Raw genomic sequence first — 72,089 nt, 5'->3', positions numbered from 1 at the left:
AAATCACAATCTCTCACTCCATTTTCCAAATGCACTAAAATCTGTTCCCACATACTCACTGGGCCTCAGACATCACCTCCCCACCCCCTCCCCCCACCTTCAATATACTCTCTCATGACACCAAAACACATCACATATAACACAACTATCGAAAGACCATCTCTATCCTCCTGCTATTTTCCTCCATCATAGATGTTGACTCCTTGACATATAAATCGACTCTATAATGCAACATTACTGCATCTCACATTCACATAAATGTATGAGTTATAAAGTAAATATTTGTTACCACTTAAGGTGATAAAATAGCCGTACATCCAGTCTTCCCGCTTAAGAAGCCTCAATCATCCAAGGTGGAGAAAAATTGGTGGAGCAGTTACATTCCAGAGCTCAACTCTGTCCAGTAACCATGGACGGCTGAAAATCTAGCCCTTGAGACCTTGGTGAAAGACACTGCAGTTAGAGTTTTGCAACCCAGCCTCTATTGTTGTTTCCCAAGGTATGGAGCAGCCACAGGGTCAGCCTGATGTTGCAATTCTTTGTATTTATGGAGCTGTTCAGAGTCATTCTTTGTCAATTTGTTTGACCAGGGCTGCTCAGTTCCTGACCTCATTACAGCCTTGATCCAAATATGGACAAAAGAGGTGAAGTGTAAATAACTGCCATTGACATCAACCGATGTCAAAATGACCGAATGTAAGGGGCCCTAGCAAAACTGAAATCACTGGGAATTGAGGAAAATGGGCTACTGGTTAGAGTCATAACTGGCACAAAGGAAGATCGCTGTGGTTATTGGAGACCAATTTTCTCAGCCCAGGACTTCACTGCAGAATCTAACCTCCCCTCAACATTCAACGCCTTTACCAGTGCTGAATCCCTAAGCTATCAATATCCTGGGGGTTATCATTGACCAGAGGGTGAACTGGACTAGCCATATAAACACTGGCTACAAGAGCAGGTCAGAGTCTGGAGGGGAGGTGCAGAAGTGGGCGCAAACCTGATCGGCGCCCCCCCAGTCGGGTCCATGTCGCCATTTTACACAGGTGGGCCTATTAAGGCCCGCCCAGTGTGACGCACACCTGGAAGGACTGTGCACTCCCTGTGCCGGGGTGTCGGGAGGGGGAGGGGGGGAAGGGGGTGGCTCCATGAGCTGGGTGTGCACTCTTTCACACCTGCGTGTGAAAGATGAAACTGTCACACTAGCTGGGACGTGTGCATTCGTTTCAATGAAAATTTTAAGTCATTCATGAGATATCATCCCACCCATGGATGAGGTGCCATGAAAAATGGAAAGGGCACCTGGGCTCATTGCCTGCCCGCCAACCTTAAGCTTGGATGGGGAGTTCTGTTAATTATTTTAATTGTTAGTTAAATGGCCGTAAAAGGCCTTAGACAGTTCAGCGGGCGCGCAGCCAATTCGGCTGTGCACCCGCCGAACTGAAAATCTAAACGATGCGCAGTGACGTTGGGACACATGCCTTGATGTCACCCCGCGACATTTTACGCCTAGGTGAGTGGGACCCATCCCCGCTTGCCAAGCCAAAAATTCTCCCCTGGGAATTCTGACAGAGGCAACTGATGTGCTTTACTGGGTTATTGATCACCTACATTGTTTCCTGTAAGTTACAGGAGAGATGAATTTGAGATCCATGTCCACGACTTTATGGTGAAACTATAGTTTTGAATCTGAAATGCGTATAGCATGAGCACAAACATCAATTAGTAGTTGAAAGTTTAAACAGCAACAAGAATTTACTAGTTGGCCATCCTCACGCATGGGGAACATAAAGGAGTTGATATAACCCAATGGGCAGAATCTAGGCTCGGTGAGCAGTGGCGAGGTCCGCTCACCGAGGTGTAAAGTGACATGTGGTGACATTGGGCGTGTGTCCCGAAGTCACCGCGCGTCATTCAGATTTTCAGTTCGGCAGGCACACAGCTAACTTGGATGCGCACCTGCTGAACTGTCAAAGACCTATTAAGGCAATTTAACTAACAATTAAAATAATTAACTGAGCTGCCCATCCAACCTTAAGGTCGGCGGGGAGCAGGTGAAGAGCCCAGGCAGCCTTCACATTTTTCATGAGACCTCATCTGCGGGCGGGACAGGGTTTCATGAAGGTTTTTAAAGGTTTGAAAAAATTTTTTAATAAAATTCATAGACATGTCCCAGCTCATGTGACAATTTCACATGAGGGGACTTGTCCTTAAATTGTTTTTTTCCTTAATTAAAATTTTTCTGAACTTAAACTAATCTCCCCGAGGCAGCTCTGTGCCTCAGGGAGATTTCTACACTCTTTCACACGCATGCCCCGCCTCAGGCAACACCCCCCCCCCCCCCCCCACCCCACCACGCAGCTAGTGCTCAGCGCTTCCAGGTGCACATCACACTGGGTGGGCTTTGATTGGCCCGACCACGTAAAATGGCGGCACGCAGCCGATTGCGGGCAGCGATCAGCTGCGCGCCCGCTCAAACCACCCCCCCCCCCCACCCCCGGACAGGGAGAAAATTCTCTCCAATATGTACGACTCAATAAAGGTTTTTTCACTGTTGTGTTTGGAATGTTTTAATATATCTCAAGTGTAGCAATAACAGAATCAGCTCTTGCCATAGCAAAGTAGACCAAGGCATGGAAACAGCTTTTAACAGATAAGTGAGCCATGCAAGCATTTCAAGTAAATTCTGAATCATTTCTGTGGTGCCTCAAAATAATATAGCAGATGCATCTTGATTTTTTTAAATCACCATTGCAAAGCATCTTTACTTGGGTGTTTGTCCATTTGTGAATCACTAACCTTTCCACTGGACTACTAAATGCAAAATCCAACATCTATTTTGGTTGTGTGCACTAGTACTGTGCACCCTTTAAGTTCCTGACAGCATACGAGATCCTGTTCCAGCTTGCTCCGTGGTTGGCACTGACACTCACTCCATATATATTGGCACATGAGTTCCTGCTGTGTTGTCAGGGGGCTGTACCAATTTAATTTCAGTGGTTTATTATTGATGTTGGAATGACCACTTGCATAAAAATCAAAGTAGTGAAAGTAGGTATCACTGACGAGGGAAATCTCATGAAGCCCTTTTAGGGTGGGTTTATAACCATCTGCATTGCTTGATCTTGTGGTACACATTGATCCTGAGCCAAGTTACGTCTCCAATGTAATCACTGCTAGGATTAACATCTGCCATCACTTCTATCAGTAGATTACAGTGAATGAAAATCTGGTAATTCCAGACAGGAGCAAGTATAACCCAAAATTGAACTATGCTGGATGTAGCAACCTGATGAAATGCAATATTTGCTATTTTTTTTGAGTACCTGTTGGAATTTGAATTGCCCTTCCCACTGCATTGAACTCAAGATGCTGCAATTTTTCTTCACTGCTACAAAGGATAACATTTTTTGTGGGCACTAATTGTTTCGACTCAGCCTGCTCTGCCAGGAATCATTAATTTCTCTCTGTTAGATGACTAACTCATCATGCCTACATGTACCTTCAGCAGGGAGCACTGTTTAATCTGGCCCATTTGGCCTGTTTTGTGGTTATTTGGGTAAATTATTACAGATTGTCCAGTATAATTTTAACTGCTCTTATCTCATTTCCAACTTCTGAGTTTCAGTATCTATATGGGTAGGGGGTCTTGTGGTGCAGGGGTTAGCGTCACTGCCTCTGATCCAGAAGCTCTGAGTTCAAGTCCCATTTCAAGACTTAAGATAAAAGCAAAAAACTGCGGATGCTGGAAATCCAAAACGAAAACAAAAATACCTGGAAAAACTCAGCAGGTCTGGCGGCATCTGCGGAGAGGAGCACAGTTAACGTTTCGAGTCCAAATTCGGACTTGAAACGTTAACTGTGCTCCTCTCCGCAGATGCTGCCAGACCTGCTGAGTTTTTCCAGGTATTTTTGTTTTTGTTTACCGTTTCAAGACTTGTTGGCCAAAGAAGGTGCGTTCATAACATGGCCAAACAGGTTGTGTATCAACTTGTACACCCTTCCAACATATGGCAGGCAGTAAGAGCAGGAGAGATTCCTGGTCAGCCATGTGATGGAATAAAATTGGAGTCTCCTCCATCACTATGCATCGCTTCAGGCTGTAACATGCATGTAAAAAGTGTATGATGTCATAGCTGCTCAGACTGCTCTGATCCACGCTTGTGGATCAGATTGGTTTAAACCCCATTCCGGCTGGGGTGTCTTTGGGACCTGCCTCCTTTTAAGGAGGTGAGGTGATGGTGCTATGGTTTGGATCTGCCTTCGGGCAGAGAACTGAAGAAGAATCAATATGGATAATGTAGCTATATTTTTAAATTGTTTGCATCTTACTTGGGATTTTCAAAAATTTTTCACTGGTGGTTAAATAAATTAAATTCAGGTGGAAAAGGTCTCCTAGTGCAGTTCTGGACATTTTTCTAAGATATATTGAAATTGAAATCTTTCCACTGATCACTTGAACTGCCTTACATTTCCTTAATTTCTTCACCAATTCTTCATTATGTGGATCCACTTCAGTCACAAAGTGCTCCTTGTTGACGAAGGAAATTGCCATAATTAGCCAATCCACAGTGGAGCTTACTTTATGGTGCCAGTAACCATTGTAGGGTGGGCTAAGCTCAATTGGCTGAATGTCTGATCCTCAATCTATAATGTTGTGTTTTAGTCCAAAGTCAAAATAAAAATCACACTTTTTAAATGCAAATCATACCCTTCATTGCTCCCAATCTCAACGTTGTTTATTCCTTGAACTGGAAAATTGGAATAAGCTCTGTAACTGGCTGAGAAGCAATACATTTCTTGAGAGCTGATCAGCTTTTCTTCCACCCAAGAGTGTGCTGTAACCATTCTGCAATTTTGTGAAGAATGAGTATTTTATCAGAAAGCTGGTGAACCATGACCCTGTGTCGTGGCCAAGATACCAAAAAAAATTGGTCTGAATTATTGAGAGAAGTTAATATCTCAATGGAACAATTTAATAACATAATTGATAGCGTGAAGGCGATATAGGATCTACCTAATTGTATTATAGTGTTGTCATTTCCTTCCAGTATACAACAATTAAATTGCAGTTCTCATAACGGCTGGCCTCTTGTAAACATTGAAATCTTGTACAGTTTCCCCACATCAAATTCTGAATCCTCTGATTAATTTCCAATAAATGATATGACTGAATGAGGAAATACTCAGCCACTTACTGAACTAGGTCTTGTCACACTACGAGCACCTTAACAACATACGCCTCCTTCGAACTGCATCACAATACAGAAGGATCCAGGCGGGATTGTGCTTGTTTACGAACTGAAATGCTTCAGCTCCTCTTCCTTTCCCTGCAGTAAAAGCAGATTCTCTCGCTGTCTATGCAGATGCTTCATAATACAGGTAACCACAGGAGGTTTCAAATCTGTAACTATCACAGCCCATGTCCACAGCCTTACCAAGCTTTTGAATAGAGAGAACATCTTCCCAGTGGAAAGTCAGAAACACAGCATTGTGCTGTGTTAGTTATCCTTTTCACTTCACTGATACACTCTTCATGCTTTCTCTTTCCACAGTATATGTTGTTCCATATGGAACGTGGCTGTGTCTCCCAGATGCCTGGGCCTAAGTTCTGCAGTTCCCTCCCTAAGCCTATCCACCTCTCCCTTAAGACATGCCTTTAAAACTTACCTCTAACCAAGCTTTTGGTCACCAGTCCCAATTTTTCCTTATGTGGCTTGACAAATCTTTGAAAGTGGTGAGGTGTCTCAGGACCGTTTACTGTGTTAAATGCAAGTCCTTTTTTAATGCCAAAAATAACTGGTGTGCCTTCCTAACGGGCAGAATTTTGCCCTAGGTTGGCGGGCGGGCCCCACTGGCTCGGCGGTGGGCGGGCAGCCGAACTCTGCCATTGAAGCGGGCCCTGGCGCCATTTCAAGTGGGCGGGCCAATTAAGGCCCACCCAGCGGCCTGCCCGAAGGGAAGCACTATGCGCTTCCTATGCGGAGGTGGGTAGGGATTCCCCATCTGTCCAAGTGCGCACTGCTCCCTGAGACTAAGTGCTGTCTCAGGGGGATCAGTGAAAGTTTTACAAACTTAATTTTTTTTATTTTTCTATTTTTTTAACATGTCCCCCTCGTGATAATGTTACACGAGATGGGACATGTTAATAAATATCACGTAAAATTTATTAAACATTTTTAAAGCCGACATGAAACCTCATCCCGCCGGTGGATGAGGTTTCATGTTTTTTCTATTGCCCGCCGGGGCTCCTGGCCTGCCCACCAGCCTTAAGGTTGGACGGGCAGGGCCTTTAACTACCTTAATTATCCTGTCAATGGTCTTAATTGGCCATTGACAGGTTGGTGGGTAGACAGCTGATTTCGCTGTCCGCCCGCCTTCCTCAATATTTAAATGGACCTGGACGATGTCGGGGGTTCCTCCCGACCTCCATCCTGCATATTCCCGTTGGTGAGCAGGCCCCGCTCCCAAATGGCCAGTGGGAAAATCCAAGCCAACTTACTTGTGAATGCAACCTGCTTAAATGCACAGATGTAATTTCACTGAGGAGGAAGCAGAATGATGTGACCATTGTATACGCATGAAATGATTTTATTTAATTCTATTAAAATTTCTAAACAATAAAAGGCACAGCTATTGAATTTGGCTCAGCTGTGGAATGCTGCAATCTCCTGCTAATCCCTGGAGAAGGGTCCACATCATTAGCCAAACATCAGAAAATGAGACCAGGCAATGAGATGATTAGAAGCAACATTTCACCTCGCTGTAGGGATGTGAGGATACAAACTACAGTGCAATCTGTCAACTGATCAATAAGCATTGTTCACTGCCTTCACTGCTTCCTTGCAAAGTGGGTCCAGTTTCCCATCACCTCCTGAAAAATAAGGCCAGAAGAAAAATCAGTACACAAACTCCGTAAACAGATTTCTGACCATTTTTTTTTTTCATACACCGAGGAAACCATTTTAGGTCGTCTGAAACAAAAGTGAAATATTGCAGATGCTGGAAATCTGAAGTTAACAACAGCCAATGTCAGAAATACTCAGCAGGTCAGGCATCATCAGTGAAGAGCAACAGAGTTCGTGGGCAGAATTCTTGACCTTGTCGAGCGGCTCGGCAGGGGGTGGTCAGGAAGACGACTGCCGCTTGTGACCGGGGTCGGACTATGATTTCAGGCTGGCGGGCCAGTTAAGGCTGCCTGGCGTGAAATGCGTACTGCAGCGCTCAGTGCTGCCTGTGCAGGGGGGAGGGGGGGGGCTGAGCGAGGAACTTTGTCCATGCGCGCTGGAAAAGCTCCCCAAGGCGCAGAGTTGCCTCAAGGAGGTGAAGAATTCTGAAAAACGAAAATAAAGAATTTTTAAATGTTTAAAAAAAAACATGTCCCCTCACGTCACTGTCACATGAGCAGAGACATGTTATGAATGAGATGTAAGATTTTTTATTTTATTTTCATTTGCCATTGGAAAGCCCGTGGATGAAGTGTCCTAAAAAGTGCAAAGGCCGCTTGGCCATGTCACCTGCCCACCAACCGAGCAGCGAAAAATTTAAGTTAATTAATGCTTTAATGGCCTTAATAAGCCTTCCAATTGTCAGTGAGTAAGCTGTCAATTCCCACGTGCACCTGCTGACCAGACTGCATGTTGACATCGGGGACACTCGCCTGACAACGCGCGTCATTTCATGTTTGAGCGGATCAGGTGCGCGCCTGCCCAGCCAGGTGAAAACTCTGTCCAGTGTTTCAGCCAGTGTTGACCTTTTGAGGTCATCATGCCCTGAACTGTTGGCCAGAATTTTTCTGTTGGCGAGTTGGGGGCGGGGCCTGCTCGCCAACACGCGATGATGTCGGGAGGAACCCCCGATGTCACCCCGCCCCATTTAAATATTCAGGCAGGCGGACGGACGGCGAAATCGGCTGTGTGCCCGCCGACCTGTCAGTGGCCAATTGAGGCCATTGACAGGATGATTAAGACAATTAAAGGCCCTGCCCGTCCAACCTTAAGGCTGGCAGCCAGGCCAGGAGCCCCGGCGGGCTCCAGGTTATTGATGAAACTTTATCCACTGGCGGGATAAGGGTTTCATGTCTGTTTTTAAAAAACTTTAATAATGTTTTAGTCGTATTTATTAACATGTCCTACCTCGTGTGACATTTTTAAACTTAATAATGTTTTTATTTTTCTATTTTTTATCAAACTGGCAACATTCTCTCCCCTGAGACAGCACTTAGTCTCAGGGAGCAGTGCGCTCTTTCGCAAAAGAGCGCACTTTGACAGTTGGGGATTCCCTCCCCCCTCCCCCGCACAGGAAGTGAATGGCGCTTCCCATTAGGTGTCTCGCAGGGTGGGTCTTAATTAGCCCTTCCACTCAAAATGGCGGCGGGGCCTGATTCCGCGGCGGAGTTTGGCTGCCCGCCCACCAACTAAGGGTTAAATTCTGCCCGTTAACTCTGCTTCTCTCCACAGATGTTGCCTGATCTGCTGAGTATTTAGAGCATTTTTTGTTTTTATTTTAAATAATATCATCAGTTATTAATCGAATATATATGTGCTGGCTGTACAGACCAGCTATGGAACATAGCTCTCTGTGATGAACACCTGCATAAATTTAGATGGTATTTAAAGTTCAAATTGTACCAACAATTAGTAAATATGAGGGATCCTATTCTTGACTGATCCACTTGGCTACATGTCTGGAAGATGTATACCCTTGATTTCTTCTCTTTCCCTATTAAACATCCACAAGATCACCACAGACAACCCACTAAAACCAATGCCCACAAGCCCCAACTGAAGGAATAATATGATTAGAAAGCATTTTTCACAGTCACGTTTTGCCAATGCCCTGACTGAACTCTAAAGATGTCACAACAAAACTGCATTTGGTTCCTCAACAAGCGCAGGCCATGCAAAATCACATCTGACCTGGTTGGAATTAGGCCAAAATTTGGATTACCAAGTCTGCACAATCTAGTCTAGGTCACTTCTTTTATATTTAGTATTTTTACTCAATTATCCGGTACAGTACTTTAAAAAAAAATACAATTGTTACACAGTAAACTGGCAGTCAGAGATGAACATTTTAAGACCTCTTAAATTCGTTCATGGGATTTGGGCATTGTTGGCTAGGCCAGCATTTGTTGCCCATCCCTAATTGCCCTTGTTCAGAGGGTATTTATGAGTCAACCACATCTGCTGTGGGTCTGGAGTCACATATAGGCCAGAACAAGTAAGATTTTCTTCCCTAAAGGGCATTAGAGAACCGGATGGGTTTTTACGACAATTGGCAATGGTTTCGTTGTCATTATCAGACTTTTAGTTATTGAATTCAAATTTCATCATCTGCTGTGGTGGGATTAGATCCTGGGTGTCCAGAGCATTATCTTGGGCCCCTGGAACACTAGTCTAATAACAATACCACTACGCTATCACCTCCCTCTACTCAAATTAAACAATTTTGAATTAAGATTAAACTACTATTTCATTTTTTAGCACTGCTTTGCTATGCTATTGATATTAGTTAATTCAAAGTACTGGGTAATTCAAATTTTTTAATGCAAAATGAATTCTTTGAGTTAGCTAGAGTATATTGAATTAGAATGGCATAAATAATGGGCTTTGCTGAATTAGCAGCCAAAAAGATCCAAGCTATTGCAACACATGGTGTCCACTGGGATTAACTTCGAGCTCTTAGAAATTGCTTGACCTAGAAACAAGATGAGTTCAGGCATCTTTCCCGATGAAGAGTAATTTCACTGTTGCATTTCCCTACACCATGCCAGCTATGAGCTGACAATCTTACACTAACCGTGTTAGGGTGGTACTGGAGTGACAATCACTTAGTTGGGAATCCTCTGTAACTGCAAGGTTCCTTCTTTGACAAAAAAAAATTGAGAAATTAGAACAAAAACCTTACAAACAATTTGATGGTTTAACTTCCCAGGAAATGTTATCACAAAAGCAACTGGCTAATCTTCTGCCTAAAAGGAGAAAACTGTTTCTCAACTGACACGTGGTACTTTGGGTGCAACTTATGGCATTGCACTATGTTTAGTGAACAAAAGGAGAAAGAAATCCACATGATTTTCTATCAAGACAGTAGCTTGTCAGGAATTAGAGATCGAGTCTTTCCAAGTAACAATTTTAAAGATCGTTACTAAGAATTATCATCGATTTTTGGCACCTCTAACAATGTGATGGTGAGATCTACTCCACTCTTTACGTGCAGTGTGCATCATAATGGACCTGAATTGTTTCCAATACCGCGGCCTTTACACACGTGCCCTGGGCTCATTAAGGAGCTGAAAAATATGATCGTCAGCCCTATAATATCTGAACTACGCTCTGGGAACGGAACCTAATGCCCTCCCCTATGGCAAATCTGGTGGCGTGGTGGGGGGGGGGGGACATTTAGTCAAGCAAGATGGTGGCTGGTGGGCACCCCATCACCTTCCTGCCTCTATCCCGATTAAGTCGAGGACAGGAAGACTGGTGGATGGCCTTCCCGGGCTGCTGCAAATTGAGGCCCTTAAGTGGGCACTTAATACCCACTTAAGGGCCTCATCTTGCCGCTGCCGGTATAAACCAGTGTGGGGTTGCTTGTACGCTCTGGATCGTGGTGGGTGTCCCTTCATCAAAGACTTGTGCCTTTGGATCCAGCATCAGAAAGGAAGGCGGCCCTCGGAGAGCAGCACCTCTGCCCTTGCTGCCAATTCATGCCCCCACCCCTGCCACCATCAATCACCTGTGGCCTGCAATCCAGTGATGATACTATGTTTGGGGTGGGTGTTGGACCAGCAGCAACCACTGCCTCCCCAATGGCGCTGCCATTCAACTGAGCTGTTGGCTTTCAATTGGCCACAAGCTCTCGGCGAGCGAGACTTCAGCCCCCAAGGTCCTTGATGCCGAGGAAGGCCCACCACTGTCCAGTGAAGTGCCCAATTGGCAGGCCATCCCTAAAAGAGGCATCGCAGGCTTTCGAGAGCTCTCCAGTCAGTGGGCAAAACCCCTGTCACCTCCATTAAATAGTGCCCTGGGGGTTTAGTGTTATATAAAATGATTATTACAAGGGAACCTCCTTCCTTCACATTGGATGTGACTGTTTAAAGTGACTTGGTATTTTTCATATAGTTTCATTTACAACACTTCCTTTGTTGTGTGGCTGCCCTTTGCTTTGGGAAATCACGTTTTGTTAGAAACATATTTACTGTTGACATCTTAAAGTTATATCTGACTGTTGCCCTCGGCATGCACAGATTATGATTCCTGTAAGATGACATCAAAAATCCATGCCAATGCCCGAAATCAGACCTGGGACCAGCTTCCATGACCAGGACAGTTCAGTGAGTGATAACAGCCTCACTGAGTTTTTATATGCCTAAGGAGCTCTGGGAGATCTCACCACATCTGCCAACCTTCAGTGCACATGTACATCACTGATACTTTAGCTGTTATGGTTAGTGATTTCATTGGCTTTCCTCTGGGAATCAGCATAAAGCTTGAAGGAGTCCTCAACTTCCACGATGTGACAAGAAGCCCCAGAATGCAGAGCAGCAGTGTGGCCACACACACCTGGACCACATTATCAGCCCGTTCAGTTACTTTGCTGTTCATTTTGTGTCCTCTATCCATGTTAATGTTTTCAATGTGTTTGTTCTAAGCAATGAGAGCTTTCAGTGTTATTAAGGAACTATACCTGACTGTGTAAGGGAAATGAATCAACATGTTGTTGAAATGACAATCACTGAGGGTTAATGACTGCCTTTGCTGGCATTGATTCAGCTCAAATCATCAGGAATCAATAATTCTGTCAGACAGGTCTCATGATTAAACCCTCAGTATTCAGTTTCAATAAAGTAAGCACCCAAAAATAGAGCCGTAAAGCTGTTGAATCTCTTGATGTTCCCTAAGAGTCAGTAAGTGTGGAACTGAGGCAACACAGGCAAAAGAGGTCCCAGATTTGCTGTCAAGGTTTGGTCCACGCTGAGTTTGTTGGAATACAACAGGTATCTGCTCACATTATATACAAAACAATGCTCTCCTCCCTGGTGCAGTCACACTATCTTCATCTTAAGCAGCTGCTGTTAGCAACTGCCCATCCAGCTCCTGAGTGCCTCTCCTCCTGGACTAAGCTCCTGGGCTGGCAGCCCAGCTGGTCAATCTTATTGGCCAGCTCCCTCCCAAGCACCCACTCCCAACCCCACAACCAATGTGCTGCCTCTGAGCCTGCAATGCATTGGAATCGAACAAATGAGGCCGATGGACCAATTTGCTGCCCAGAATGGTATAACAGTAAAAACTGGGAAATAAGAATACTGATCTGAACTGGTCTTCTATTCCTTAAAATGGAACACCAGTAAAAACTGGGAAATAAAGAGTAGCATTCTGAACTGTTTATCCATTCTGGGTGTGGCCCTGCTGCTGGTCTTGGTAGGCACAAATGTTTCCACGAATCCCTAGTCTTCTATGTCCATAAACATCGCTCAAGTCCCACTCTAGGGCCTGAGTTCCTGTCCAACAACGGCAGCCAACAGCAGTCACATGCTGGCTGGCCAATTAACAACTGGCCAGCTCACTGAGAGGGACAGTGTTGTCGGGTGGGGGGGAGCGGAAACAGGGTCAGCTCACCCATGAAGCCAGCTGGCGGGGGGGGTGGTGGGGGCTTTAAAAGGATACTGGGAAGGCTGAGGAAACAAATTTGGGACTGTGTGCAGTGGCAGGACCCTCTTCAGAGATGGTCAATCTCTGCTCTCCTGCAGCACAGGGAGGGCCAGCTGGTGAAGGGATTTGTGGCATGTTGACCAGAGGACAAAGCCAAGCAAGCAGCCATGGAAATGAACGCATCCAAACAGCCCCTCGTTTCTCCGATGACTCCTGCAGGCAGGCAGTAATCGATGGGAGATACTGCTGCCAGGTAATGACAAGAGGAAGTCTCCATACCTAACCCAGAAAGCCTGGGCAGATAGTGAGGAGCCATGGGATCATGTGTAGGACCTGGGTGCAGTATCGGAAAAGTGTGAATGGCCTTCACTGCTCTGCAAAGGTGACCATAAGGAAGCCCATTTACACCTTGAAGGAATGTATATGTGTGTGTGGGCATGCACTTGGTTGGCACTGGAAGTTGTTAGGTGTTCAACTCCAGATGCAAAGGAAACCTGTGCCCAACAAGGATGTTTAGGACTAGGTAGGATGGCAGGCATGCCTAGGAGGGAGAAGTCCTGCAATGTGATACTGGGGAGGAGCATGTAAAGCTCAGTCATATAGAAAAGGGCCACATGAATGTGCTCTCCTCTTCACAGGAGGAGAGGAAGGACAATGCACTGGAACGTGGATGTACAGGTGGTGGGGTTCCAAATCTGGCAGTGCTGATACAGGAAGACATTTTAGAGTTTGCATGCGAGCAGGGGACGAGGTCTACTGGTCGAGGAGAAGCGGGGGTTTTTGAGAAGGATGAGAGTGAAGGGGACACACATTTGATGGCGGGGGAGGGCTTCAGAAATGGAGGCTCAGGGGCAAAGAGATACATTCACTGTTCCTCCTTGTTCTTGCATCAGTATATGTTGGAATTGTGCCATGTCCATGTGCAGAATGCAGCAGCAGCCACTGACTCTGCTTCTTTAATGCTCATGTATACTCACTGCTGTGTTTCATTCATCAGGAGGATCATCATCCAGAGCAGTAGAGGTTCCGGATGGTCCACCAGTAACATCGGAGGAGGAGGGACCTCAGATGTTGCAGCATCACCTCGCATCACTTCAGATATTGGCACCTCGGTAGGGTTGAGTGCGTCTATACAGATGGTAGCATATCCTGGAGCAAGCACACCACATTCACCTGAGCAGCTGTTAGAGAGAGTGAGTTCCCAGACCTCTGACAGTCGGAGGAGTGTTGGAGACCAGGAAGATGCTGATCCCCAAGGAGGTGACGACACTCTGGAGTAATCCATCAGGCAGAAAATGCTGGATGTCCAGCAGGAGGTATGCAGAGATCTGGCACAGCTTCCAGAGAGTATGCATGCCTTGGGCCTGCAAAATGGAGGGGTCCATGTGGGGCATGAGCACTGAGATCACCCACTCCTCTGAACACACGCCATCCTCCATCAAGAAGTCGATGACCTCTCTCTCATAGAGCACCAGCTCCAGCAGCTCAATCGAGGGTTTCTGGGGTTTGGTTCAGAGCTGAAAGCCCACACACTGGCACTGACTTCAGGGCATTGCCAGTGTGAGAGATGGATGGGGCACATGCCATCTCTGCCAGCTTCTCTTCCATCTATGGTGAACAGGGAGGTCCAAGCAAACCCCATGTTGGTGGATAAGCTGCAGCTCTCTGCATCTGGGGGCTCCTCTCAGGGCATCCCTGATAGTGACAGCAGCTCCTCCGCCTCTGTCAGTGACCGTTTTGTCTGAAGAAACCATGATGACTGAGGAGTGTCCTGACACTGTGCAGGACTCTCCGCAGTCAGGGCCCTCACCATCTCCGGCAACCAGAGGATGACTGCCAAGGTTACCCAGGACAATGTGGATCTGAGAGAGCAGCCTGCCTCCAATGCAGCTGCTAGCGATGGGGAAGCACCAAGATGAAACACTTGTAAACGGTTTAAGAAATCACAGTAAACACAGGAGGGCAATCGTGGGTGAAATCTTTAGCCGTGTGACTTGTGTATTGTTGTTCCACAGCACGGTATTAAAATTGTTACTTCACACCACATGTTCTTTTGCTATGAGAGCCATTTAGACTGGAGGCCTGCAATTCAATTCCAAAAAGTAACTGAGCATGATAGTTCTTTCTCAGAGGAGGTGCAGGCCAAAGAGGGTGTAAGGAAGGGCTCTTGAGGTCCGAGTGATTATGTAACTGCAGCCTTTTCAATGATATGGAATGAAGACTTTGGAAGCTCCTTTGAATGAGTGCTTCCCTGGCTCCCAAAAGCTGCAGCCCTGCTGGCTCCTCAACATGGCCCTGTGGCTGTTTAGGGTCATTCTCAGAGTCTGTGTTCGATTCATCCTTAAATATTTGCAGCTGGACATCCCAGTCTTCCTCCTCCATCTGACCTCCCGGAGAGAGAGCCAGACTGTGCAGGTAACAGCACACAACCACAATGAGCGCCACGCGATCTGGTGCATATTGAAGAGGTCACCCAGACGGCCCCAGGCAATCGAACCTCCTTTTGAGCAGGCCGATCCTCTTGATTATGCCCCTCGTGGGGGTGTGGCTTCTGTTGCACCTCTCTTCAGCGGGGTTTGAGGATGTCTTGTAGGTGTCCAGCCATCTTTTCAGATGGTATCCTTTATTCCCCAGCAGCCAGCCACACAAGCGTGCAGGTTGGTGAAAAGTCTTGGAACCTGGGAATGCCAGAGAATATACGAGTCATGGCGACTCCCAGGATGCCATGCACAAACCTGGAGGATCTGTTGCTGATGGTCATACACTAGCTGGATGTTGAGTGAATGGTGGTCTTTATGATTCACAAAGACCCCCGGATCTCCTGTAGGTGCTTTGATCACCACATGGGTGCAATCAATGGCACCCTGAATCTTTGGGAAGCCTGCAATTGCTCCAAATCCTCCTGCACACCCTGCCTGGCTATCCTCATCTATTCTGAAATGTATGAAGGTATTCACCCTACTGAAGAGTGCATTCGTGACAAGCTTTATATAGCTGTGTGCTGCAGATTGTGACACTCCACAGAGATCCCATGTAGGACCCTGGAAGGACCCCAAAGCACAAAAATTGAAGGCAACAGTCACTTTCAGTGCCACAGCCATAGGGTGCCCCCCAACACAGTTGGATGCAACCTTGGGCCCAATCATTTCACAGATGGAAGTCACTGTCTCCCATGAGAGGCAGATCCTTCTTCTGCACTGTACCTCTGTTGTGTCCAGATAGTTATTCAACTCTGTATCCTCTACCAGCAGGGGGATGGTGCCTCCGCTGGCTCCTTCTCCCTTGCAAGCCTCGCTGGCCTTCAAACCCCTCAGGGTGTGCTGCCTGATCTGGTGGACAGACACACTGATGATGCCTCCAGCCAGCTGGCCTCCTTTCCCTTCTCCTCCTCATTGGAAGAGCCTCCACCTGACATAACAATCATCGTTTTTAAACTATTGGATTGCAGAGGTGCAGACTTAACGATGCTATGGTCAGTCTGTAAACAGCTCTTTAAGGACAGATGCCTCCTTAGAAAAGAACGAGCCATATGATTTGCAAAGCAATCTGGAAAATCCAGACTCTCAAGAAATGTTCACTCCTACCTCCACACCCTTTGCTCCATCCTTGGCCTTATATCCCACCCTGGATTTAGATGGTCCTAGTTGTGATTCCCCACCAGCCCGTGCACCAACTGTTAAAATGCAGGAGCTGCTTAAAATTGCAGGGCATTGCCCTTTTCATTGGATGAATTGCCCCTTTAATTGACATCAGCCGAGCTGTCAACTTTTGCCCACACCTGCCCACCAAAATACCGTTATGCAGGGCGACGATGAAGAAGAGCAGGGGAGTTATCCCCAGTGTCCTGGACAATATTTATCCCTTTATCAACATCACAAAAAACAGATAATCTGATCATTATCACATTGCTGTTTTTGGGAGTTTGTTGAATGCAAATTCGCTACCACGTTTCCTGCATTACAACACTTCAGTGAAGTACTACATTAGCTGTAAAGTCTTTTGAGATGTTTGCTGCATGTGAAAAGCGCTATATAGATGCAAGTCTTTCTTTCCTCATAAATGCTGGGCCACTTGGAAAAATTACATTGTGACCTCCGGATGTGTGGCATGTCTTGAAGAGCTGTCTTCATATTAACCTTGTCCAGACATCACAATACCACCTGCCTGCATTTATGTGGCTTGATGTTACTGTAGATTGGTTTAATTTTAACTCAGATTTTTGACCGTTGGACACAGGCATAAGTTTTTTTTTAAATTTGTGTAATATTGTTGTAGTGCAGCATCTAACACAATGCACTTTTCAAAAGGATCTGCTTTCTTGTATTTTTGTCTGTGTCCCTCCTTCATATATTGCAGCTATAAATGCTCCAGAATATAGCTGTCCATTTCCACGTCATTTAGGGCTTTTTACTCTTCCATTTGTTTAAAATGCGAGATTCTATTTAACCTGGATTGAGCCCAGACTCAATGAATATCTGATAAGGAATAAGATTGTGAAATCTGGAGCATTAGTTTTTAATGTTTCTGCAGCCAGTTTTATTGCATTCAAATATGATTGGGTTAGAATACAGTGTACCTATGGAACAATGCAGTTGGCAGTGCTCTGGAATGCTACATACTAAACAGATGATTTCACTGTGGGCTACTGACCAGAGACCAGCAATTTCCTTCCAGAAGGAGATTGAGGAAAGTACCTGAACTATAAAGAAGGATGAGAGAAAATGTCAAATTCCACATAGATGCTCAAATAAAACATTCTCTAAATTTATAATCTAAGTTTGAGTGTTAGTAAACTAGCACAGGAAATATTTCTTCATACAGGCAGAATATATTCCACTTGTCAATAACTATAATTAAACTGAAAAGTTAATATCAAGTTCATTTAGAGATGCTACTGTGAGGAGATGCAGGGTAGGTATACCAGCCACTTAAGCTCAAATATGTTGTCACTCAAATTATCGTGTGAATTGAAAGGTGAGCATTTGGGACTGGTTTTATCGCTTTCTCAAATTCATTGGATCTAACTGTCTCTTCAAACACAGTAGCAGAATTGCAGCATCAAATTAAATTCAATGTGTTCATATTCAAAGGACACCAGTGATCAGAAGGAGCCACTTAAAGTTTGATTCAATTATAGCGATGAGGTATTGAAGCAGTAAGACACTTAGACAGTTCACTCTGACCTTAGCATGTTCACTTGCATGCATACCCAGTGCTTGATTGATGAGGGAAAGGCTCTTTGGGATTTTGCTGAAATCTGATTTGGCTTAAAATGATGTACGTTTGTGCTATTAATTACAACACTCCTGCAAAGACACTACCAGTTAAATAAATCTACAACATTTCTTAAAGCTTTATTTTTGACACATTCAATTGCAGAGCAATAGCTGCAATATATGAAGGAAGAACACAGACAAAAATACAAGAAAGCAGATCCTTTTGAAAAGTGCATTGTGTTAGATGCTGCACTACAGCAATATTACACAAATTTTAAAAAAAACTTATGCCTGTGTCCAACGGTCAAAAATCTGAATTAAAATTAAACCAATCTACAGTAACATCAAGCCACATAAATGAAGGCAGGTGGTATTGTGATAAGTCTGGACAAGGTTAAGATGAAGACAGCTCTTCAATATTGACAGGGTGTGTGGAACTATAAAACCACAGGTAAAATTTTTAGCTCGGCAGGGCGGATGGCCAATCCAACAGAGCATAAAATAACGCGCGATGACCATTGGGTGTGCGTCCCAATATCATTGCACACTCGCGCGATATTTTGGTCAGTGGGGTGTGCCGACAATTAAAAGACCAATTAAGGCCATTAAAAAGTTAATTGGAAGAAATTTTTCGATGTGAAAAATAATTCATAATTTGCATAATTCAGATACAACTGTCTGAACTACTATGTAATTCCAGAATTCAAAGCTAATTCACTGAAAATAGAAAATGATCAACATTTATGTTAAGCACAAATGTTATGCATGGAACCTTCTGCCCCCCGCCGTAGCACTATGGGTGTACCTACACCATATGGACTGCAATGGTTCACCAACACCTTCTAAAGGGCAATTAGGGATGGGTAATAAAAATGCTGGTCTAGCCAGTGAACCCACATCCTGTTAAAGAATTAAAAAAAAAAGATTTTTTTGTTGGTCTAAGTTTCTCATTATAATGTTATGTATAAAATCATTTTAAGAATTTTTTTTACCAAAATCAAGATGTGTTATTTTACATTTGAAGACAGACTCTCCATTCACGATAAGCTCCACGCTATCCCAGTCAAGAAATTGTTCTAGAATCCAGCGATGACCATTGGCTTCCAGTATAGCTTCAAAAGTGAGAGCGAAACCCCAATTAAATCTATTTATTTATTTAAGGGTTTTGAGAACATCCATCATACAGCAACAATTACATTTCGGACTATACTTTCTATAAAACACCGGCAAATCGTAATTTAAAAATCTTCAAAAAAAAAGGAAGAGAAAAAATATATTCACTGCAGTTCTCTAACCTTGATTTAATCAGGAGTGAATGTTGAGTAAGAAGGTAAGAAAGCCAAAAGCTACTAATGTCAGAAAATTGTGGAAGGGTAGAAATAATTAAGCCTTAATTGGAACAAAAATACCTGGAAAAACTCAGCAGGTCTGGCCGCATCTGTGGAGAGGAACACAGTTAACATTTCAAGTCCGCATGACTCTTCAACAGAACAAGAATCATATGGACTCGAAACGTTAACTGTGCTCCTCTTCACAGATGCTGCCAGACCTGCTGAGTTTTTCCAGGTATTTTTGTTTTTGATTTGGATTTCCAGCATCCGCAGTTTTTTGCTTTTATCTAAGCCTTAATTAGTCCCATTTTTACCCAACTCCTCCCTAGGCCTTCAACAGACAGGTAAGCAGCAAAATTGAGAACTGTGGTCCAGGCTTAAGACCATCAATGGACAACACCATTTGGGATTAATTGGTAAATGTTGATCACTGAGTGTTAAGTGCTATTAAATTACATATCTCTTTCCTTTAAAAACTGGATATTTTAATGTGACTTACTGAGAATAATAGTAACTGAACTCAATTGATGTGAATGGAGATTAACAATGGGTGGGGTTAAAACCGGTTTTGTACCTGATCCCTTGTGTTTACCAACAGGTGGGTTAGGTTAGAATTGCCCCCCTTACTTCTGCATTCCCAAAAATGTTCCAAATATTCAGGAATTTTTCCAACAGTCTCATCTCTGCCAATCACCCTCAATTGCTCTTTAATGTATAAAATTCTCTTGTACAACCTTCCTATGTTCTGATACACCAAAAATACAGAATTTAAATTAAATTAAACTTCACTGAGTGAAAATGACATCAAATTAAAAGTGAGAGAGTACTTACAAACTATAGACAGACAAGATATTGATGGATAAATACAAGTTCTGGGATAGAGAGGCCTTCAGAATTTTGGCACTGACAACTGCAAAGATTTACTTTCCCTGAACTAAGGATAAATTAAGCTCCAGTAGTCTAATGATATGTTTTGGAGTATAAGACATTTGGACTGAAAGAAACAGTTCAAGGAATAAAGATGAAAGGAATAAATTTAAAGTTACAGCAGAATTCAATAAATAAAACACAACTTAATTAGGGAAAGAGCTAGAAAACCAATTCGCTCACAGCAAGGTCCTGAAAAAGGCAGTGAGTTAGATACTCAGAAGTTGTTGTAATAATATTGGCTGAGGGATAAATGTTGGCCCGGACACGAGGGGAGACACACCTTGGATCTTTTATATCCACATGAGAAAGGGAAACTGGCCCTCAGTTTAATACCTCTTTCAGAAGACTGCATCTGCAACAGTGGAGTACATACACAGTGTTACACTGAACTGTCAGTGTAGATTATGTGCTCAAGTCTCTGGAGTGGTGTTCAAACCCACAGCTTTCTGACTCAGAAGCAAGAGTGCTTCATCCAAGCCAAGATTATCACTTCGCTCTTAATATGGTAGTTTAGTGGTAATGGTATAGGACTAGCAAACCACAGGTCATGAATTTAAATTGTAAAATTGAATTCAATAAATCTGGCAGCAGTAAAGTAGCCATGAAAGCTGATTGTTTCTTTGCTATCATTAGTGGTAGTCTAGAGGTTCAGGTTCTCAACTAGTTATCCGAGTGTTGATAAACTCAAAACTTCTGATGGCAAATAGCGAAACTGTAAATAATAAATATACCCCACAGTCAGAAAAAAATAACACTGGAGCTTTTGGATCAACTTTTAAACTGTCCTACAGGGAACAGAATCTGCTATCCAGGCCTACTTGTCATTCTTAATGGCCTCAGAGCAACAATGGATAAGTAATTAATAATTATGTTTCCCACATCCCAAGAGCAGTTGTTTAAAAATGACGGGGGCAACTAATGCAGTGATTTACAAGACTGTATTTGTCATTGTACAATGCATATTGAGCAAAAATAGCTTGTTACATCTTTTTCTGAAATAGATGTCCCCTTAACTGGTTTCAGCTGCTCAAGTGAATCAATGCATCCTAACAGCATCACCATTTGACACAATATCTGTCGGCCTTGCCAATATCAACAGTGACTTTCAAAATTTACTCTGTGTGAATCCCTGCAAATAATGACACCACCCTTTCAGGCAGGGCACTTCAGATCACAAAAACGCAATGTGCAAAAAAAAAAAATACTTGTTCTTTTGCCCCTTAAATCTGTCCCTTCTCGTCACCAACTCTTCTGCCATTGGAAACAGTACTTGAAAATAATTTGAGAATACAATTACATAGGATATACAGCACAAAATAAAGCCATTTGGCCTAACCACCACTTTTTTAAAAACCATTCATGGGATGTAAGCATCACTGGCTAGGTCAGCATTTATTGCCCATCCCTAAATGCCCTTGTTTCAAGGGCATTTTAAGAGTCAACCACATTGCTTTGGGTCTGGAGTCACATGTAGGCCAGGCCACGTAAGGATGGCAGATTTCCTTCCCTAAAGGGCACTATTGAACCAGGTGGATTTTTTTACGACAATCAACAATGATTTCATGGTCATAACCAGACCTTTAATTCCAAACTTTTTATTAAATTCAAATTTCACCATCTGCCATGTTGGGATTCCAATCCAGGTCCCCAGGGCATTATGCTGCGTCTCTGGAATACCAGAGAATACCAGTGACAATACCACCAGGCCACTCCCTCCCTGTGAGCCTCTTCCCATCTTTTCTCATCTAAATCTATCAATGTAACCTTCTATTTCCTCCTTCCTTATCTGCTTGTCTAGTTTCCCCTTGACTGGATCTATACTATTTGCTTCAACCATTTGGTCGTGAATTCCAAATTCTCACCACTCTTTGGGTGAAGAAGTTTCTTCTGAATTCACTATTGGATTTCTTGGTGACTATCTTATATTGATGGACCTAGTTATACTCATCCCCATAAAAGGAAACATTCTCTCTATATCTACTGCATCAAAACCTTTCATAATTCTATTAGATCACCCCACAGCCTTTTTTTAAGAGAGAAGAAGCCCAGCCTGTCAATCCTTTCCTGATATGTATACCCACACATTTCTGGTATCACCAAAGGTGTAATGCCAAATTCTGAGGTGCCAGGGCTCTCATAAAATGTTTTGGCCATATCATTTCTAAATCTACTATTACGTTGTTTTCCTATGTATTAATCATTTGAGTCCCCAAACCTCAGTAAAACTATGCTTCTTAAGTGATAAATATTAGTACCAGTAGGCATTTTATTTCAAACCAAGCGGTGAAGAGAAGGTTGAGAGGAGATTCATTAGAGGTGTTCAAAATCAGGAGGGTCTGAATAGCGTACATGGCGAGAAATTGTTCCCTAAGGTAATTAACAAAAGAACCAGCGGTGACATGAGGAAAACTTCTTTATGTAACAGATGGTTTGGATCTGGAATACACTGCCCCCGAGCGCTTGATTGAGACAGGTTCAATTGCGGCTTTCAAAAGGGAACTGGATAATTAGCTGAAAAGATTTTACAGGGCAGCTGGGAGAAGGTGCAGGAGTGGGACTAGCTGAGTTGCTGTTGCAGAGAAGTTTTTTTTATTCATTCATGGGATTGGGCATCGCTGACTAGGCCAGCATTTATTGCCCATCCCTAATTGCCCTTGAGAAGGTGGCAGTGAGCTGCTGCCTTGAACCACTGCAGTCCATGTGGTGTAGGTTCACTCACAGTGTTCTTAGGGAGGGAGTTCCTTCACTGTTGCTGGGTCAAAATCACAGAACAGCGATATATTTCCAAGTCAGGATGGTGAGTGAGTTAGAAGGAAACTTGCATCTTTCTGCTGCCCTTGTCCTTCTTAATGGTAGTGGTCATGGGTTTGGAAGGTGCTGTCTAAGGAGGCTTGGTGAGTTCCTGTGTATCTTGTAGATGGTACACACTGCTGCTACTGTGCGTCGGTGGTAGAGGGAGTGAATATTTGTGGATGGATTGTCAATCAAGCGGGGCTGCTTTATCCTGGATGATGTCAAGCTTTTTGAGTGTTGTGGGAGCTGCATTCATCCACGCAAGTGGGGAGTATTCCATCACACACCTGACTTGTGCCTTCTAGATGGTGGACAGGCTTTGGGGAGTCAGGACGTGAGTTACTCACTGTTACTTTCCTGACTTGGAAATATATCCTAGCCTCTGACCTGCTCTTGTAGCCATAGGCCTGAATTTTTCCCGTGTCTGGGGGGCTCGGTGGGAGCAGACGGGGGCAGTTGTGGAGCCAACTACCGCCCACTATCAACTCGGCACTGCCATTTTATGGGGGCGGGCCAATTAAGGCCTGCCCAGCGTAATACGTGAGCAGTAGCGCTCAGAGCTACCTGTACGGGGGGTGGGAGGAGGGAGATTCGGGGCTAGTGCTCTTTTGCGCATGCACAAAGCTGCCTCAGGCAGATTGAACAGCTTCTGAAAATAATCAATAAAATGTGTCACATGAGATGGGACATGTTTTTATTTTTAGGAAAACTTTTTATTTAATTCATAAAAGCATTAGGAAACCTCATCCTTCTCGTGAATGAGATTTCCTAAAAAATGTAAAGGCTGCTTGGCCTTTTCGCCTACCCTCCAACCGTAAAGTTGGACGGGCAGCGTTAACTTGACATTAATTCATTCATTAATGGCCTTAATAAGCCTATCAATTATTGGAGGGTGCACAGCCAACTCCAGTGTGAGCCCGCCAAACGAAACATCGCGAGACAGCGTGATGACATCGGGACACACACCCGATGTCATCGTGCATCATTTTATATGACAGCATGTCAGGCCCACTCCCTCATGCTGACTGAAAAATCCTGGCCATAGTATTTATATGGCAAGTCCAGTTCAGTTTCTGATCAACGGTAACCCCCTGGATATTGATAGTAGGGGATTCAATGATGTTTCTGTGTCAGTTACCAATGTGCTGAATGGCCTCATTATGTGCTGTAACTATTCTATGATTCTAGTATAGATACATTCAAAGAAAGTTGATAAACACATGAGGAAGAAAGAAGCTGAAGGTTACCCTGATAATGTGACCAAGAATGGTGAGAGGAGGCTTGTGTGGAACATAAACACCAACATAGATGAGGTGGGCCAAATGGTTTATTTCTGTGTTAGAAAGTTCATGTAAAGCCAGCAGGGAACAGCAACACTATAGGGGAGGTGGTGGCATAGTGGTATTGTCACTGGACTAGTAATCCAGAGACTTAAGATAGTGAATTGGAACCTGAGTTCAAATCCCAACCATGGCAGATGGTGAAATTTGAATTTAATAAAATTCTGGCATTAAAAGTCTTATTGTCATGAAACCCCATCTGGTTCACTAAGGTTGTTGGAAATCTGTTGCCCTTACCTGGCCTAGCCCACGTGTGACTCTGAACAATTAGGGATGGGCAATAAATGCTGGCCTTGCCAGCAACACCCACAATATAAAAAGAGAATACTGTGTTTCGCATCCTCCGGCTGTCACGGCCAAGGAATGAATGTTCAGTAGGCAAATGGGGCAGGGTGTTTGGGATACTGATGCTGCTTTAGAGCCTGGGAACCTTGAGCTTCAAAGACCCTAAAATGCCTGTTTATGAAAAAACTGTGTGCAGGGAGTTGTAAAGTCTGTATTTTTTTTTACAATCAGGGAGCAGTACAGGAGGGTTACTGTTGTTGTTGCTGCTGCACAGTGACTCAGGGACATTTAGCAGCTGCAGCGCGAGGCCTGCGACCCCAGGCCTGGCCTTCCCCCTACATCTCTTAACCTCCCCAGGCTCCAGATCCACAGCGAATTCCGGTCGACTCTTCGTGTCCGACCTGAACTCAAACTCCAGGAACTGGTGACCAGACTTGGCCTCGTGCCCACATGATAACGCAGGTAGAATTCATTCAGCGTGGTCCCCTGTACCAGCCCCTCTGTGTCACACATCACACGGCCCCACGTGGTTGCCAGAGGATTTCCCTCCAGTTCTGATTGTTGCCATCAATGAGTGATATCGCCCTGCACGTGTTTACGCCTGGAAACAAGTAGCTTCAATGCTGGAGGCAGCGACGATTAAAATGAACACCAATCTTACTGATCGAAAATCCAGTCAGATAATTAATGGAGTGGATTCCATTGAGATCAATGGAAAGAACAATCAAGTCGGGTGTATAAGGGGTGACCAATCAGTAAAGGAGATGTTACCATCCAGCCATGAATATTAAAGCATTTAAATAGGAGATGCTGGAGCAGCAGTCCAGCAGCACAACACCCCTGGGTATCAAAACAAAAACAGAATTACCTGGAAGAACTCAGCAGGTCTGGCAGCATCGGCGGAGAAGAAAAGAGTTGACGTTTCGAGTCCTCATGACCCTTCGACAGAACTTGAGTTCGAGTCCAAGAAAGAGTTGAAATATAAGCTGGTTTAAGGTGTGTGTGTGGGGGGGTGGAGAGATAGAGAGAGAGAGAGAGGTGGAGGGGGGGGTGTGGTTGTAGGGACAAACAAGCAGTGCTAGAAGCAGATCATCAAAAGATGTCAACGACAATAGTACAATAGAACACATAGGTGTTAAAGTTAAAGTTGGTGATATTATCTAAACGAATGTGCTAATTAAGAACGGATGGTCGGGCACTCAAGGTATAGCTCTAGTGGGGGGGGGGGGGGGTTTAAATAATGGAAATAGGTGGGAAAAGGAAAATCTTTATAATTTATTGGAAAAAAAAGGAAGGGGGAAACAGAAAGGGGGTGGGGATGGGGGAGGGAGCTCACGACCTAAAGTTGTTGAATTCAATATTCAGTCCGGAAGGCTGTAAAGTCCCTAGTCGGAAGATGAGGTGTTGTTCCTCCAGTTTGCGTTGGGCTTCACTGGAACCACTGGGTATCATTCTTGTAAATCTTTGCTGCAAGCTTCCCAGTGCCTCTATATCCTCTTTGTAACATGGTGAGCAGAGCTATATTCTAAGGAGAGAGGGGCTGGGGATTCGGACAGGTCGAGTTGACCCTGGAGCCCCGAGTCAATGCCTCTGTGTGGGCTCAGTGAGGTTCCATACAGGTTCTGTCTAACTTCCCTACTTTTCAATTCCCTCTGGAAATAAAGTCTAGGCTGGTATTCGTCAGGGGACTGATGATTTATTTGGATTTTTTTTTTCTGGAGCCTTTGGACTGCCAGGGTGATAGCGCTGCAGGTGGTGCAGCAGCGTTTTGGGAAGAGTTTCATCCGGTTTGACGTTCGGCTCTTTCTTACCTTGCAAACCCTGCAGCCGGCCAGTCCGGTAATCCACCACCCCACAGGATTCATACGGACCATAGCGAATAGTCACCAAGGCCGACAGCGGCATTGACTCGGGGCTCCAGGGTCAACTCAACCTGTCCGAATCCCCAGCCCCTCTCTCCTGGCAACAACACAAAACGTTGCCAAGGAAGTGAAATCACTCGCGACAGACGCAAAATTTCCGGCTGGGACTTTACAAACTTAACCAGGGGAAGACCCCCCCTCCCCACACCCACCACCCCGGGGCTTGGTCGTCAGCAAAAGCTTTTCCGTAACCCGGGCTCCAGCCTTTCACCACCCCCCACCACCACCCCCCCCAACTTCCAATACCTGCTTCGCTCGGTAGATTAACTTTTTGTTCAGTTTGAAGGTTAATTTTTAGTCTGAACAGATTTGTTTTTGCAAAATTCCTGCAGTTTCTCAGCAGTTTAGCTGTAACTGCGCGCGCGCACACACACACACACACACCCACCCACAACGATGCTAGTTCTTTCCGAGCAGTCAGTATTCCCGGACTGGAATATAATCCTAATATAAAAACAAAAAAACTGCGGATGCTGGAACTCTTTTCTTCTCCGCCGATGCTGCCAGACCTGCTGAGTTTTTCCAGGTAATTCTGTTTTTGTTTTGGAATATAATCCTCACTGTTTAGCGAGGCTGGGAGGCTTGTTATTCTGTGATTCGAAATCGAGTTCGTCTCTCTCCTTAGATTTACTCTCACATGTCCAGCGTAGTGTGTATCCTTTTTTGTGTTCAGTAGGGGATATTTATTTCTTCCAGATTTTGGTGGTGGCTGTTGAAATTAGGTCAAGGATGTGCTTTTTTTCACTTTCAATCTTTCACCCGGCTGTAACCAGTGTAAAAATCCCCAGGTGCAGTGTGTCACCGACCATTGATAAAAGAGCATCAATGGCCTTTCTCATGGATTCTTCTTTTCTTTCCCGTTTCTAATGACACATGAGGCAGACAAACACACGTGATTATGTCTGTTTCCGTCATTGGTTCTTCCTGGAACAGGATCACCAGACTGTTAATTGACAGATACTATAGCTTGAGTGGTGCCACTCTGCACACACTCTCCCTGCCCGCCAAAGACGTATTGGAATGATTTGCAGGTTTACAAACAACCTGCTTAGCCACGTTGTGAATGCATCTTCCATGACCATCAAGTCCTGGAGTGGGACTCGAACCTGGAACTTCTGGCCTAGAGAAACTGTGCCACAAGACCTCCCTTTTCCTTAAGGATTTGTGTCTCCTATTCAGTCTTTGAGCTTAGAGTGGCTTATGGCACTCTTACTGTCTTGTTAGTGAGATGGGTCTTGGTTTCCATTACTTTTGGTGGTGTGTACAGGTTGTTCCTGGCCACGTGTGATGGAATACTCTCCACTTGCCTGGCTGAATGCAGCTCCAACAACACTGAAGAAGCTCAACACCACCCAGGACAAAGCAATTAGTTTGATTGGCACTACATCCACCACCTTCAACATTCATTCTCTCCATCATTGATGCATAGTGGCAGCAGTATGTACCATCTATAAGATTCAATGCAGCAACTCAACAAGGCTGCTTCAATGGCACCTTCCAAACCTGTGACTTCTACCACCTAGAGGGACAAGGGCAGCAGGCACAAGGCAACACCATCATCTGAAAGTTCCCCTCCAAGCTGTACACCATCCTGAATTGGAACTATATCACCATTTCTTCATTGTTACTGGGTCAAAATCCTGGAACTCCCTCCCTAGCAGCACTGTGGGTGTACCTGCACCATGTGGACTGCAGCGGCTCACCACCACCTTCTCAAGTGCAATTGGGGATGAGCATTAAATGCTGTCCTCGCCAGTGAGACCCACATCCTGTGAAAGAATGAAAAAAATTTTGCTTCCAGGTGCCCATGTTAGTTGATAGTGTTAATAGTTCTCTCTCTTTAGTGCTGCCTCCCTCTCTTATAGATCTGCGTCTGTCAACCTTCCCCTCAAAATTCCAAGCCTTGATCCCTTCCTCCTTCTAAGCTACTGCCCCATCTCCAACCCCCCTTTCCCCTCCAAAGTCCTTGATCATTGATTTTTGAATCTGTGCCCATCCTTCTTAGAGCTCCAGGTTTGAATCTCTGCAAGCAGGTTTCTGCCCCACCACAGCGATAAAGTGGTTCTTATCGAAGTCACAAATGTGTGACTGTTACCATACTAAGCTATCCCTCATCCTCCTTCTCCTGCAGCCTTTGACACAGTTGACTACACCATCCTTTTCCAACACCTCTCCGCCATTATCCAGAGGGACTGCATTTGCCTGTTTACGTTCTTTTCTATCACATCATAGCTAGAGAATCGTGAACAATGATTTATCTTCCAGCTCCCGCATCATTATTTCTGAGGTCCACAAAAGATCTATCCTTGAACCCCTCCTATTTCTAATCTACATGCTGCCCCTCGGTGACATCATCTGAAAACATTGTGTCAGATTTATATGTAAGCCGATGACACCCAACTCTACCTCACCATCAACACTCTTGAACCCTCCACTGTCTTGGAATTGTCACTGCTTACCTAACATCCAGTACTGGATGAGCAGAAATGCACTCCAATTAAATGTTGGCAATACTGAAGCCATTGCCCTTCATGCCACAGACAAAATCCATTCCTTCACCATCAGTTCCACCCTCCTCCCTTGCAACTATGAGTTCAGCCAGTCTGTTCACAATCTTGGTGTCATATTTGACTCCAAAATGAGCTTACTCCTGATCACATATCCACACCATTACTAAGGGCTTATTTCCACCTCCATAACATTGCCTGACTCTGTGCCCGCCCCCCACCACTGCCCTCAGCTCTTCTGCTGCTGAACCCTCATCCATGCCTTTGTTACCTCTAGACTAGACAATCCGAATGCACTCCTGGCTGGTCCCCCACATTTTATCCTCTGTAAATATCACCCAAAACTCTGCTGACTGTGTCCTAACTCTCACCAAGTCCCATTCATACATTACCCTGTTCTCATTGACCTACCTTGATTCCCAGGTCAGATGACCTGATACGGAGCACCATTATCTTGTAGGTGTCCCAGGGAGCAGGATATGGGAGGGAGGGTGCAAGGAGAAGGTCCCAAACCAGGGAGGGGGGCAGGGAGAGGTCCCAAAAGGTAGTCCCAGGAAAGGACAAAGCCAGGGAACTAAAATTGACCCCTTAAATGAAGTTAAAAGAAAGGAGCAGAATAATTCAAGAAAGAGCTGCAGGTAGCAGACTTTGAATGAAGTGGGCACAAGAGGAGTGCTGAACATCTGAGAAGGCAGCCAAAGGTTGGTGACCCTTCGCTGTGAGCCACTGGGGCAAAGGCACCCCTTTGGAGAAGTGGTGTTCTGCTTGGCTCAGCCAAAGATCTGAAAATGTGCTTGGAAGGTGAAGCTTGAGTGCCTCGGAGATCTAGAGGAAAGGAATCTCAGTAGGCAAGATTGAAACCTTGCGAGGTGGGTCGTTGTTGAAGCCATTCGAGTAGGAGCAAATTTTGGAGACAATTCCAAAACAAGATCTTCAAATGTGGAGATTGGGAACTCTTGAGAAAGACAAAGTTTCTGTGAGATTGGTTGGCTCAAAGTGTAACAAACATCAGCGTGGGTTGTTGAGAAACCCATGGAACCTGATTTGGTTGCATCTGCCATCTATTGTGTAGTATGGTGTGCTAACCACAGATCACCTGTTAATTCACATGTACCTCATACTTACCCTGAATGTTAGGGTATGAGACAGATATTGAAAATTGTTTAGTCTTTCTGAACTTGTATGGTAAAGTTTATATTTGTTTGTTCAAAGCCGGTGGAATCTTGTGGCTTTATTCACTTAGTGTGTACCTTGAATCTCAAACATTATCTACTTTTAAGCAAAACGTTATTGGTCCCCAACCGAATCCGCTATCCTGCCCCTCATGTCCCAGGGTCTGGCCAAGAATCATAACAGACCCTTTGTCAGAACTGATGAAAGCAGCCTTCCTGAATAAATCATCGACCTAAAACAGCTTCTTCTGTTTTTATTTTTGATTTCCAGTATTCACAATACTTTGCTCTTGTGGAAATGTTACTTTGTTAACCAGGGTCATTTGAGGGTCAGCAGTGGTCTGTACTATTCAAACGCCAATCTTTTCCCATCCTTTTGTTTAAATTGGTCTTCAAAGTCCAATGTGAAAGTAGCATATTGTTACAAGGTCAGAATAGGACATGTGCAAGAGAGTATTGAGCACAAAATGTTGTCTTATCCTTTTGAAATATTAAAATACTTGACTGTGATTACTTAGTGCCATGAAACATATTACAATGAGTGTGGTTGTCAAATTTATTGAACAATGTAGATGTTTACCTGCTTTGATCAGAAGTGCATTACTTAGCTGGGAGAGGCAAGGAAGTTCATCAGAATAGAGTAATGGAATGAGGTAGCTTTCACGGCCCTTCACAATGTTTGATTGATTGTTTATGCTTATCGAGATGAGGGATGTTCATGTTGGGCGTTTAAAGTTTTTTGCTGTTGCCCATTTTTACACACACTGTCAATTTTATGCATTCTCAAGGAAGATATCACATGGCGTCAATGCAATCTAAAGATACATTTGGCTGCAGCACTTCCAACCTGGGTTGGAATCCCCATTTCACACAAAAAGTTACTTACTTACCTTGCTACCATTTTTCAGGCCCGTCTTCCGATGGAGGGTCCTTCCAAACTCGCACCATGCAGCAATCCTCACAATCATCGTAGGAGCAACATCCCCTTTTTATGGCACCAGCTGCTGTATTCTGAAAAGTAGAGATTTTAAAGTTCCAAAGCCACTTTGAGGACCTACAGAGAGAGAAAGCAAGTGGGTGAAGCGGTAGGGTGGCAGGTAGGTGAGGAGTCAGGTGGCTGGGTGTAGTCAGAGGGATACTGGGGGGTAGTCAGGGAGCTGGGGGTGGTTAGCCAAGGGGTCAGGGGATAGCCATGGGTAGTTGGAAGATCAGGGGGGTAGCCATGTGGTCACTGAGGAGGGGGGTCAGTGGGTTTGGGATAAGTAGTCCGGTGGTTGGGGGTCGGGAGTGAGTCGGAGGTTTAGGCAGGTAGTTAGGTGGCCGGGGTTAATCGGGGGGCTCCAGTGAGGAGTTGGAGGGTCAGTAGTATATTTAACCAGGTTTTAACCCTTCTAACATTTTCTGAGTAACTATTCAGGTAAGTGAGTCAGAAGCATCCTAAGTCTGTGACTCTAACTCAGAGCTTTGGAGACTTTCAGACGCAGGGTAATTGGCCATCAGAGGTCCAAACTTCCCAGGCAATTCCCGTGTAATCACTGCATTGGGACTTCTGACGGGACCTTAGGGGAGTGCCTCCAGGGTATGACCATCCGGAGATCAGAAGATCTGGGCCATTCATCCCCAGAATGGTGTACCTTCATCCCAATATCAGAATTGCGAGCCATTATGGGTCTGGTGCCTGAAAGCTTGAATAATTTAACACAAACAGTGGTATCTAGAATACAAACAGACTTTCTAACTAAGTAAATCCAGTTGATACATGTCTGCTGTTGAAATATACATTAAGGAATTTCTGAAGAACTTTGACTTTTTTTCAAGTACAGTGATATTTCCTGGTATCAAAGGGACATTCAAAACCAGGCGAAGTGAAAATGGCTGCCCTTGACATCAAGGCATTTGACCAAGTGTGGTGTCAAGGAACCCTAGCAAAACTGGGGTCAATGGGAATCAGGAGGAAAATTCTCCACTGATTAGAATCATACCTAGCACATAGGAAGATGGTTGTGGTTGTTGGAAGTCAATCATCTTAGTCCCAGGACATCACTGCAGGAGTTCCTCAGGGTAGTGTCCTTGGCCCAACCATCTTCAGCTGCTTCATCAATGATCTTCCTTCCAAGTTCAGAAGTGGGGATGTTCGCTGATGATTGCATAATGTTCAGCACCATTTGCGACTCAACAGATACTGAAATAGTCCGTGCCCAAATGTAGCAAGGCCTGGACAATGTCCAGGCTTGGGCTGACAAGTGGCAAGTAACATTTGTGCCACACAAATGCCAGGCAATGACCATTTCCAATAAGAGAGAATCTAACCATCGTCCCTTGACATTCAATGGCATTACCATCACTGAATCCCCCACTATCAACACCCTGGGGGTTACCATTGACCAGAAACTTAACTGGACTAGCCACATAAACACTGTGGCTTCAAGAGCAGGTCAGAGGCTAGGAATCCTGTGGTGAGTAACTCCACTTCCTGATTCCCAAAGCCTGTCCATCATCTACAAGACACAAGTCAGGAGTGTGATGGAATACTCCCCAATTGCCTGGATGAGTGCAACTCTCACAACACTCATGAAGCTTGACACCATCCAGTACAAAGCAGCCCATTTGATTAGCACCCCATCCACAGATATTAACTCCTTCCACCACCGATGCACAGTAGCAGCAGTATGTACCATTTACAAGATGCACTGCAGGAACTCACCAAGGTTCCTTAGACAGCACCTTCCAAACCCACGACCACTCTATCTAAAAAGACAAGGCAGCAAACAGACGGGAACACCACCACATGGAATTCCCCTCCAAGTCACACACCATCCTGACTTGGGAATATATCACTGTTCCTTCACTGTCACAGGGTCAAAATCCTGGAACTCACTCCCTATCAGCACTATGGGTGTATCTACACCATGTGGACTGCTGCAGTTGAAGAAGGCAGCTCACCACCACCTTCTCAAGGACAATGAGGAGTGGGCATTAATGCTGGCCCAGCCAGTGATGCCTGCAACCCATGAACGAATAAAAAAAAAAATGACCTTGGGAAATAATATAGAAATAAGAATTTTGTCCGAGTTTTATTTTGTGCTAAGATTATATAAAAATGCTAAGGCATATTTCTGTCTGTTTCTTCATGTTTCCGCTGTACCTCCTGTTTACCATCACCAGATTTTTATGCAGATTTGTTTATAGGATGGCAAAGACTGGGCCTGTAAACTTGAAACTGGAGGAGAATTATGGCTGTTTGGAACTGAGTAATAAACCTGTAATTTTGACACAGCATTTCAGTGACACAAGCCTTGAGAGCGAAACTCGAATTGTTTATTGGTGTCATCTGAATGCTGAGATTCAATCGCAGCCTCGCTTTCTATCACCTATATTATTTTTATATTTTACAATGTTAATAAAATAAAAACTGTGCTAATGGCAGCTGAAGTTCATGCTGGAATTCACAGGCAAGTAGAAGAAACTGAATAAATTCTGAACTATGGGTTGAATAGGAGGATTTAAGGGCATACCACTGGTGTGTGATGTTTTACAAAATATATCTTCTTGAACCATAATTTGTAGTAACTCATAAGGAAAATCAATGCCTCATCCTTGCGGATTGTTTTCATGCTATGATTTTAATACATGACGCTTATTAATTAAGAACAGCTCCTTCAAGTAAAAATGACATTGGAATCTGACTTCTCTACACTCCTGATATTTTAGTTGGCTTTAGCAATGCTTCTCACAGACTAATCTGTCACTTCTCTCTGAATGTGATTCCTTCCCAGTCAGTGATTGCCACCTACTGCAGATTTTGTTCTGCAAAAAAACTTCACAGGTTCTTCAGCTTGATTTTTGCAAAGCTTTCTCTACCCTATTTAAACAAATTCCAGGCTCAATGACTTGGAGATTAAAAAGATAATTTTTGTAGCAGCAAATGAAGAAATGTTATGTGCCACTTTGCTTTTCAGCCTTGCCTTACGATACTCACTGTTAGGGATTTATAGCAACATCATTTTTATACCACTTCATTCTGATCAATCAGGAGTGATATTTAATCTCACAGCCTGCCACATAAATTTGCAAATTCTTGTTCCGAAACTTGCGCTTTAGGACAAAATTAAAAATCTAGATTTAAATGGCATTTCAAACTAAGCAATAGTCAACTCATCAGGAATGTAACAATGAAACTTCTGATTATTATGACCATAAATAGAATTGTAGAAATTACACCACAGTAGGAGGCCATTCCAGCCATCAGCTTTCTACCATTTCCCTGCTCTTTTCATAGTCTTCACTTTCAAATAATCATCCAATTCCTTTATCAGTAGTCATTTCTGACAATTCAACTTGTGTGAATAAATTTACTCCTTCATCTCTCCAATGATAACTCTACTTGTATTGCTGTAGTCAACTGGTGGAAACAATCTTTCACTGTTTATCCTGTCAACATCTTTCATCATTATGAAAGCGTCTGTTGTATTTTCCATTTATCTTTCCCTGTTCCAATTGGGAAAAAGCTCAGAATTTTCCAGACTTTCCTCATATTTCTGAAATATTAAAATATCTGAGCAGGAACAAAAATATGTGGTGAACATTAGGGTTGTTACCTATTTTTATAACATTGTTATTTTTATATTTGTTAATCATGACAATAATGCTTTATTCCTGCTTATGCTTTATTCCTGGTAATGCTTTTGGCTCTGGATCCAGCAAACTGATCGCTGGCCTAATCTGAGATGGAGATATGCAAAGGTAGAATCACAGGATCAGCACAAGTCAGTATTTGTGGAATTATAATAACTGCTCACTGTTTCCACAATAAACATTTTATTGAACAAGACTGCACAATTGTCCATGTTAGTTTTCCCTTCACTTGGTTAATAGCACCAACTCTTAAGCACCCTGTCTGTAAAAGCAGCGTTACAGGACAAGACTTAGCAATGGACAATGAATATAAAGTTATTAACACTCTGCACACTCACATTGATTTACACTTCAAACAAGAAATACACAGTCTGAACATAAAATACATTGCAAAATACATAGACATTTTATAAGTTTCCAACATGAAATACCAGAGTCACCTCTGCACCTCCTTACTTCTCCAAAAGATATATTTATGTACAATAAATAGCTCTTGGACGGTACTGACTATACATATATATTTGATTTTCCTGTGATCTATTTTGTAAAATATGTTTCCTTTGTTGCAAAATCAGAATTTATATATAAATAAGAGCAGGAGTGCAACAATCCTGACTTTTAAACAAAAATAGTTTCATCTGATTGGCATTTAGATACACTATGCAGCAATTATTCACCACCATAATTATTTACAGAACGAAACACATCACATGTCTTGACCCCGTAAGGAAACTGCATGAGTACAGCCAGGGTTGTGACTGCATCAGTGCTCTTTCCAGGGGTATAGTTTTACATCCTATTGCTACAATAACTTGTACAAGAATACATCCAGTAAAACTCACACCAAAACATGTGAAACATTTATAGTTAAGCTCATATTCTCCAACCACACCACATATTTTTGGCACAGCGACTTTGTAATTTACATGAAAAATGAATGACCAGAAAAAGATCTTTTATGTTCAATGTGATTCAAATGATATGGTTATAAAGTTATTCAATTCTCTACTTTTCATAATTGTTATCACAATAGCACAAAACAAATTCTTCAATAAACAAAATACATTCTCTTCATGAGTTACATAGGTGATGTAGAGATGAGAGTTAAATGGCACAGATTTAATTACATTGCTAATTATCACATATTTGGCAGACCATCTATCCAGGATTGATATGCACCACATATATTTTTTCCATTTTCCATGGTAACAAGATACTATTACAGTAGAGCTAATGCTATAATTTGACTTGTTTATAATTTTTACAGTCATTATGTACGGGCAGTAGCAAGTTGATGTGTCATCAGATCCCTTACAAGCTCCTTATGGATGAAGACTGATGAGAGTATGCTATTCCATTGCATAAAAAAATGACCATTTCACAGTCCAACCGGAGCTTGAGAACTTTAGTGGCACAACTTCCTTCCATTTTGAACTTTCTGTGTTGCATTCCCCATGAAACTTTGCTTGGCTTTGATGTTGCACTTGACACACAGGTCCTTCATCTCTCGAAAACTCTTCTCCATAGCTTTTGCAAACATGGCAGAAGAGGTCTCCTTGCAATCATTGAAGCAGGAAATGCAGAAGATGATTTGGTCCAAGTGTGTATTGTAGGAAGCACCATAACCATCTGTAACCACAGGGCCATAAAACAGGAATGCCTCTGTTGTTGTAGTTACCTGTAGAACAATGAAAGGCAGAACTTAATGATCCAAGCTATAGTGCAGACAGCATATTAGGTAGTTTAACTGGGTAAATAGAGCCACTTTAAGTTTACCTGTCCCACATTCTTGAGACGTGGGTATTATTTAAATTTAATTAAATTTAAACTACAACCTTTCTGCCACACCTTGTGCACACACAGCTTTTTGACTTTAGCCCATCAATACTGCTATGGCAAATGTCCAACATAAACTGTCCGATAAAAACAAAAAACTGCGGATGCTGGAAATCCAAAACAAAAACAGAATTACCTGGAAAAACTCAGCAGGTCTGGCAGCATCAGCGGAGAAGAAAAGAGTTGACGTTTCGAGTCCTCACCAGCTTATATTTCACCCCTCTCCTTGGATTCACATAGTTCTGTTGAAGGGTCATGAGGACTCGAAACGTCAACTCTTTTCTTCTCCGCTGATGCTGCCAGACCTGCTGAGTTTTTCCAGGTAATTCTGTTTTTGTTTTATAAATTATTCATATCATAGACTCCCTTGATAAGATATCTGATAATATTTTAATATACTTGCTTTTCAATAATCCTCTCCCTAAAATAACACAGTCCTTTCCTGGAAGCTGGATATTTATGAATCATAGAGGAATAACAGGAGGCAATATAACGTCATAAAGCTTTGACCCAAGTTCCAATTGTTATCGAGGTTTCATCATGGTTCTGATTCATAGTGGCAACACACATGGCTGACCAGCTATGTAACTGGCTTCTGAGATTGAGGGGATGGGAACAGAGGGGCTCTGGTGAGTCTTACATCATATGTTACTGCTTTAAATTTCAATTTATGCTTTTCAAGAATTTGCAAGTAGTTTACTATTAGTATTTTTAAGATATGGTTTCTCCCCCCATTTTTTTTTTTGCTTGACTCCTGTTTCAAACAGTATTCCAGGTTAAGGCAAAACCAGTGTTCAGCTTCCAACCCATAATCAAAGTGACTTTCAAATCAGCCTCTGAGCAGTGCATGAGAATACCCAGTTTGATTTGCCCTTCAACTTTCCCCTCCCTCCTTCCCAGGAAGTTGTTGACTTCCTCACAGCACAATCCTAGAAAGCAAACATGGTGTGAAGATTTGTGTTCTATCTTTCCATCGTGTAGAATTCAAACCTGCATTGGCAATGTGGTATTCCTCCTTTACATTCTTATTTAACCAATTCAAACAAATTAAGGAATCTTGATACATTAGTGCTTAGACACTGACCTGGCTGGTGGAGAGGGCAAAATGGTTACTCATCAGGTATGTTTTATCAGTGAACAGTTTAGGTAAATCCATTTGCAGTTCCTTTGACATCTCCCTCAGTCCCAGTAAGTGATTGTCTATTGCCATCCCAGTAATAGCCTAGAACATAACCCAACATAGGAAAATATAACATTATTTTGTATAAACTAACATTATCCAGTATAAACCTAAAGGCTGAGAAATTGGGCTTTGTAGCACCCATTTTTCAGGGGTTATGCAGTCCCCAAAATTGGCAGGTCAGAAACATGCACACAATTCTGCTTGAAAGTGCACCAGCCATCATATTCAATAAGAACAAACAAGAGGCAGGCTTTAAACAGGGTGGCCAGATCTTCAAAAGTCAAAACCAGGACACATTGACCAGCTCCTGGTAATATTGGGCAGGATTTTACCATCTGTGAGCGGGGGTGGGCCCTGCTCACTGATGCATAAAATGACACGGGATGACATCGGGCGGAACTTCTGATGTCATCTCGCCCCATTTAAATTTTCAGGAAGGCGGGGGCGCAGCAAAATCAGCTGTGCGCCCGCCGACCTGTCAATGGCCAATTGAGGCCATTGACAGGATCAATTAAGCAATTAAAGGACCAGCCCGTCCAACTAAAGATCAGTGTCAGTTGGAATCCATTCTCAGTACTGGGTTGAACCTGAAACAATAATATGCCTTTTATCTTTTCAGAAGTCAATGGACCTACTTGTGCTTTGTCAAAGTTTACAGCTGGTACTAAGCTTCTTTATTTATATTGAGGGTTACTGTAACTGTTGAGGAGTTATTTATTCATACTTTTTATTGCCCGCAGAGGGAAAGACACTGGGTGCTATTTCCATCATGGTGGTGTCATTTGTAAACAACAGGTTTGCCAAACATTCTGTTGTGAGTGTGCTTTCTCTTTAAATCTCAATTTCAGTTTCCACTAGTTGGAAGGAGAGCAAATTGATGCATTTCATCCAAACTTTGTCATCTATTTTGTAACTAAATTAAAACCTGTCATCCCAGTTGTGCTGTTATACAGTAAAAAATTGTATCTGTGAATGTCAGAGAGACTTAAGTTATTGCAAATAAAAAGAAATCACATTTTCTGACCCTAAATTAAATCTGCTTTATAATAGATTGCATCATAGAGTATGATCTTGATGAGCCTTAATAAGTTGAAACATCACAGCATAGGACAGTAGAGTGTCCTTATACTGAGCTACAAAGCTGTTATTTTAAAATATGGATTATTTTCTTTTCTTGTGCTCATAAATAACACAGCATATACTTTCTTGTCACAGGATGATATGAAATATTGAAAACTGGGAGATTTATTGAATAACTAATAAAAGAAATCAATGCTGAAGTGCATTTAGTTACTAAAGATACGACTTACTGCTTCACTGTTAATATAAGTAATTAATTAATTAGCATGTAAATGATGTAATCAATAAAACTTTTACTTTGCTAACACTGCATTTGAAATTGAAATTATTTTCACTTACAAGTATAGTATAATTGGTCTGTGCATCAATTGCTGCCCAGAGAAGCTCCATCTTCTTTGAATCCTGTCATCAAAAGTCAAGCATCACCTATTAGGTTGTATAATACCTGGCCACTTACACACACATCCCCATCATACAATTCATTCACATCCTTGGATGTATGCGTTCTCGCATCAAGTGCCCTTTACCCATTACCCTATGCTTGCTGACCTATGTTAGCCTCCAGTTAAACAACGCCTCCATTTTCATATGCTCTTCCTTGTTTTCAACCCCCTCCATATCTCTTTAATCTCCTCCAACCCCATAACACTCCAAGATATCTGCACTCCTCTAGTTCTGGCCTCTTGAGCATCCCAACTTTAACCACTCCATCATTGGTGGCCATGTCTTTAGTTCCCAAAATCCTAAGTTCTGGATTCCATCCCCAAACCTCTCCCCCTCTCTTCCTTTAAGATGTTCACTAATGCCCTTTAGGGAAGGAAATCTGTTGTCCTTACCTGGTCTGGCCTTCGTGTGACTCCAGACCCACAGCAAAGTGGTTGACTCTTAAACACCCTCTGAAATGGCCTAGCAAGCCACTCAGTTGTATCAAATCACTAAAAGTCTCAAAGGAATGAAACCAGACAGACTATCCGGCATCAACCTAGGCACTGGAAACAACAACGGCAAACACAACTCTGTCAACCCTGAAAAGTCCTCCTCACTAACAGCTGGGGGTTTGTGCCAAAATTGGGAGAGATGTCTCACAGACTGGTCAAGCAACAGCCTGACACAGTCATACCCATGGAATCATGTCCCAGACACCACCATCACGATCCCTGGGTATGTCCTGTGCCACCAGCAGGACAGACCCAGCAGAGGTGGCACAGTAGTATATGGTCGGGATGGAGTAGCCCTACGAGTTCTCAATAGTGACTCCAGGCCTCATGATGTCTCACAGTCTCAGGTCAAACATGGGCAAGGAATTTTCTGAATACCATGTAGTGCCCGCCCCCACAGCTGTTGAATCACTGCTCCTCCATGTTGAACACCACTTGGAGGGAGCACTGAGGTTGGCAAGGGTGCAGAATGTACTCTGGGTGGAGGACTTCAATGTTCACCAAGAATGGTTCAGTAGTACCAGTACAAACCGAGCTGGCCAAGTCCTAAAGGACATAGCTGCTAGACTGGTCTGCGTCAGGTGGTGAGGGAACTAACAAAAGGGAAAAATATGTTTGACCTCATCCTCACCAACAATCCTCACCTGCTGCTGATGCATCTGTCCATGACAGTGTCGGTAGGAGTGACCACCCCACAGTACGTGTGAAGACAAAGTTCCCTCTTCACATTGAGGATACCCTCCATCATGTTGTGTGGCACTACCACTGTGCTAAACAGATAGATGTCGAACAGATATAGCAATTCAAGACTGGGCAACAATAACGCGCTGTGGCCATCAGTAGTGGCAGAATTGTACTCAACCACAATCTGTAACCTCATGACTCAGGATATCCCCCACTCTAACATTACCACCAAGCCAGGGGGCCAACCCTGGTTCAATGAAGAGTGCAGGAAGGCATGCCAGGAGCAGCATCAGACATACCTAAAAATGAGGGTCAACCTAGTGAAGCTACAACACAGGACTACTTGCCTGCCAAACAGCATAAGCAGCAAGTGATAGAGCTAAGCAATTCCACAACCAATGGATCAGATCTAAGCTCTGCAGTCCTGCCACACTCAGCCATGAACAGCGGTGGACAATTAAACAACTTACTGATTCTGTGATTCTGTGATTACTGGAGGAGGAGACTCCACAAATATCTGCATCCTCAATGATGGGGGTGCCCAGCATGTCAGTGCAAAAGGGAAGGCTGAGGCACTTGCTACACACTTCAGCCAGAAATGCTGAATGGGTGATCCATCTCGGACTCCTCCAGAGGTCCCCAGATGCTAGTCTTCAGCCAATTCGATTCACTCCACGTAATATCAAGAAACAGCTGAAGGCACTGGATACTGCAAAGGCTATGGGCCCTGACAATATTCTGGTAATAGTCTGAAGACTTGTGCTCCAGAACTTGCTGCACCCTTAGCCAGGCTGTTCCAGTACAGCCACAACACTGGCATCTACCCAGCTATGTGGGAAATTGCCCAGGTATGTCCTGTACACAAAAAGCAGGACAAATCCAACTCGGCCAGTTAGCACCCCATCAGTCTCTTCTCGATCATCAGTAAAATGATGGAAAGGATCATCAACAGTGCTATCAAGTGGCACTTGCTTAGCAATAACCAACCCACTGATGCCCAGTTTGGGTTCCACCAGGGCCACTCAGCTCCTGACCTCATTATAGCCTTGGCTCAAACATGAACAAAAGAGCTGAAAACCCGAGGTGAGGGGAGAGTGACTGCCCTTGACAGCAAGGCTGCATTTGAACAAGTGTGGCATCAAGGAGCCCTAGTAAAACTGGAGTCAATGGGAATAAGGGGGAAAATGCTCTGCTTGTTGGAGTCATACCTAGCACAAAGGAAGACAGTTGTGGTTGTTGGAGGTCAGTCATCTCAGATCCAGGACATCACTGCAGGAGTTCCTCAGGGTAGTGTCCTAGGCCAAACCATCTTCAGTTGCTTCATTAGTGACCTTCCTTCCATCATAAGGTCAGAAGTGGGGATGTTCGCTGATGATTGCACAATGTTCAGCACAACTCGCAACTCCTCAGATACTGAAGTGGTCCATGTCCAAGTGCAGCAAGACTGGGACAATACTCAGGTTTGGGCTAACAAGTGGCAAGTAGCATTCATGCCACAGAAGTGCCAGGCTCTCAAACAAGAGAGAATCCAACCATCTCCCCTTGACATTCAATTGCATTACCATCATTGAATCCCACACTATTCAACATCCTGGGGATTACCATTGACCAGAAACAGGACCAGCCATATAAATACTGTGGCTACAAGGGCAGGTCAGGGGCTGGGAATTCTGCAGAAAGTAACTCACCTCCTGACTCCCCAAATCCTGTCCACCATCTACAAGACACAAGTCAGGAGTGTGATGGGCTACTCTCCACTTGCCTGATTGACTGCAGCTCCCACAACACTCAAGAAGTTTGACATCATCCAGGACAAAAGCAGCCCACTTTTTTGGCACCCCATCCACCAACTTCAACATTCACTCCCTCCATCACTGACACATAGTGGCAGCAGTGTGTACCATTTACAAGATTCACGACAGCAACTCATCAAGGCTCCTTTGAAAGCACCTTCCAAAGCCACAACCTCTAGTACCTAGAAAGACAAGGGCTTCCGATGTAAAGGAACACCACTAACTGCAAGTTCTCCTCCAAGTCACACACCATCCTGACTTGGAAATACATTGCCATTCCTTCACTGTCACTAGTCACAATCCTGGAACTCCCTCCCTAACAGCATTGTGGGTGTACCTATACCACATGGACTGCAGCGGTTCAAGGAGGCTGCTCACCACCATCTTCTCAAAAGCAATTAGGGATGGGCAATAAATGTTGGCATGGCCAGTGGTGCCCACATCCCATGAAATAATTTTTAAAAAAGCAATATACATATAAGGTGGAAAGAGAAAGGAGGATTTGGACTCTGAACCTCTGAAGCGAGTAATTAATATTTGAGTACTGTTTGCATTTATCTGGCACCTGCTTTTTGCTACTTTAGCAGAGGTGTGAACCCATTTGAAATGCCATTGCTAAAATAGCAGCACAAGGAATTTCAGATAAATTTATCAAGTCTTCATATAGAACCATAGATTACAGAAGGAGGCCATTCAATCTATTGTGTCTGTGCAGGCTCTTTGAAAAAGCTATCCAATTAGTCCCATTCCTCTGCCTTTTCCCCGTTAGCCCTGCAAATTGTCATTTTCTTTTTCAATTATTTTTCCAATTCTGTTTTGAAAGTTACACTTGCACATTACACAGCAGAGTGTTGGGAATGGGTGTAGAGACAGAAGCCAAGACAGGCCATAAAGGAAACAAGTCTCCATGGCAACACCTCTACCAATCAGAGTCCACTTGCCAACCAATGAGCACTCTCTTCTCATGCACTAAAGGTTGTTGTTCCCTTTACATTTGGCATTCTTGCGAATTGTCCTGATGAGTGTCAAGATGAAAAGCTTCGACAACACGTGCCTTTTTTTCAGCAATACTCAAGTCCAAAAATAAAAGTAGAGCAAAGAGAAGAGGGGAAGGGATGGAGAGACTTAGAGAAAGACCCACCGAGACAGATGCTCCCCCATCTATCATTGCTTTTACAAAATCGAAAGCCTCTTTAGTTGCTGATCGAATATTATCAACTCTTCCTTCCTGGAAACGGCGTGTTGAAGCACTTTCGTAAGTGGGGACAAGTCTCCCATGGCATCTGGATTAGAAACAACAACAACAATTTTTACCAAGGTGAAAAGTTGCCAAGAGGAAGAGGAATTTGGGAAGACTAAAACCATGTGACGGGTGAGCAGAATTATTTTAAAAGTGAAGAAACAGATACTCATCAGGAATGTGAGAAACTCAGCCAAGAGTAAATATGAAATGAATATTAGAAAAGAGGATAATAGAAAGTTAGATTCTAGGCAACAGGAAAGTATCATAAGACATATTTTACATAAGATAGGCAATAAAACAGACATATCAATTAAGGATTAAATATGATAAGCATATCACAGAGGGTCAGAAAATATCAGATGTACAACAATAATTTTTCCCAGCCGACCTCATAAATTATATGATGTTGAAATTCTAGATGCAGTTATTTTAACTTGGAATGTACAACCTTTTCAGATGTTACTAATACATTATGAAGATCCTCAAGGAATTAAATGTACCCGGGCCATCAGATCGCTTGCATCCAAGAATCTTCAAGGAAATGAGAGAAGAATTGAGTGAGAGATGCTATGACTTGTGTTCCACATTCAGGAAGCAGTAGTTAGGCGTCAGGCACATGCAGTGACTTGAATTGTGTGAATTAATCGGTTAGAATCATTTCATAAGCTTTAACTCGGCTTGGTAATTTTGTTTAATCTAGTTTAACTCATTCCAGTCTATTCCCTCTGGAGTTGCTGTCTTTGTGGATTAAACATTGAGGTCCTCTCCAGCGTCACAAGCCTCAAGCTTTTGCTCAGATTTCCAGTGAAGGATATTGCTGAGTACAATAAACTTTATTGCTGGAACTGCCCTTCCATTTCTTCATGCAAATGTGCACATCTGGCCTTAGACTCCAGGCATTAGAATAGAAGAAATAGGGGCAGAAGTAGACCTCCACCCCACTGAGCCTGCTCCGCCATTTAATATGCCATTTAATAGCTTCAACATGGATGGCCTTGCACCCCCTGCAACTCAGTGACACTAATGGTTGCCCTGTGGTCTCCCATATGAGCTGCCTACACTGGCAGTGAGTGGGAGAATTGTTGCACTTCAGCCTGGAACAGTGAGCAAATCAATCGATGAATTTGGAAAGCCTTCATATACATACCCAGGATAACAAGATTGATTTTAGAACAAAGTCCTGAACCTCGGCCACTCCACTGATACTAATTAGGTTGGACATTGTGTTGAGGTGGACTGCTGGGTGAAATGTCTGCCAATCCTACGGCTGCTCCTGAGCTAAAACACAAAGAGTTAGACTTCTATATTAGGAATTGTCAGCATTAATTTAGAATCAGCCAATTTGCCTCACAATTCTACTGAAGTTCTTTGAAGAGGTAACCAAATTGAACTGACAAGGACAATCTAGTGACCATAATCTATTTAGACTTTCAGAAAGCATTTGATGAAGTTCCACATATGAGCTTTAATCTCATTTAGAAGCCTCATGTTATTACTGAAATATTAGTTAATTGGATTGTAAATTTCTTTGGCATTGAAAAGCAGCAAGTGATGATAAATGGAAAAATATCTGGCTAGAGGGTAATAACTAATTAAGTTCTTAGAGGCATCTGTTGCTAGTCCCCTGCTTTTCACATTAACCAGAAATGATACTGAAGAGAATGCTTGCAATATCAGATAATTCGCCAATCCTTTTGGCTAGATGATGAGCATGAGAGATTGATGACATTATGAAAGATTAGGATCAATTGAGTGCATGAAATTAGGAATGGCAGAAGGAATTTAATGTAGATTTAAATAGAAATATATGCAAATTGAAACAGGAATTGTGATATTTGCTGCATTATGAAAGTATTCCACCTTATCGACATAATGAAGGAACCTAACCTTGCAACAACGTGACTTAGCCTTGGAGGAGATCTTACTAAGGTCTCATGTGTAGAGTTTTGGTTTTTCTGTTTGCTAGCGAAATCTCACCTTCAATGCAAGACCTGGGCACACTCTCCCCACACTCGAGCTTGCACGACAATTGGATTACTGAAAGCTAAAAGGGAAGCTTCATAGCCTCACTGGACTGGAGATGTTTGGGAAATAAAGCAAGGCACCCCCTAAACCACACCCTCTTAGCTTTTGAGCCTGCCCACTACTGAAGCAGGGGTAGGACTTAATGAAGGGATATCCACTAGTGAAATGAAAAAGAAAAACAATTTGTGTGTTATGATTATTCATTCACTGAAGGCATCCAGATAATCTGAAGGTGTTAGCGACAATCCTACTGCAGCATCATAGGGATGTTTGATTAGGCAAATGTAAAGAAGAATTTTCCTTTTGCAGGGGAGACTAGAATCAGAGGTCATAAATGTAAGACAGTCATCTCTCCTCTTCCTTCAGGTACTATGCCCTAAGAGGTTGTTGGTGACTATGGACCGGCCCATGATTATGCTTGGCAAAGTACTGCAGTGGTTTGCCATTGCCCTCTGCAGTATGGCTGACCAGGAAACTCTCCTGCTCTTACCACCTGCCATCAGGCATTTGGAAGGATTTACAGGCTAATAATCAACCTGTTTGACTAGTTCTGTTAAAGAGTCATGAGGACTTGAAACGTCAACTCTTCTTCTCTGCCAATGCTGCCAGACCTGCTGAGTTTTTCCAGGTAATTCTGTTTTTGTTTTGGATTTCCAGCATCCGCAGTTTTTTGTTTTTATTAATAAACCCAGTATGGAATTCAGGAGAAATTTTACCCAGAGAGTGGTTAATCTGAAACAAAGGGTAGTTCGGGTGACTAGCATTGGTGCATTTAAGGGAAGCTAGATAAACACAAGAGGGAGAAAGGGATAGAATGATATGTTAATAGGGTTAGATGAAGAAAAGTGGGAAGAAGAGCATCAACAAAAGTTTCTGTGCTTTAAATACAATGTAAAACAAATCTTACTTTCACTTGACAAAAGGAAGATAATGAAAGATTTTCTAATGCAAACAAATTATTTAACTTGAGTACTCAACACAGTTAAAGGCCATGAATATAAAAGTAATAAGCCTCAAGCAAATGAAAAGAGATCTTCCCTACAGAATGATAGGTTAAGCAGCAATGGGGACAATCGAATGACATGTGCACCATGTCGGCTGTTACACTGGCAGGAACTTGGAGTTTCACCTCAAAGTAGGAAACTGTTCAGGGAAAAATAAAGCAAAATGTAATGCTGGATGGATATTTTTCAGTTTTGCTTGCTTCATCTCTTGAGAGACAGGGAGAACAGTTGCAAATCTTTTGTTGAATAAGTCAAATTGTTTGAGTAGAAAGAACAATGACAGTAGATTAAGTTTTGACATGGTCTGTGGAAAGAACAAGGTTGATTGTTCAAACAGTCTGTGCCAATTCTATACTTTCCTATGTTCTCCAAAGTCAGACTGGGGCACATTGAAACTTCAGAGACTCACCTGTAAAAGGATAGCTGCAATCCAACCTGGACAAAGGCATCAGGACTCATCTTCTGTTTTTTCATAAAGTCTTTGCCAAAAGCCTTAAACCGGTACACTGTTAGATCAATTTTTTCGATCAACCTGGAAAAGAATATTACCAGAGTTATAAGATGCATTTAATATCATGATACTCTGCAGGATTTACATTTCTTTGGATAATCTACATAATTATCTTTTCCACAGATTCACAGAATTTTTGAAGCACAGATGGAGGCCATTCAGCCCATTGTGGCTGTGCCAGTTCTTCGAATGAGCAATGCACCTTGTTGCCATTCCCCTGCCTTCTCTATGTAACCCTGCAGATTCTTCCTTTTGGAATAATACAATTCCCTCTTAAATGCCTCGATTGTGCCTCCACCACACTCACAGGCAGTGCATTCCAAATCTCAACCACTTGCTGCATGAAGAAGTTTCTCATCATATGTCATTGCTTCTCTTGGCGATTACCTTAAATCTGTGCCCTCTCATTGTCGATCCTTTCACGAGTGAGAACAGTTTTTCCCTATCTACTCTGTCCAGAACTTTCATGGTTTTGAAAACCTCTATCAAACCTCTTCTTGACCTTCTCTTCTCCAAGGAAAATATTTCCAACTTCTCCAATCTATCTTCATAACTGAAGTTCCTCATCCCTGGAACCACTGTCATGGATCTTTTCTGCAGTCTCTAATTCCTTCACATCTTTCCTACAGTGTGGCATGTAGAATTGAGCGTAATACTACAGTTGAGGCCAAACCAATGTTTTAACCAGGTTTAACATAACCCCGTTGCTCTTGTACTCTATGCCCCCATTAATAAAGCCTAAGATACTGTATGCCTCATTAACCGTGCTCTCAATCTATTCTGCCATCACCAATGACTTGTATTAATTTCTATTTTCTTCATACATTTATGTTCCAGGGTTATGAAAGTCTCAGCCCAGCATTTTAAAATTGCAAATAAAGAACAGTAGCCTTTCAGACTTGCAGCCCCCAGAGTCCAGACTAGGGGCAATTATCTTTTACAGCATTGTTTTCATAATTGGGCTGGATGTTCATGCAATTGCAATCTGGGTCTTCAGGTCACCATCAAAATAAAAGGCACATCTGTGAACATATATATGATGAAGGTTGCTCAGCCAGACTTCATTTTCATAATACTGCTGCCTTTCCATATGATCTACTATGGGAAGAATTACTGGCCCTATGGTGATGTCTTCTACTGCGTCAATGCTGCCCTCACCATATTTTACCCCTGTATTGCCCTGTGGCTTTTAGCCTTCATCAGGGTTGACAGTTACATGCCAGTGGTCCAACCCAAAGCAAGGAACTTCACCACATCGGCAAAGCTGTGATAAGCTGCATCAAAATCCAGATAATGACCACTGCGTCTGACCCTGACAAGGTTTCAAACTTCACAACCTGCCTAAAAATGCTCAACATCATTCACTTGAAGGAAGCCAACATACAAACTTTGATTTTGTTTCTCCTCCTGCCCTTTTTCATCCTGATAGGTTGTTACTGCATCACCATCAACAATCTCCTTAAAGAAAAAAGTATCCAAACTGAAGCCAAAAGCTAAAGAAAATTCCATCAAAATAATTGTGACACTCATTATTCAAGGTACTGTTTGTTCGTTCCCTTTGTTTTATTACTAGTGTTAAGTGGTCACACTGATTTCACTGCCTGGGCTGCCTTCACTACATTCTTGATGATCCTCAATACTTGCCTTGAATAATCATGCATTATAAAGGGACAAATCTTCCAATCTCCAGATCGTCGAAGACCGGACATACAATTGAAGATGCATGTTGGGACCCTTTGGAAACCCTGACCTCCATGAGAATTGCCTGGGAAGTTTCAATTTCTACCCGACCACCCTCCTGACCAGTCCTAATCCTACTACCTCCCGATCAACCCGACCACCAGACTCTCCCCACCCGACCTCCTGACTAACTCCCCCAACTACCCCCTGATCTGACTACTCCCCCGACCCAACTACCCACTTACCCATCTCACTCACTTACCCACCACACTCAGTTATCCGCCTCACCCACTTATCCCCATCACCCATCTATCCACCTCACCCACTTACTCACCTCACTCACCCACCAACCCACATCCACCTCACCAACCTTCTTCCTACCCACCTCATTCACTTATCCACCTCACTCACATAACCCCATCCACTTACCCACCTCACCCACATACCCAACTACCCACCTTATTCACTTGCCCCTGTTACAAAACTATAATTGTTTTCATAATATTATCGTGGGTTATTGTAAAGTAGGTTTATAGGGGCGAGTATGGATGATTCTGTCTGTGTGCGATTTAATTAAATTAGAGTCAGCTAGACTGCAAGCTTGAAATTATCAAAAGGAATTATGTGTAGAAGGGTACTTGAAATGCTAATGAGTAAACATAGATGAGTTCTTAGTATACAAGGTGTGCAGGAAATTTCCATTTTTAGATAAATGAAGGAGTTGTTTGGATTTCAAAGGGAGGGTAGGATATTTACAACTGGCAAGATAAGCAAGGCCAAGCAGTGTGTTTATTTTTCTCAAAAGGAAAGTGGTCATATTGGCAACATGAAAGGTTTTATATTATGGGAAAAGTAAATTTGCAAAGTCAAAAGGAACAATGGGATTTATAGATTAAAGAGAAAGAAACATATATAAAGAGAAATGAAAGAATATGTTGGGGGGTCATGTAAGGTCTAACAGGAGTGTGTGAAACAATCTTGAAGAAGTCCCCAGCCATGTTTACAAAAACCTGCTGTGTCCAGTAACTAAAGTTGGAGAAAAGCCTTTTCCACTGTCAAATGAGTGCTGTGGTAATTTGCTGGTTATTTTTTTAAACTTAAAAACTATTTTGGACTGTTGCCTTAAAGGGGGAATGTAGTTAGAAGTCAGGTTAATTAGAAAGCTTGATATTTGTTATGGTATTAAGTAACTATAATCTTATGCATGTGCTTAAAATCTTTTCTTAATAAATATTTTAAATTAATTTTTAAGATCTCTAAATATCTTAGGGGACTCATTGCTCCTGAATTCAGTGGCCAAATCTTCTCGTAATAAATACAAATTGCAAAGCTGTTGTGATAGCATGGCTAAGTTTCCCTTGTGGATTTGGTCCACCTAGTATACATCATGTGCCACATCATAACATTCCTACCCACCTCACCCACACACCTACCTACTCACTTATCCATCTCACCTCCCAACCCAACTACCCACCTATCTATTCATTCACTCACCCATTCACTTGCCAATTCACTAATATTCTGACTTGACATTTAATCTTACAATACAGCAACTAGTACTGTAAAAGGTTGAGGGGATTGCATGTGCTGCCTTGCCCCAAGTCTAGTCCACTTTGACAAAGTTCCCCGATAGATGCTGCACTCTGCATTTCTGTGAAAGGTGGGCTCGGAAAGTCCCAGTAAGAATGTGTAGCAGCATCGAGTTGGGGGAAATTTTCAATTGCAACTGCAATCCAATGATCATTGCTGCTGCTTGGAAGATCTGGGCCATGGTGTTAATGCACTTTCAGGCCAGGGTCATCAGCGTCATCTACTTTCAGAACTACCTGCAAGGCGTATGCTGGAAAATCTTGCGAACCGGAAGCTTCCGTTCACTGAGCAATGACAACATCAGCGAAATGTAAATAATGAAAGGCAACAAGACATGCCTCTTAGACAAATAAAGGAAAATGAAAAATACTTGCATTTATATAGTGTCCTGTCAAGTTTAGTTGTTTCAAAGTGTGCTGCACAATGAAATGCTTTTGAAGAGGGAAGACAATATAAATAAATATCTCAATTTATGACAAATTGAATAATTAAGGAAATCCTTTTACATTCATTCACGGGGTGCCCATCTCTAATTGCCTGTGGGGAAGTGACAATGAGCTGCCTCCTTGAATCTGAATGAATAGCTTGCAAGGTCATTTCAGAGGGCTTTTATGAATCAACCACATTGCTGTGAGCCTGGAGTCACTTGTCGACCAGACCGTGTAAGCATTGCAGATTTCCTTTTATTCCATATTTGTATTTAATTAATTTAATTTAAGTTCCCTAGATGCCATGATGGGATTTAGACCCATGCCTTCAAATCATTAATCAAGGATCTTTGGATTACTAGTCTAATAGCATAACCGGCTACTGTACCCAGAACAGCAGTGAATGACAAAACAACTTATAAATGCCCCACTGTAATTGCTTTAATAACGTTTCCACAAAGAAAATCTTGTCAAATATCCAATATCATTTGGTCTGTACCTTTGGAGTTTATCAGCTGCTGAAGTTAAATATCTTTGGGTTTCAGAGTCGCATTTCCACCTCAATCTTCTTGGAGCAGGCAGCTCACAGACAGAATCAGCTCGTACTAACTTCCTTGAAGTTTCTTTACTGAGAAGATACATAACACATACCTAAAATACTCAACATTTATGGTCTCTAATGCAGTACTCATAATGGCTAGAAGTCGACATGTGTAGGAATACTAACAATGCTAAGTAAAGTCTGACCGCAATTCATTTTTCCAACAATTACAATGTTAAAGAAGGATGGTGCAAAGGAAAGATTGAACTAGATCTTGAATTATTTTTATGTTTCAAGACAGCTCACAGAATGATCTGCTGCTCAGTGATATTAAAACCTGACCAGCTCTTGGAGCATCTATAACAGAGCGCTGTACAAATGTGCCTCCTGCATGTGCAGAGTTCCAATTTCACTGAATAGCAAGCTATATTGGGCACATGGTTAGAATTCTGTTCTGCAATCTCTACATCTCTCTAAGCATTTACCATTCTTAAACTTGTAAAAATGGTTTAACAATCCTCTATGATGTTTTACAATGTGATGTAACACTTAGTCTACAATGTAGCAACATTGCAATTGGAATTTAAGTAAATTCTAGTGAATAAGTTGTCCATTTTTGTATGTTTTACATTACCTTAATATAGGGGAGTAATTTTTTAAAATGTATTTATTTTTTCACAGGATGTGTGTGTCGCTGGTTAGGCCAGCATTTATTTCCCACCCCTAATTGTCCTTGAGAAGGTGGTGATGAGCCGTCTTCTTGAGACACTGCAGTCCATGTGATACACCCATATTGCTGTTAGAAAGGGAGTTCCAGAATTTTGACCCAGCAACCATGAAGGAATGGCAATATATTTCCAAGTCAGGACGATGTATGACTTGGAGGGGAACTTGCAGGCAGTGGTGTTCCCATCTGCTGCCCTTGTCCTTCTAGGTGGTAGAAGTCATGGGTTTAGATAGTGCTGTTGAAGGAGTCTTGGTGAATTACTGCAGTGCATCTTGTACATGGCACACACTGCTTGCCATTGTGCATTGGTGGTGGAGGGGGTGAACATTTAAGGTGGTGAATGGGGTGCTAGTCATGTGGGCTGCTTTGTCCTGGATGACGTCAAGCTTCTTGTGTATTGCTGGAGCCGCACTCATCCGGGCAAGTGGAGAGTATTCCATCACAACCCTGACTTGTGCCTTGTAGATGATGGACAGGCTATGGAGAATCAGGAGGTGAGTTACTCAGTGCAGAGTTCCCAGCCTCTGACCAGTTCTTATAGCCACAGTATTTATATGGCTATTCCTGTTTCTGGACAAAGGTAACCCACAAGATGTTGCTAGTGAGTGATTCAACGATGGTAATGCCATTGAATGTCAAGGGGAGATGGTTGGATTCTCTTTTTGTTCGAGATGGTCATTGCCTGGCATTTGTGTAGTGCAAATGTTATTTGCTACCTATCAGCCCAAACCTGAATGTTGTCCAGCTCTTGCTGCATATGGACAAGGACTACTTCAGAAAAGCAACAGTAAATAGAGGTGTAACTTTTACAAAATGTCTTTTATGATTTATTTAATCTCCAACTGTTCTGAATATATTTTGCATATTAAGTTTGATGGTGACTTTTTCACTCTTCTAACAAAGGTGCTAGCCCACTTAATGAAAATAACAGATATTCATATGCTAATACCGTATTGGCATTTTTAGCCCAGTCTTACTTGCTGTTGTTCTTTTTGTGAAATTGAGATGATAAAGCTGTCTTTAGAATTTTCCTCTGTATGGGCTCAACTAATCTGTGGGCTTAATAAGTCATGAATGCTAAGGATATCTTCTCTGTGGTGAGGCACCTCTTGTTTGAATAGAGACATGATGGGCAATTATTGATATACTCTTTGCATTGCCCCCTTCCATAGTCAGGGTTATCTGGGTTAAAACAAAAATACCCTCTTGTAAACCTGAAATCCATCTGAGAATTGCTCTATCCCATTTGTTCATTTGCCCCGCTGGCAAAATTATTGATAAACAAAGCTTTTGTAAGCTAGATTTTTGCAAAATAGTAATTAATGAAGCAATAAAAATAGCATGAAAACAATGACGTACATGTAACAGAGTAGGTATTCAACACATTGTATAACCGCAATGCCTTCTGCAGGTGAGTGTTCATAAACCAGCCCACAGGCTCCATCTTTTCCAACAATAAACTGCAGGATAAATGGAAATCTGTCAGTACTTTTTGAGCTAAACTGCACGTAAGGCTACACATTGTGAGGTCAACCCAAAAGGAATCAATATTACACCCTTATGATAAATATTCATTCTGCTATTTTACATAGATATCTAAAAAGATAACATAGCTGCTTCATTTAAATATGCAGACATCTCTTTTGGTGGATACAACAATATGCAGTTGGAAACAACAACAAAAAAGGCTACTATCTCATGAAATTGCACATGTCAATGGGGGCAAGAAAATGAATAAAGCTAGTACAGGAGTACCAAGAGACAACAAATTCCTGGTGCTGAATGCATGCTCCAGCAATCGTAGTTCAACAATTGCTGCTTAAATTCTGTATTTCAACTTGTATGTTTAAGGGATAGAGTTCCAGTTAGTAAAACCTTCTGGAATAGCGAGCAGCACAAAAAAGAAGCCTGTTAAGCTTCTCACTTTTCTTCTGTGTATACTAAAGTTTGGGCTGCAATATCTCCTGTGTTTCTGCAAAAAGGAATGGAAATCCAGCTTAAACACAAGCAACTCTCATTTAGTTAAAATCTTGTACAGGATTGACCGCTTGGCCACGTCTGTCTGGCATTGTAGTTAGAACCATAGAAAAGTTACAGCACAGAAGGAGGCCATTTAGCCCATCTTGTCCATGCCAGCCCAAGGACACCCAGGTGCCCTTTCTAACCCCACCTTCCTGCACCCGGCCCATAGCCCTGCTGCTTACAGCACTTTAGGTGCAGACCCAGGTACTTTTTAAAAGAGTTTAAAGTTTCTGCCTCTACCACCAACTTGGGCTGCGAATTCCAAATACCCAATACCCTCTGCATAAAAAAGTTCTTCCTCATGTCCCCCCTTCACCTTTTGCCACTTATTTTGAATCTATGTCCCCTGGTTCTAGAATTCTCCATCAAGGGAAACAATTTTATCCTGTCCACTCTATCTATTCCCCTCATAATTTTGTACACCTCAATCAGCCTTCTTTGTTCGAAGGAGAATAACCCCAACCTATCCAATCTCTCCTCATAGCTACACTTTTCTAACCCTGGCAACATTCTTGTAAACCTCCTCTATACGCTCTCCAGAGCTATTACGCCCTTCCTGTAATGTGATGACCATAACTGCATACAATAAGTTAGTAGACTTTGCCATAGAGTATTTCATCCTCATTAAGCCCAATGAGCTCCATGTTTTTAGACGTAAGCATGGTATAAGTACCATTTAAAATAAACTGGTTAGTGTATGATAAAAATTAAAAAGCCAAGGAATGTCATTTGAGAAGATTTAGCATTCATCCATTATTATCACCAACAGAAATTTCTAGGCTAATATTTTGAAGCATTTCCAATAATGTGATCTTTGTTTCTAGGGAATAAACAGTCCTACGATGAAACAGCCTTACAATGAAACAGCCCTACAATGAGGTCTGAAAAGATTCATACAGACTCGAAACATTAACTCTGTCTTTCTCTCCACAGATGCTGTTAGACCTGCTGAGTTTTCCCAGCATTTTCTGTTTTTATTTCAGATTTCCAGCATCCACAGCATTTTGCATTCATCTACAATGAAACTTTCTCACTAGGTCATTTAATGCTACACATATGAGGTCTGCATCCATTACCTGCATGGTTTTGTCATACCAACGATTTGCTCTATTTTTGTGACAGCCACCTCCATGCATTATCTGCAGTGCCAGGTTTATATCTGTCTGCTCAACACCACTTGGGGCATCTAAACACAACAGAAATATGCAGCGTTCGATCGCATCCAGAGAGTCTCGGTTAGTAGAGTCTGCAAAGAGAAAGTCCAAAATTCATTAACCAAGCTAACAGATTTTCAGATAGCCATTCTAATTAATGCCACATGTAGCACAATATGTCTGTTGGGCACAAGGTATAGATTATTGAACGAGTACTTCCAAAAAGATTCATATTGCCATGCCAATTATCAGGCAAAATACAAACCAAATAATTGTAGACCAACCCCTTCATCCCACAATGTTTAGGCCAGTTATATTACACAGATTCTGTTGATGCAAAAGTGATTTTTTGATGATGCCAATCTATTTAGTGTAATTTGTGCGAGGCTTAAATTTAGTTGTTGATGTTAGGCTTGGGGAGTAGTTGTTAGGGAGTAGTTCATCATCACACACTGCCTCACTTTGCAACAACTGCATCTAATAGAAAACAAGGTGTAAGAATCCTGTGATGGTTTGAATCATTTTAATGTCACCAGAGAATATTCAGCATAACACACTGAGTCCTTGTTTATATCATTCAGTTGGTATATGGAAGTGGATAGTTCCATCAACTTAACTTGTGAGTGGTACATAGTTGGCAGAGAAGCCAGGGATTGCTTTGCTGTGAATAGGTGTTGATCTCAAAACAGTGCCTGTAGTAAACTGATGCCCAGATCCACACAATGGGAGAAAAACTGAGGCAATAGCTTTGTTACAGACATCTTTTTAATTATAGAATTTAATCATTATAGGTTGTGGTTATCCCTGCGCTGCTGATCTAAGACACATGGGCAGAATACCTGTGTTCTCAAATCATTAAAAAAAAAACTTTGCTTCACTTCATAAAATACATAAAGGGTATAATGTATCTTCTGAGCATTTTTCAAATTGGACTTGACACTTCAATGGAGTTATACACAATACATTTGAAATGGTCTCCTCAACTTAAACTGCAACATTTATAGGGGAGGCGGTGGACTCGTCCTCCAGAGACCCAGGGTAATGCTCTGGGGACCCAGGTTCAAATCCCACCATGGCAGATGGTGGCATTTGAATCCAATAAAAACCTAGAACAATTGCTGATTGTTGTCATCTGGTTCACTACTGCCCTTTAGGGAATAAAATCTGCTATCCTTACTTGGTCTAGCCTACATGTGACTCCAGACACACAATGTGGTTGATTCTTAAGGATTGGCAATAAATGCTGGCCCAGCCAGCAACACCCATGTCACATGAATGAATAAAAAGATTCATAAGTCACAGTGGGACTTGACTCCAGAGCTATATTTTCACATTTGAGCTTCTGCAAAAAGGAAAATGCTTTGCAGCGATGCAGAAGTGGCTGTATAACTGCACCCAAAGATATTTCCATACTTTTCCTCTATTACAGATATTTGACAATGATGCATGACTCTTTTGGTTGTGTGCTCAACTTCTAAAGCATACAGAATCAATAGAACATTGCAGCCTACTGTAGAACATTGTGCACGTAAATATTTGAATATCTGCATAAGCAAATTTCCAGCTCTAAGTAGCAATTCATATTTACCTCCTCACATGAAGTTCAGATCCATTGGCAAGATATCAAAGGTAAAACAGCATATCTACAGACTGAGGCCTGACCTAATACATTGCATATAAGCTGTGATTGTGCACACCAAGAATAGCATTTTGCCTTTTTCACTAAGTGTCATTCTGTTTGAAATGAGGAGTAAAAATGTGTTTAATGCCACTTGCTTTCATTGAACCATTTTTCATAATTATTAAATAAGCTAGTCAAAGTTGATTTTGTTTGATACATCTAGAAGATTGTGCCATTGACACAAATGCTATAGGTTGCATGAAGTACTCAGTGATATAAGGAAAGAATTAACTGACCAAAATACTTATGCAGTTTTATGTACCACAATGTGAAATATGAAAACTGCTTTATCAATGCATGCAAACTTTGCCACGTATTTTATCTCTGAATGAAACCAATATATTTATACTCAATATTAACTTTGGAAATCAGTAGGTCAGGTCACTGTAAACCGAGCAAGGAGTCTTCTTGTTTGCTGTGCCAAGTGAAATGATAAAAAGGTTGAAAACATCAACTTTGTTAAAAATAGCAAACGTAGTAAATTTTACCATTGTATTTACAATGTCACTAACACACAATAAACAGGGGAAATTGTCCCAAATAAGTAGATTTCAGACACATTTTGTGAAAAAAAATTGACTTTAGTCAGATGCATTTTACACCTGTTGTGTTTTAAATCACCAGTTAATTTAAATATTCAAGGTGATTTCTTCTGAATTTTACAGCTTGATCAATTCAATTGCTGGTAGAACCTTGCATATTAATTATTTCAATTATTAATACCATCACTGGTTACTGTTTTATGCTGCTTTTTGATGCAATGCAATGCTAAACCATATAAATATACACTAGTGACTTCATCCTGCATGGTACTTGTAAGTATGCCAATTATTATGTCTAATTATATTGAAGGTCAATTGTGTGTGAATAATCTTTGCTGGTGCACATCAAGAGTGCACTGAGCAATGTCTGATGGGACAAGTCATGCAATATACCCATTAACGTTAACCACTCTTCAACAGGGATACTTGTTTAAAGTAGCTAAATAAGTCCAATTCTTTTTTCATTCAATGGGATTCCAGGATTTTTTCCAATAGTTTGATGCTTGCATTTCATTATTTTTTCCTGTTTTTTTCACGGTCTTTAGTTTAAAAATATCATACTGTCAAGAATGTTATTCACCTTATTACTGAATTGTAAATTCTAGCTAAATAAATGCAGATTCATTGGTTCACATGCCAAATGTAATAAGTGGACAGTGTAAGATCATATCTACCAGATTACAATGACCAAAGAACACTGTGAAATAAAACCAAAATCTAATTCTCTTCTCAGACAAAATGCTGCTGCTTCCTATTTCAACTAATAGCTAGTACAGTCTTTAACATTGGTCTGTTGTACCTATGATGCAAAACAACCTTTAAAAAAGAGTAAAATTCAGTCATTTCAAGATAGTTGTTTCTGATCTCGGTAAGTAGACAAAAACCAAAAAAAAAACACAACAGCCAATCTCAGATAATCATCGGAAACCCTCAAATTTCCCCAGAATCTATTGACAGTTATTAGATTATTTTTGTCATAAAGAGTTGTAGCCCCACCTTAACAATAGAATAGTGGGAAATGTGGCAAACACAGTGCACTGCTTCTGTCTTTATAGATGAGCTTGTCTTCAATCTTACATGGCAGTTCCAAGAGAGCTCCATTAATGTTTGGAAAAATAAAATATATTCTTGAAGTAAAATAACAATAGCCATGAAACTATTGGAATGCTTTTCATAGATTTGAAAGCGTAAGAATTCCAGATGCAGGTGAAATTAAGCTCCAGTTTCCATGCTTAAAAAATAAATAAAACTTGTATTTGTATGAGAAAAGCTATTCTAATTTCAGAGACATAAGCATTCAAATGTTTCCTGTAATGGTAATGAGCTGGCAGCGTCTACACAGTGTTCCACAAAATGATCAAATGCAAGGCCAGAAGTGCTTCTTAGAGGCAAATTGTGTTGAAAGGCATTGGTGAGAATTTGTGGTCTGAAATGAATATGATTTAGGGAGTTCAGTAGTATCCATGACTACCACCCATGCATTCTGCTCACCAGCGTTAAATAATAAATCAATTTGTGGCTTTGATTGGAGGGGCTATTATTTTAGTTAAATCTGCATTCATTTTCCCATCATCAACATCATCTTAAATTAGATTAAAGTGAGGGAAAATTAGAGCATCCTACTGTAATTGGGCTACCATTTGGGCAGTTCATACATGGTGGAACTAAAATGAACTGGAAACACTGGCATTCTGAGCTTGCTTTTGAATTGTTGTGAAATATGTTCCAGGAAACAGATACAATACTGCCCAATCATTTTAGGCAAATATGCTTTTGTCCAAAACATTTGCCTAGCTAGTTTGGTGTCACGTAATGAGATAATGAGAATACTTTACATGCTTTGCTGACATGCACCTTACCCCTCATGACCACTCTCCTGGCCTCTGCCCAGTCAGTCCTACTGTCTGATGTGAGCAGCCCAATCGGAGGCACTCCCTCCTTCTGGTTCTCTGCCATTTTCACAATCTTTCTCAGCTGGGTGAACAAGTCGGTTTCATTCAAGCGTCTGAAGTTTATGACAACATCCAAAACAAAGAACTGGAAACAAATGGATGTGAAGTTAAAGTTCAGAGTTGGTGTAGAATATTGAAAGGCATGGGTTACATTTTAAAAGTCTCTTTTAAATCTTAGGTTGGGTTTCTTGATGGGGTAGAGTCTATTATTTATACCTTAATTGAAAAATTAAATTTATAGTCATCAGGAGAGATGTGTTGTCCTGAAGTTATGATCTTTGAGTTCATTCATTCATTTACCTCCCAATGTTCACTCTAAATAAGGTAAGCTTGGCATCAATTTCTAACTTAGCTGTGCTCAATCCAGTAGAAATTGAAACATGCCTTCTCACCTGGTTCTGACAAACTACTATAACGTGCTCTGGTTCAGGCATGACACTGTTTTTCTGGACCACCAGAGTGTCTTTCTGGTGACCTGGGAGACGATAGGATGAGAAGAGCCTGTAGTACTGCTCCATACACAAGGGATGTCCAGCCAGTTGACCACGGGCATATTCAACAGGTAAAGCACGGCTGGAAAACAGATGTGAAAGTAAATGTTGTTTCCAACTCCTCCTGAGGTACCCAACATCACACAACCAATCAATTCACTCCATGTGACATCAAGAAATGACTGAAGGCACTGTATGCAGCAAAGGTTGTGGACCCTGACAACATCTCAACAGTAGTACTAAAACTGATGTTCTAGAATGAGCCTTGCCCCTAAGTCAAATTGTTTCAATAGAGCTATCCAGTGACACCTATCAAACAAAATTTCCCAGATATGTCCTGTCCACAAAAGAAAAAACAAATTAATCAAGCCATTACTACTCTATTAGCCCATTCTCAAACATCAGAACAGTAACAGAATGTATCAGCAACAGTGCTATCAAACAGCAAAAACCTGCTCAGTGATGTTCAGTTTGGGTTCTGCTTGGGCCACTTGGCTCCCAACCTCATTAAAGCCTTGGTCCAAACATGGTCAAAACATCTGAATTCAAGAGGCGATGTGAAAGTGACTGTCCTTGAAACCAAGGCAGAATGTGACCGAGTATGGCATCAAGGATCATTAGCCAAACTGAATTCAATGGCAATCGGGCAAAATTCTCCACTGGTTGGAGTCATACCTAACACAAAGGAAGATGGTTGTGGTTGTTGGAAACCAATCATCTCAGTCCCAGGATCTCACTGCGGGAGTTCATCAGGGTAGTGTCCTAGGCCCAACCATCTTCAGCTCCTTCATCAATGACCTTCCCTCCACCAGAAGGGCAGAAGTGTGATAGTTTGCTGTTAATTGTACCATGTTGAGCACCACTGCATCTCTACTGATGTATCGCTAAGCCAAATATCCCATTTCACTTTAGCCAACTCTGTCTCCACACCCTCATAATAATGACAATAATGACAACTGCTCTGTACATTAGGATTTTTGTTGATATGCAGCGATCTTTGTTGTCAAATGCTTCCTGCCATAGTTTGTAGAAGGCTGAGCTGGCACAACTGGTGTTAGGAGCTCTGGTGAGCTCTGAGATATGACAGCAAGCATCTTTGGCCCCCTTTAAGTTCCAAATTTGCCAATTTGCCAATGTGCTGAAAGCAAAACCTTGGACATTCTCCTCTATCCTATCTCACTCTTTTGCAATGCCTTAAAGATGTGGAACTCAATAATTCCTTCAGTCATTCCCCACAATCTTCAGACTTTGAAAATGACACCCAATCACCTAATCATTGCAAACCTTTGTCTTTCAGGACCTAGCCTTCCATTATATAAAAACCTTGCTCTTGGCTTCCCATTAGAAGAAGAGGAAACCCACTCCACACATTTTGTCTGTTGTTCTCACTCAATATAAACGTCATTGATGAACCATTACCAAATTAAGGTAAGGCATTTTAAACAAGGAAGGTGTTTCACTAAATAATCTTAGGTTTGCTGGAGGTCGAAGGAAGGAAAAAGGGCATAATCACTCATGTTAATGAGTTAGCGGATTACTGTACCGAATGATGTGACTAATGTTAGACATCCAAATAGTAACAACTTACGCATCTATCACAACTTTGTAATCCAATATTCCAGAAATGAGACGGGCAGCAAACCTGTAACAGAAAAAAAGATACTCGTAATGATAGCACCAGGATGAGATTTCCCCAGATATCATCAGATATACCTAAGAGAAGAAGAATCCAAAAGCATCATTTATTATCCATGAGAATTATGTCCAACTGCGATTATGGGAGCAATTAGAGTGCAGATTTCACGAGATAACTTGATTTTATTGAGAAGTATAAAATTGTGAGGGGCCCGGACAGAGCGGGTGGGAAGAGCCCATTTTCTTTAGCAGAGAGGTCAGTGACAAGGAGGCATAGATTTAAAGTGATTGGTGGAAGGATTAGAGGGGAAATGAGGAATTTCTTTTCACCCAAAAGGTGGTAGAGGTCCACCTACCACCCCTGCCTGAAAGGGTGTTGAGGCAGAAACCCTCAACTCATTTAAAAGGTGTCTGGATGTGCACCTGAAGTGCCAGAACCTGTAGGGATATGGATCAAATGCTGGAAAGTGGGATTAGGCTGGGAGGCTCGATTTTTAGCTGGCGCAGACACAATGGGCCAAGTGGCTTCTTCTTGTGCTGTAAACTTTCTATGATTCCAATGCCGGTTGCTCGTAGGTTCAACACTGAAGCAATGTCCAGATTTGTACTAAATTAGACTGTTTTAACCAAGTTCATGTTAGTTACAACCTTAAGTCCACCAATTCCTATAGGGGAGAATGTGAACTCATTATTACATCTGCCCCATGTCACTCCTGCAAGAAATAACACGGAAAGGAGATTTCCACCAGGTACCAAATACTCTGCCCCATATACAACAGGGAAGTCATTTCAAAAGAGACTGCCTTTGGGAACTATTTCTGGATTAACATCAGCAATGAATTCTTGAAAAAGTTTCCTAGTGAAAGCTTTACTAGAAACTGGTCCGAAGTTGAAATTTCTGGGTATTGTTCACAATAATCCAATATTGGTTGCAATATTAATGGGAGATGGTAGGGTAGTGGTGATGTCACTGGACTGGTAGCCCAGAGGGGTAATGTCACTTGACTGGTAGCCCAGAGGGGTAATGTCACTTGACTGGTAGCCCAGAGGGGTAATGTCACTTGACTGGTAGCCCAGAGGGGTAATGCCACTTGATTGGTAGTCCAGAGGTCCAGGCTAATGCCCTGGGGACATGGATTCAAATCCCACCAAGGCAGATGGTAGAATTTGCATTCACTTTATAATCTGGAATTAAAAACAAATCTCAGTAATTGTGCCATGAAACGATTGTCAACTCACCTTGTTCACTAATGACCTTAACTCTGTCTGTCCTATGTGTGACTCCGGGCTCACAGCAATGTAGTTGACTCTCAGCTGCCTTCTGAAATGGCCTAGCAAGCCACTCAGTTCAAGGGCAGTTAGGGGTGAGCAACAAATGCTGGCCTTCCCAGTGACACCCACATCCCATGGAAAAGTAAGAATATCTCAACCTCCTGATGGCTGTACTGGAATATTTTGTTACTGTGCTCAGTGCATTTCTGCCGTGCTATATGAAGTATGATCGCACCTGAGTTGATCACCCTCATCCCTGAAGTTTTGGCGAGGGAATACCATTCCAGGACTGGAATTTGCCACCAGGGCAGCTGGATTGCGTAGATACATGTCGTCCAACCACCATTCGTAAACCTTGGGGAGAAATGGAAAACCTGTTCAATGACACCTCTGATTCATGGAGGCTCCTAATTTCAGAAATGCCTTTGTTTTGAGGACTAGTTCGTTCCTCGGTTTCAATTTAAATATTAAAGGAATTTTTTTTGACGCCAGTTCATTCACAAATTTCGAATCGGTGATCCCTAGATTCCATCGTATGGTTTGGATGTTTAGGCAAAATTAAATAACGAACTTTCTATCATTGCAGAATGATCTAATGAAATGCAACTCAGGTCTACTTGATCAACCTAATTAGCGAGGAGCCTTAAAGACATGGAGTGGTTTATTGGGAATCGATGTTAATTTGGCAGCGCAAAACACCAGTGAAACTGACATCATCTGCAAAACAGAGGTTGGAACATTTACGTACAACTTTATCAATATGACAGTTACATTCACTCGCATAGTCTGGCTAAGTGTTTCCTGAAGAAGGAAAACGGGACATCAATCTGTTAACCAGATCTCAGACTGAAGGCGCCCACTTACCCAGTTAACTTTGCCTTCTCTTCGTTTTATCAGTTGTTGCTGCAAGAACTCTCCAACCTCCCCACGGGCCCCAAACCTTTCGACGATGGTTTTGGTGATTTTGTACTGATCCTCTGAGACCAGGTGTCTCATGCAGTTCAGGTACGTATCCAGGGTCTCCTGAAGAGGGGGCACAGGCAGCTTGGCCAGCACCTGCGGTACAGACAAACTCAAAAGAAGTAAAGGCGGCGGGCCACAGCCGTCTTTAAATCGGAAGCTACTCGGTTAACTGAAACCGCGAGGTGACAAACAAGTGAGCTGCCCAGGCCTGACTGTTCTTTTATGCTATTTGCTGACAGCGCCTATCGTTACACCAACAACAACTTGCATTTAGAAACTGCCCCTCCCCCCCCCCCCCCAAGTGCCATTTGCATTACAAAGCCGACTTTCTCAATTCTATGAATATTCGAGAGACCTGAGATGGGGTTACTGCCTGCACATCATTAGAGTTGGGTTTCTTGTGACTTGTTTCTTGTTGACTTCTTGGAGGAAGTCTCAAGTCGAAAGTACCATTGAACCGTTTGAATTCAAATCCTGTGAATGGTTTAGAAATGTCCAGTATTCAATGTTACCCTATAATGCTATTATCAGTTCTAAACTTTGCCCATTAAATCATCCTTTAGAACTATATTACAATGGCCGTGACAATTAAACTAGTGATTTTACGTATTTAACCCTATCGAGTGACGGAAGAACTAAATTAATATTTGACAGGGATAAGAGTCATACGGACTCGAAACGTTAACTGTTTCTCTCTCCACAGATACTGCTGAGTTTTTTTCCAGCATTTTCTGCTTTTATTTCAGATTTTCAGCATCCGCAGTATTTTGCTTTCATCCTAACATTTGACGGGGTTTGGCTAGTGACTGTACCCAGCTTCATTTAAACATAGCACTCAGTTAGCATTCGATTACCGAGCTGCCCCAGGGACAGGACATTGCAGGCAGCCACTTGTACACCTGGGTAAGACTGTGAAGTGTGTATATAAAAGTTATAGTTACATAGCTGTTCCGGCGAGTTTTCGGTCGGATCGTGTCCTGGTTGGAATTATTCAGGACGGGCATGGTTCTACTGTGAGCGCACGATGCCGATGGAAAAGAGACACAAACAACCGGGACACGGGATCAGCGAGCTCCTGGTTTGAAGAGATAATACAGACGTTTAGCACCGTATCGATGGATTAAAGACCAGATCACTGCTCGATATAAAATCACAGCAACGTATTCTCTGCGTCTATCTTTATTCTTCGTATCTCTCTGTTATGCTGCCTTTCCACGCATTTAACCTCATTATTATCCACATCGACATGAAAGTAAATTACAATCTCTGGTCATCACTAACCCGTTCTTGAAATAAATTGAAAAAAATGGCAGAATACCATTTAAGGAAGAGTTACAAAGCGACACTTCCTTTTGACAGCATCAAACCCATTAAAACCATTCCGCCAACCGAACATCTGCACAATGATGTATTATTTGACAAAAGCCACTTTTCAGTGTCTATAAAAATAGATTAAAAGAATGACCAAGAATGCAACTGTAATACCGCTTCAAATAAAACCCTTTCTCGAGGACAGGCGCACAGGAAAATTCAGACTAATCAACTTTTAAGTGCCCTCCAACTGGGTTACGCACAAATCAAGGGGATCCCACTCTATCCGTTTAGAAACTTGAGTATTCTGCAACATAGCACCTGTCCGCCAATCGTTAACAAACTGGTGTTCACACTTACCGAGGTGTCCACTGCTTCATGAGTTCAGATAAAACGAAGGGAACGGCAGATTCATAGAAATTCCCTGTCCAATCCCATCCTTTGGGAAGCTAGGTTTGAGCTACATAGAGAACTCTCTCAGTCTGCTCGCATTTTCCACCCATTCTGACTTCCTCATTCCTGTTACTGACGTGCGATGGAACCTGAACGGGGATGTGTGTGCAAACTCCGGTGTACTTTCTCTTAAGCCAGCAAAGCCCTCCCCTTTTCCCTATTCGCCGAGCACTCAAAACGACAGCATACGTAGCACCCTATCCATTCATTTGACATTGGGAACTGAAGTGGCCAGAGTCCAGCGGCGGGGCTGGGCGACTTCTTTGTACCGGCCTTCCTAATATCTAACGTTGGTAATTTGTAGGTGTGTGTTTCAGCAATTTTTCAGCAGCTTTTCAGCAATGATCGTTCAGAAGATAATCTAGATAGAATCAAAGAAGGGTACATGTTGCGTTTATTAGGTGGGGTGCCTTGAAACGGCCCAATGTGCTCACCCTATTTCAAAGGAAGAAGAAAGCAATATGGAGAGCATTGAGCACCTCTCGCTTAGCTTGTAAATGAATTGAAAAGGGATTGTGTGTTGTGCTCGACCGACACATATAAGAGATTCGAATTTTCTTAACTTGAAGGGTCTTTCCACTAGACACATTGTCTTGCCGATGAGAAACCCGGAAGCACATTAATAGGAAGAGAGCTGTAATGTAATCGTCCAGAATAACGTGAATATTTTATTGGTTATAACCAGGAACATGATAGAACAATCTACTCCTCCTGCCCCAGTAGATAAGCTTGTAAAAGCGGTGGAATGTTTTCCCCGCGAAAGTTTGTTGGAGATCTGAAATTGGAAGTAATCGAGACTTAAATGTTCTGACATACAATCACACATTCTCACGTCTACATATTTAGACTTCACACTTAGCATCAAGTAGTATGTTCCAAAAAGCAACATGACAACTGATGACTTTGCAAATTTCAAATTTGGAGGATTCATTCAATGCAGAATTCGAGTAACTATGCCGTGTAACCCTGAGAGGTTGCTGAATGTGTGTAATGAATAATTTCACGATTGAGAAGTATTGATGAGCTGTTCTAGGTTTTAATGGAAGGTCCTTTTAATTTTTCACTATAAGATGAAAGAGCGCTGCGAAAGTATAACCCAAGGCGAGGTTAGCAGTAATTCCACCAATCGTTAGCCAGTGTATTGAGCACTCCAACAAGAGATATTTCCAAACCTCCCTCTTCCATGCTGAAATAGCTTAACACTGGCCTCTTTCTCGATTTATTATATTCTCCAAATAAAAATATCACAAGCCGAGCTATTCTTTTCGTTTATTGCAAATCTTTATTCATTTTTATAACTTTTCATTGATCTTTTAAAAAATTGTATTTTCAAAAATGCTGCTTATTCTCAAAGTTTTGAGGGGGAAAAAAACGATCTCCAGTTTCTTCGACCGTGGTGAAATTCTGATTCTGACTTTATAATGGATGTCGATTGTCTACTGTGTAACGAGTTGCCATTTTCTGATGCGGTCTGATTATGTGGTCTGCTGGTGAAATCTGGTCATATGATCGTGTAATGAACTCGATGTCAGCTGAGGCAACAATCGAGGTTTCTGTCCAATGTGCTCGAATGCCAATTGTCAGCGAATATTCGCAGATTCCGGGCAGAGGCTGCATCGTTCCACGTTAGCGCTTGTAGAGTAGTTTCTTCCTCAGTCCTTTAAGGTCTCGGCACTCTGGGCAGACGCGACTTCCGATACCTTGCTTCTGCAAGGATTTTTCCCTTTAAAGTTTCAACAGGTTTCAGCTCACATAACCTCACCCGGAGCTGGACCTTTTTTTTTAGGTCTCCCGGAAAATCGTTGGTTTTGCCTTCCCGTCATCGAATATGTCAGCGGTGCCCAGAGCCAGCAGACCGCTGTACTTAGATTGTAAACTCCAATATAAACTGAAACTTGTGTTTGCACATTGATTGACATGCTATGCATTTTTGTAATCGTGATTTTCCTAAGATTTGACCAAAAGAGAGCCTGCCTCCCGGTGTTCAGTGAAAAACTGGGATGGACTCATTTTCATTGATTCATAGGATGGTACAAAATAGGAAGAGGCCGTTCGACCTATCGAGTTTGTGCCAGCTCTTTCGAACAGCAATCCAGTTTGTCCCACTCCCCGGCTCGTTCTCTCAATCCCTATCATTTTCCCTCCAATTCTCCTTCAAGTATATATCCAATTCCCTTTTAAAGTTATCAAGGAGTTTGTTTTCACCACCCCTATCTGGCAGCGCATTCCAAATTCTAACCACCCCGCCTTAAAATGCCCCCCCCCACACACCCCCCCTCGTGTGGCCTCTGATTCATTTGCCAATCAATGTGTTTCTGGTTTCATAATTGTCTAGGAAAATTCTGACGAATTGAATTGAGAACAATTCTCAGGTGGATACAGCAGACACCGTGTTCTCCTTGTTGCCTTGGTTAGCAACGAGGGATTTTCATGTGTCCGAGAACCATGTAAGATACCCACAGGCTTCCCGCGGGTCATCACAAAGTGAGTGTCGTTTCATGTAGGAACATTTATGGTATGAACGCCAATTCAGTTTGTTCCAACGGTAATGCTGAGCAAGACCAGAATTCATATATAAAAAAAAATACTGAGAATGTTTTAGTTATTTATATATTGTTGGTGAAAGTAGCTGGACCATTTCATTCCCGGTATGTTTACTCACTAAATTGCCAGAAACTGACTTTTTAAAGGCCGATAAGTTTTCATAACGCTGATTTATATGTATTGTACATGCAAAGAGAAAATCTAACTAATTTTTAAAGCAAGCACAAAATGCGTCACGCAGTCGAACTGACGTCTTAAAGCCGGTGCAGAAGCACAGAGAGCAGTGAATGTGTGATTGGTATGAAAGAGCGCTGATGCCGATTTATTCAAACTCAGTCACCATACCTTGATCCAGATTTTAATCTGACATTGTATTTATAACATAGCAGCACACAATGGTCCAAATAATCCTATACAGAGATTCATTCTCAGCCAAAAATACACAATCACTTCTGCATCAATTGATTTCCCTGGGAGAACAATCTAAAGGACATACCTTTATATACAATATTGTGTTTCCCGTCAGGTCCCTGAACGTTTACATGACTTTTTTAAAGATACGTACAGCTATTTACTTTATCACACAGATGTACAACCTAAAACTCGAACACACTGATACAATTCGAGCAAATGTTGCACTGGACATCATTTCAATAGATTCGTGATAAATGTAGTTTATTAGAAATGCTGGGTTCTGATTGAATGCAGATTATAATAATCCCATCTTCATCACATTCTCCATTCCCTTAAGACCCATGAAATAAGCAATTACATAAATTATACAAAAGTAATTCACAGCAATGATTACATCAATTCTGGTTTATATTAGACATCTAGTACATCACAAAGGGCAAGGATATGCTGCATTTCATTCACTTATGTCCTTGGAAGGTTCGGCTGCTGGAGGGTGTCGAGGTTAACTGTAATCACTACCCGATGAATCGTCTTCGGACAGAATCTGCCCAGTTTGTTTCCTCTCATTCTCGGTGCTATCCAGGATTCCAGCCATGGGATAGCTACCCGCCGAGCTGCCATACCCTTTCTTACTGGCTTTGCGTTCCTCCATCTTGATGGTGTCGTATAGCCCTTTGGGTCCCTCCTCCAGAAGGACATTTCTCTCGGAAAGCGAGGGTTTCATTTGGCACACGTTTCTGAGTAGCAGGAGGGCAGGGGCGTACAGGACGTTGGCACAGCCCATGCCAAGGTTGAGCTGCACAAAGCCCAAAGTGTGGACAATTTGGCCGGCTACAATAGGTCCCAGGGCATAGGCAACAGAATAGGAGATGTCGGCTATAGCGTATACACTACCATACACAGACACATGACGAACATCTACCAGGAAGGCAAGGGTCGGCAACAGGGCAGTGTCCACTAGAGCTATCCCAAAACAAAGGGAGCACAACGGAATGATAAGTTCTTCAAAATTCCTGCAAGCTGGGACTGTACACGAGCTAGCCCCTATAATAACCATGCCTATAGCCCCATAGAACCACTGGTAATTGGGATATTTGGCAGCTAGTTTTACAGTGACATATACACCTAGGATGTGGGGGAAAAATGCGGGCAACCACGTTAGTCCCATCTGCCATTCACTGGCGTTCATTGTCTGTTTCATCCAGTTTGATATGGTGGGTTCCAGGAAAGCTAGAGGGATGTTACAGGTGGTCAGAGCACCCGCTACAACGGCAATATAAGGGTCGATCATAAGTTTATAGATGGGGCTGCCTTGCGGCCTGTTTTCGCGTGTTCTGCTGGCAAAAGGTGTAACGACCGTGAGCAACAGAATACCGTCCAAAAGGGAGACAAACGATAGCACGAGGAAGGGGACACTCTTGCCCGCGAACTCGTACAGTATACCTCCAAAGGGGGGCGCCACTAAACTTCCAAAGGAGATGAAAGCCAAGGCGATGCCAAGGGCTGTGCTCCTCTCGGACTCTTCCGTGTACTTGTCCGCGATCATTGCAATCCCTGAGGTGTCTGCAAATGCAGACCCCAACCCTTGCATGCTCCTGGCCACGAATAACATGGCATAACTTTCGCCGAAGGCAAAGGTAAGGGTGGAGAAGAAGATAATGGTGAGTCCTATGAAGAGCGGGATGTCGCAGCCCACTCGGTCAATGAAAGTGCCAGTCAAGGGGTTGGCAAGTAGCTGAAGGATGGCTTTGGATGCAAAGAGCACCCCGATTTGTATGTCTTCGTTTGCATTCGGGTTCCTGTACAGTATGGGTTTCTGAGTGGAGTTGACGAACGAACCATTGGTTCCATTGGAGACTGAAGTGACATAGACCAGTTTATAAGTTCGGAGAGTTTCAAGGTAGTTTGGTATGATTGGCACAATGACCATGTAGAGCATGTTGTCCAATAAGAGGGCAATGCAGACTATGACGAGCATAATTCTTCGCTGCCGCCGCGGCTCTTGCATTGCCCCGCTAATCTGTTTAGTTCTTTCGCCAACCACATCCGAAAGTTTCACCACGACAGACTTGGCGAGTCCGATTGTCATTTCTGCAGCCATGGCTGTTCACTATGACGGTCCGTGCAAACTTTCACCCACTTGCCTCCCCGCTCACACCCACCCACCCCCACGCCCTTCCAACCTCTTCAACAGAACCGAGTGGTTCTGTCACTCTGGCCGGCGGATACTGTAACTGTTACCTCGACATCCTTGTCTGCCTTTACTCCCGCTCTGTGATTCGGACAGTGTGTGGGGGAGGTGTTGTCGGTCCATTGCCTCTGCTCCGCGTTCAGGGAGCTCACAAAGAGCAAGAGGTCAACTCTTCGAGCCGTTAATCCCTCGCCCAGTCCAGCAAAACCACAATGAAAAGATTCTAGTGACTAGGGAGCGATCAGACTAGAGGAACCTGTGCAGCCTTCTCCCACCTGGAACATTCAGGCTCCGGTTCCTGCTTGACTCGCGGACACCGGAGTCGTTGCCCGTTCACGGCGATTGAATCGCATGGTTTCCGCCTGCTCGAGTTTTCCAAAGCTTCTGACGGACTCTTGCTTCGCCCCGTCTGGTTACATCTGAATACGCCCATTATGTTAATTTAACATGTGACTAGATCTTCTCCAATTGCAGCCCCGAGCATGATCCCCCTCCCTGACGAAGCGGGGACTCCGGGCTGGGGTTCAATGTTGCACCTAGATTTCACTCACCAGATTACGGGAGAATATATCTGTTGCTTTGATACTCAGACAGGGCTGAGAACAAGGGTGACTTTGATCACTTGCAAACTCTAAGATAATCACAAAGTATATAAGGACTAGATTGGGACAGAGAGACTAGAACTGTTTGTGGCTAGAAGATTAAAAATGGTCAGCGCACGTGGTTTTTGGACAGGGGTCTTAGTGCCTCAGTTTTTCCAAACTCTCCGAGTGTTTGGTCTTTGATATTCATCGTTCAGCCTTTCATTCTCGCTGCCTGATTGATTAAAAAAGGCTACAGAAAGCGGCAATTCTTGAAAATAGCGGATTGTTCGCTACTTGCGCCCTTAATGTTATCATTTTTCTCAACAGCATCTCAGTAACTGCGGCCAATCTCTTTCTGTTCATTCAGAGTAAAACTGTTCCCATCAATCCTCCCCGAGTAGAACTGAAATTCATTTCATCAGCAACCGTTCCCACCTTATCGAATCCATTTCTCAGCCCATCGTTTCATGTTCGCCTTGATTCCGTGGGTCAGATAAATAGGTCCCCACCTTCCTGAACTGCAACTTGGAGCTGCACCAAACATACTGGAGGTAAACATTACAGACCGAGTCGGGGTGGTGGGCAACTGAAGCTCCTGAGGTGTTGGAGAGGCCTTGGCATAATGGGGGCACTGGCAGTTAGTGGAGGGGACACAGTCTGGGTGCGCTCCGGACTTTACAAAAATGCTCCTTGCAATTGTTTCGTGGTTTGTAAATATGTCTTATTTTATCGGTTTTGTTCAGCCTCTGTGGATGTGTGGCTCTGACGGGGCATTAATTCAGTAATCTGATCCTCTTCCCCAAAGCCTTCAATTAGGGGGGCAGCGCCGAAAGCAG

At 42.6% G+C, this 72,089-nt stretch overlaps 3 protein-coding genes across 4 annotated transcripts; all 3 read right to left on the bottom strand.

Annotated features, from left to right (window-relative positions):
* Positions 1 to 6,806: 6,806 nt before the first annotated feature.
* c28h10orf53 (chromosome 28 C10orf53 homolog) lies at positions 6,807 to 26,450 on the bottom strand. The gene is made up of 3 exons (XM_041176071.1): positions 26,357 to 26,450; positions 18,859 to 18,978; positions 6,807 to 6,871 (listed from the first exon to the last, which is right to left on the bottom strand). Exons 1-3 carry the CDS (start codon positions 26,448 to 26,450, stop codon positions 6,807 to 6,809), a joined length of 279 nt encoding a protein of 92 aa, XP_041032005.1.
* An 8,497-nt stretch (positions 26,451 to 34,947) lies between these two features.
* On the bottom strand, positions 34,948 to 65,615 carry chata (choline O-acetyltransferase a). 2 transcript variants are annotated; one of them, XM_041176069.1, is made up of 15 exons: positions 65,428 to 65,615; positions 64,698 to 64,831; positions 63,658 to 63,849; positions 63,029 to 63,147; positions 61,475 to 61,528; positions 59,788 to 59,968; positions 59,303 to 59,480; positions 55,143 to 55,312; positions 53,404 to 53,504; positions 51,276 to 51,404; positions 46,977 to 47,099; positions 43,437 to 43,578; positions 39,220 to 39,282; positions 37,702 to 37,839; positions 34,948 to 36,459 (listed from the first exon to the last, which is right to left on the bottom strand). In XM_041176069.1, the coding sequence occupies exons 2-15, from the start codon at positions 64,758 to 64,760 to the stop codon at positions 36,187 to 36,189; spliced, it is 1,926 nt and encodes a 641-aa protein (XP_041032003.1). In that variant the 5' UTR covers positions 64,761 to 64,831; positions 65,428 to 65,615; the 3' UTR covers positions 34,948 to 36,186. The 2 variants fall into 2 exon arrangements, with proteins under 2 accessions (XP_041032003.1, XP_041032004.1); XM_041176070.1 differs by lacking the exon at positions 37,702 to 37,839.
* Positions 65,616 to 68,415: 2,800 nt separating this feature from the next.
* On the bottom strand, positions 68,416 to 71,024 carry slc18a3a (solute carrier family 18 member 3a). The gene has a single exon (XM_041176405.1). The coding sequence runs from the start codon at positions 70,577 to 70,579 to the stop codon at positions 68,981 to 68,983; it is 1,599 nt and encodes a 532-aa protein (XP_041032339.1). The 5' UTR covers positions 70,580 to 71,024; the 3' UTR covers positions 68,416 to 68,980.
* Positions 71,025 to 72,089: the final 1,065 nt, after the last annotated feature.

This window comes from Carcharodon carcharias, chromosome 28, assembly GCF_017639515.1.
Source record: "Carcharodon carcharias isolate sCarCar2 chromosome 28, sCarCar2.pri, whole genome shotgun sequence".
NCBI classification, from domain to species: domain Eukaryota; kingdom Metazoa; phylum Chordata; class Chondrichthyes; order Lamniformes; family Lamnidae; genus Carcharodon; species Carcharodon carcharias.
Note: the sequence above shows the minus strand (reverse complement) of the source record. Positions and strands in the feature narration are given on the sequence as shown.

Bases quoted from the DNA above. Each gene is read 5' to 3' on its own strand.
- c28h10orf53 (XM_041176071.1), bottom strand. From the start codon at position 26,450: ATGCCGCTGTCGGCCTTGGTGACTATTCGCTATGGTCCGTATGAATCC. The intron at 18,979-26,356 runs GTAAGAAAGAGC...TCACTTTTGAAG, and splicing joins CCGGCTGCAGGGTTTGCAAG to CTATACTGGAAGCCAATGGT. The intron at 6,872-18,858 runs GTAAAAAAAATT...CTTATTTTTCAG, and splicing joins AATAACACATCTTGATTTTG to GAGGTGATGGGAAACTGGAC.
- chata (XM_041176069.1), bottom strand. From the start codon at position 64,760: ATGCCCGTCCTGAATAATTCCAACCAGGACACGATCCGACCGAAAACT. The intron at 59,481-59,787 runs GTGAGAAGGCAT...ATTTGTTTCCAG, and splicing joins TAGTAGTTTGTCAGAACCAG to TTCTTTGTTTTGGATGTTGT. The intron at 43,579-46,976 runs GTGAGTCTCTGA...TTTCTAATCCAG, and splicing joins TTGCAGCTATCCTTTTACAG to ATGCCATGGGAGACTTGTCC.
- slc18a3a (XM_041176405.1), bottom strand. From the start codon at position 70,579: ATGGCTGCAGAAATGACAATCGGACTCGCCAAGTCTGTCGTGGTGAAA.